Raw genomic sequence first — 68490 nt, 5'->3', positions numbered from 1 at the left:
GGACGGGGACGGTTTAGGATCCAGGGGAGGGTACGACAACGCTTTACGGGGAGCGTACGTGTGAGGGCGCGGGTTAGTGTTAGCATACGGGTTAGGATTAGGGGACGGGTGAGGCTCAGGCTTCGGGGAAGGGTTAGGGTTAGGGTTCGGGCTAGGGTTAGTGTTAGGGGACGGGGACGGTTTAGGGTCCAGGGGAGGGTACGACAACGCTTTAGGGGGAGTGTACGTGTGAGGGCGTGGGTTAGTGTTAGCGTACGGGTTAGGATTAGTGGACGGGTGAGGGTCAGGCTTCGGGGAAGCGTTAGGGTTAAGGTTCGGGCTAGGGTTAGGGTTAGGAGACGGGGACGGTTCAGGGTCCAAGGGAGGGTACGACAACGTTTTAGGGGGAGCGTACGTGTGAGAGCGCGGGTTAGTGTTAGCGTACGGGTTAGGATTAGGGGACAGCTGAGGGTCACGCTTCGGGGAAGGGTTAGGGTTAGCGTTCGGGCTAGGGTTAGGGTTAGGGGACGGGTACGGTTTAGGGTCCAGGGGAGGGTACGACAACACTTTAGGGGGAGAGTACACGTGAGGGCGCGGGCTAGTGTGAGCGTACGGGTTAGGATTAGGGGACGGGTGAGGGTCAGGCTTCGAGGAAGGGTTAGGGTTAGGGTTTGGGCTAGGGTTAGGGTTAGGGAACGGGGACGGTTTAGGGTCCAGGGGAGGGTACGACAACGCTTTAGGGGGAGCGTACGCGTGAGGGCGTGGGTTAGTGTTAGCGTACGGGTTAGGATTAGGGGACGGGTGAGGTTCAGGCTTCGGGTAAGTGTTAGGGTTAGGGTTCGGGCTAGGGTTAGGGTTAGGGGACGGGGACGGTTTAGGGTCCAGGGGAGGGTACGACAACGCTTTAGGGGGAGCGTACGTGTGAGGGCGTGGGTTAGTGTTAGCGTACGGGTTAGGATTAGTGGACGGGTGAGGGTCAGGCTTCGGGGAAGCATTAGGGTTAAGGTTCGGGCTAGGGTTAGGGTTAGGAGACGGGGACGGTTCAGGGTCCAAGGGAGGGTACGACAACGTTTTAGGGGGAGCGTACGTGTGAGAGCGCGGGTTAGTGTTAGCGTACGGGTTAGGATTAGGGGACAGCTGAGGGTCACGCTTCGGGGAAGGGTTAGGGTTAGCGTTCGGGCTAGGGTTAGGGTTAGGGGACGGGTACGGTTTAGGGTCCAGGGGAGGGTACGACAACACTTTAGGGGGAGAGTACACGTGAGGGCGCGGGCTAGTGTGAGCGTACGGGTTAGGATTAGGGGACGGGTGAGGGTCAGGCTTCGAGGAAGGGTTAGGGTTAGGGTTCGGGCTAGGGTTAGGGTTAGGGGACGGGGACGGTTTAGGGTCCAGGGGAGGGTACGACAACGCTTTAGGGGGAGCGTACGCGTGAGGGCGTGGGTTAGTGTTAGCGTACGGGTTAGGATTAGGGGACGGGTGAGGTTCAGGCTTCGGGTAAGTGTTAGGGTTAGGGTTCGGGCTAGGGTTAGGGTTAGGGGATGGGGACGGTTTAGGGCCCAGGGGAGGGTACGACAACGCTTTAGTGGGAGCGTACGTGTGAGGGCGCGAGTTAGTGTTAGCGTACGGGTTAGGATTAGGGGACGGGTGAGTGTCAGGCTACGGGGAAGGGTTAGGGTTAGGGTTCGGGCTAGAGTTAGGGTTAGGGGACGGGGACGGTTTAGGGTGCAGGGGAGGGTACGACAACGCTTTAGGGGGAGCGTACGTGTGAGGGCGCGGGTTAGTGTTAGTGTACGGGTTAGGATTAGGGGACGGGTGAGGGTCAGGCTTCGGGGAAGGGTTAGGGTTAGGGTTCGGGCTAGGGTTAGGGTTAGGGGACGGAGATGGTTTAGGGTCCAGGGGAGGGTACGACAACGCTTTAGGGGGAGCATACGTGTGAGGGCGCGGGTTAGTGTTAGCGTACGGGTTAGGATTAGGGGACGGGGGAGGGTCAGGCTTCGGGGAAGAGTTAGGGTTAGGGTTCGGCCTAGGTTTAGGGTTAGGGGATGGGGACGGTTTAGGGTCCAGGAGAGGGTAAGACAACGCTTTAGGGGGAGCGTACGTGTGAGGGCGTGGGTTAGTATTAGTGTACGGGTTAGGATTAGGGGACGGGTGAGGGTCAGGCTTCGGGGAAGGGTTAGGGTTAGGGTTCGGGCTAGGGTTAGGGTGAGGGGACGGGGACGGTTTAGGGTCCAGTTGAGGGTACGACAACGCTTTAGGGGGAGCGTACGCGTGAGGGCGCGGGTTAGTGTTAGCGTACGGGTTAGGATTCGGGACGGGTGAGGGTCAGGCTTCGGGGAAAGGTTAGGGTTAGGGTTCGGGCTAGGGTTAGGGTTAGGGGACGGGGACGGTTTAGGGTCCAGGAGAGGGTACGACAACGCTTTAGGGGGAGCGTACGTGTGAGGGTGCGGGTTAGTGTTAGCGTACGGGTTAGGATTAGGGGACGGGTGAGGTTCAGGCTTCGGGGAAGGGTTAGGGTTAGGGTTCGGGCTAGGGTTAGGGTTAGGGGATGGGGACGGTTTAGGGCCCAGGGGAGGGTACGACAACGCTTTAGGGGGATCGTAAGTGTGAGGGCGCGAGTTAGTGTTAGCGAACGGGTTAGGATTAGGGGACGGGTGAGGGTCAGACTTCGGGGAAGGGTTAGGGTTAGGGTTCGGGCTAGGGTTAAGGTTAGGGGACGGGGACGGTTTAGGGTCCAGGGGAGGGTACGACAACGCTTTAGGGGGAGCGTACGTGTGAGGGCGTGGGTTAGTGTTAGCGTACGGGTTAGGATTAGTGGACGGGTGAGGGTCAGGCTTCGGGGAAGCGTTAGGGTTAAGGTTCGGGCTAGGGTTAGGGTTAGGGGACGGGGACGGTTCAGGGTCCAAGGGAGGGTACGACAACGCTTTAGGGGGAGCGTACGTGTGAGGGCGCGGGTTAGTGTTAGCGTACGGGTTAGGATTACGGGACGGGTGAGGGTCAGGCTTCGGTGAAGCGTTAGGGTTAGCGTTCGGGCTAGGTTTAGCGTTAGGGGACGGGGACGGTTTAGTGTCCAGGGGAGGGTACGACACCGCTTTAGGGGGAGCGTACGTGTGAGGGCGCGGGTTAGTGTTAGCGTACGGGTTAGGATTAGCGGACGGGTGAGGGTCAGGCTTCGGGGAAGCGTTAGGGTTAGGGTTCGGGCTAGGGTTAGGGTTAGGGGACGGGGATGGTTTAGGGTCCAGGGGAGGGTAAGACAACGCTTTAGGGGGAGCGTACGCATGAGGGCGCGGGTTAGTTTTAACGTACGGGTTAGGATTAGGTGACGGGTGAGGGTCAGGCTTCGGGGAAGTGTTAGGGTTAGGGTTCGGGCTAGGGTTAGTGTTAGGGGACGGGGACGGTTTAGGGTCCAGGGGAGGGTACGACAACGGTTTAGGGGGAGCGTACGTGTGAGGGCGCAGGTTAGTGTTAGCGTACGGGTTAGGATTAGGGGACGGGTGAGTGTCAGGCTTAGGGAAGGGTTAGGGTTAAGGTTCGGGCTAGGGTTAGGGTTAGGGGACGGGGACGGTTTAGGGTCCACGGAGGGTACGACAACACTTTAGGGGGAGCGTACGTGTGAGGGCGCAGGTTAGTGTTAGCGTACGGGTTAGGATTAGGGGACCGGTGAGGGTCAGGCTTCGGGGAAGGGTTAGGGTTAGGGTTCGGGATGGGGTTAGTGTTAGGGGACGGGGACGGTTTAGGGCCCAGGGGAGGGTACGACAACGCTTTAGGGGGAGCGTACGTGTGAGAGCGCGGGTGAGTGTTAGTGTACGGGTTAGGCTTAGGGGACGGGTGAGGGTCAGGCATCGGGGAAGGGTTAGGGTTAGGGTTCGGGCTAGGGTTAGGGTTAGGGGATGGGGACGGTTTAGGGTGCAGGGGAGGGTACGACAACGCTTTAGGGGGAGCGTACGTGTGAGGGCGCGGGTTAGTGTTAGCGTACGGGTTAGGATTAGGGGACGGGTGAGGGTCAGGCTTCGGGGATGGGTTAGGGTTAGGGTTCCGGCTAGGGTTAGGGTTAGGGGACGGGGACGGTTTAGGGTCCAGGGGAGGGTACGACAATGCGTTAGGGGGAGCGTACGTGTGAGGGCGCAGGTTAGTGTTAGCGTACCGGTTAGGATTAGGGGACAGGTGAGGGTCAGGCTTCGGGGAAGGGTTAGGGTTAGGGTTCGGGCTAGGGTTAAGGTTAGGGGACGGGGACGGTTTAGGATCCAGGGGAGGGTACGACAACGCTTTACGGGGAGCGTACGTGTGAGGGCGCGGGTGAGTGTTAGCATACGGGTTAGGATTAGGGGACGGGTGAGGTTCAGGCTTCGGGTAAGTGTTAGGGTTAGGGTTCGGGCTAGGGTTAGGGTTAGGGGACGGGGACGGTTTAGGGTCCAGGGGAGGGTACGACAACGCTTTAGGGGGAGCGTACGTGTGAGGGCGTGGGTTAGTGTTAGCGTACGGGTTAGGATTAGTGGACGGGTGAGGGTCAGGCTTCGGGGAAGCGTTAGGGTTAAGGTTCGGGCTAGGGTTAGGGTTAGGAGACGGGGACGGTTCAGGGTCCAAGGGAGGGTACGACAACGTTTTAGGGGGAGCGTACGTGTGAGAGCGCGGGTTAGTGTTAGCGTACGGGTTAGGATTAGGGGACAGCTGAGGGTCACGCTTCGGGGAAGGGTTAGGGTTAGCGTTCGGGCTAGGGTTAGGGTTAGGGGACGGGTACGGTTTAGGGTCCAGGGGAGGGTACGACAACACTTTAGGGGGAGAGTACACGTGAGGGCGCGGGCTAGTGTGAGCGTACGGGTTAGGATTAGGGGACGGGTGAGGGTCAGGCTTCGGGGAATGGTTAGCGTTATGGTTCGGGCTAGGGTTAGGGTTAGGGGACGGGGACGGGGACGGTTTAGGGTCCATGAGAGGTTACGACAACGCTTTAGGGGGAGCGTACGTGTGAGGGCATGGGTTAGAGTTAGCGTACGGGTTAGGATTAGGGGACGGGTGAGGGTCAGGCTTCGGGGAAGTGTTAGGGTTAGGGTTCAGGCTAGGTTTAGGGTTAGGGGACGGGGACGGTTTAGGGTCCATGGGAGGGTACGACAACGCTTTAAGGGGAGCGTACGTGTGAGGGCGCGGGTTAGTGTTAGCGTACGGGTTAGGTTTAGGGGACGGGTGAGGGTCAGGCTTCGGGGAAGGGTTAGGGTTAGGGTTCGGGCTAGGGTTAGGGTTAGGGGACGGGGACGGTTTAGGGTCCATGGGAGGGTACGACAACGCTTTAGGGGGAGCGTACGTGTGAGGGCGCGGGTTAGTGTTAGCGTACGGGTTAGGATTAGGGGACGGGTGAGGGTCAGGCTTCGGGGAAGGGTTAGGGTTAGGGTTCGGGCTAGGGTTAGGGTTAGGGCACGGGGACGGTTTAGGGTCCAGGGGAGGGTACGAAAACGCTTTAGGGGGAGCGTACGTGTGAGGGCACGGGTTAGTGTTAGCGTACGGGTTAGGATTAGGGGACGGGTGAGGGTCAGGCTTCGGGGAAGCGTTAGGGTTAGCGTTCGGGCTAGGGTTAGGGTTAGGGGACGGGGATGGTTTAGGGCCCAGGGGAGGGTACGACAACGCTTTAGGGGGAGCGTACGTGTGAGGGCGCGGGTTAGTGTTAGCGTACGGGTTAGGATTAGGGGACGGGTTAGGGTCAGGCTTCGGGGAAGGGTTAGGGTTAGGGTTCGGGCTAGGGTTAGGGTTAGGGGACAGGGACGGTTTAGGGTCCAGGGGAGGGTACGACAACGCTTTAGGGGGAGTGTACGTGTGAGGGTGCGGGTTAGTGTTAGCGTACGGGTTAGGATTAGGGGACGGGTGAGGGTCAGGCTTCGGGGAAGCGTTAGGGTTAGCGTTCGGGCTAGGGTTAGGGTTAGGGGACGAGGACGGTTTAGGGTCCAGGGGAGGGTACGACAACGCTTTAGGGGGAGTGTACGTGTGAGGGCGCGGGTTAGTGTTAGCGTACGTGTTAGAATTAGGGGACGGGTGAGGGTCAGGCTTCGGGGAAGGTTTAGGGTTAGGGTTCGGGCTAGGGTTAGGGTTAGGGGATGGGGACGGTTTAGGGTCCAGGGGACTGTACGACAACGCTTTAGGGGGAGCGTACGTGTGAGGGCGCGGGTTAGTGTTAGCGTACGGGTTAGGATTAGGGGACGTGTGAGGGTCAGGCTTCGGGGAAGGGTTAGGGTTAGGGTTCGGGCTAGGGTTAGTGTTAGGGGATGGGGACGGTTTAGGGTCCAGGGGAGGGTACGACAACGCTTTAGGGGGAGCGTACGGGTGAGGGCGTGGGTTAGTGTTAGCGTACGGGTTAGGATTAGGGGACGGGTGAGGGTCAGGCTTCAGGGATGGGTTAGGGTTAGGGTTCGGGCTAGGGTTAGGGTTACGGTTAGGGGACGGGGACGGTTTAGGGTCCATGAGAGGGTACGACAACGCTTTAGGGGGAGCGTACGTGTGAGGGCGTGGGTTAGAGTTAGCGTACGGGTTAGGATTAGGGGACGGGTGAGGGTCAGGCTTCGGGGAAGTGTTAGGGTTAGGGTTCAGGCTAGGGTTAGGGTTAGGGGACGGGGACGGTTTAGGGTCCATGGGAGGGTACGACAACGCTTTAAGGGGAGCGTACGTGTGAGGGCGCGGGTTAGTGTTAGCGTACGGGTTAGGTTTAGGGGACGGGTGAGGGTCAGGCTTCGGGGAAGGGTTAGGGTTAGGGTTCGGGCTAGGGTTAGGGTTAGGGGACGGGGACGGTTTAGGGTCCATGGGAGGGTACGACAACGCTTTAGGGGGAGCGTACGTGTGAGGGCGCGGGTTAGTGTTAGCGTACGGGTTAGGATTAGGGGACGGGTGAGGGTCAGGCTTCGGGGAAGGGTTAGGGTTAGGGTTCGGGCTAGGGTTAGGGTTAGGGGACGGGGACGGTTTAGGGTCCAGAGGAGGGTACGGCAACGCTTTAGGGGGAGCGTACGTGTGAGGGTGCGGGTTAGTGTTAGCGTACGGGTTAGGATTAGGGGACGGGTGAGGGTCAGGCTTCGGGGAAGGGTTAGGGTTAGGGTTCGGGCTAGGGTTAGGGTTAGGGCACGGGGACGGTTTAGGGTCCAGGGGAGGGTACGAAAACGCTTTAGGGGGAGCGTACGTGTGAGGGCACGGGTTAGTGTTAGCGTACGGGTTAGGATTAGGGGACGTGTGAGGGTCAGGCTTCGGGGAAGCGTTAGGGTTAGCGTTCGGGCTAGGGTTAGGGTTAGGGGACGGGGATGGTTTAGGGCCCAGGGGAGGGTACGACAACGCTTTAGGGGGAGCGTACGTGTGAGGGCGCGGGTTAGTGTTAGCGTACGGGTTAGGATTAGGGGACGGGTTAGGGTCAGGCTTCGGGGAAGGGTTAGGGTTAGGGTTCGGGCTAGGGTTAGGGTTAGGGGACAGGGACGGTTTAGGGTCCAGGGGAGGGTACGACAACGCTTTAGGGGGAGTGTACGTGTGAGGGTGCGGGTTAGTGTTAGCGTACGGGTTAGGATTAAGGGACGGGTGAGGGTCAGGCTTCGGGGATGGGTTAGGGTTAGGTTTCGGGCTAGGGTTAGGGTTAGGGGACGGGGACGGTTTAGGGTCCAGGGGAGGGTACGACAACTCTTTAGGGGGAGCGTACGTGTGAGGGCGCAGGTTAGTGTTAGCGTACGGGTTAGGATTAGGGGATGGGTGAGGGTCAGGCTTCGCGGAAGGGTTAGGGTTAGGGTTCGGGCTAGGGTTAGGGTTAGGGGACGGGGACGGTTTAGGGTCCAGGGGAGTGTACGGCAACGCTTTAGGGGGAGCGTATGTGTGAGGGCGTGGGTTAGTGTTAGCATACGGGTTAGGATTAGGTTACGTGTGAGGGTCAGGCTTCGGGGAAGTGTTAGGGTTAGGGTTCGGGCTAGGGTTAGGGTTAGGGGACGGGGACAGTTTAGGGTCCAGGGGAGGGTACGACAACGCTTTAGGGGGATCGTACATGTGAGGGCGCGGGTTAGTGTTAGCGTACGGGTTAGGATTAGGGGACGGGTGAGGGTCAGGCTTCGGGGAAGGGTTAGGGTTAGGGTTCAGGCTAGGGTTAGGGTTAGGGGACGGGGACGGTTTAGGGTCCATGGGAGGGTACGACAACGCTTTAGGGGGAGCATACGTGTGAGGGCGCGGGTTAGTGTTAGCGTACGGGTTAGGATTAGGGTACGGGTGAGGGTCAGGCTTCGGGGAAGGGTTAGGGTTAGGGTTCAGGCTAGGGTTAGGGTTAGGGGACGGGGACGGTTTAGGGTCCACTGGAGGGTACGACAACGCTTTAGGGGGAGCGTATGTGTGAGAGTGCGGGTTAGTGTTAGCGTACGGGTTAGGATTAGGGGACGGGTGAGTGTCAGGCTTCGGGGAAGGGTTAGGTTTAGGGTTCGGGCTTGGGTTAGGGTTAGGGGACGGGGACGGTTTAGGGTCCAGGGGAGTGTACGACAACGCTTTAGGGGAAGCGTACGTGTGAAGGCGCGGTTTAGTATTAGCGTACGGATTAGGATTAGGGGACGGGTGAGGGTCAGGCTTCGGGGAAGGGTTAGGGTTATGGTTCGGGCTAGGGTTAGGGTTAGGGGACGGGGACGGTTTAGGGCCCAGGGGAGGGTACGACAACGCTTTAGGGGGAGCGTACGTGTGAGGGCGCGGGTTAGTGTTAGCGTACGGGTTAGGATTAGGGGACGGGTGAGGGTCAGGCTTCGGGGAAGGGTTAGGGTTATGGTTCGGGCTAGGGTTAGGGTTAGGGGACGGGGACGGTTTAGGGTCCAGGGGAGTGTACGACAACACTTTAGGGGGAGCGTACGTGTGAGGGCGCGGGTTAGTGTTAGCGTACGGGTTAGGATTAGGGGACGGGTGAGGGTCAGGCTTCGGGGAATGGTTAGCGTTATGGTTCGGGCTAGGGTTAGGGTTAGGGGACGGGGACGGTTTAGGGCCCAGGGGAGGGTACGACAACGCTTTAGGGGGAGCGTACGTGTGAGGGCGCGGGTTAGTGTTAGCGTAAGGGTTAGGATTAGGGGACGGGTGAGGGTCAGGCTTCGGGGAAGGGTTAGGGTTATGGTTCGGGCTAGGGTTAGGGTTAGGGGACGGGGACGGTTTAGGGCCCAGGGGAGGGTACGACAACGCTTTAGGGGGAGCGTACGTGTGAGGGCGCGGGATAGTGTTAGCGTACGGGTTAGGATTAGGGGACGGGTGAGTGTCAGGCTTCGGGGTAGGGTTAGGGTTAGGGTTCGGGCTAGGGTTAGGGTTAGGGGACGGGGACGGTTTAGGGTCCAGGGGAGGGTACGACAACGCTTTAGGGGGAGCGTACGTGTCAGGGCGCGGGTTAGTGTTAGCGTACGGGTTAGGATTAGGGGACGGGTGAGGGTCAGGCTTCGGGGAAGGGTTAGGGTTATGGTTCGGGCTAGGGTTAGGGTTAGGGGACGGGGAGGGTTTAGGGCCCAGGGGAGGGTACGACAACGCTTTAGGGGGAGCGTACGTTTGCGGGTGCGGGTTAGTGTTAGCGTACGTGTTAGGATTAGGGGATGGGTGAGTGTCAGGCTTCGGGGAAGGGTTAGGGTTATGGTTCGGGCTAGGGTTAGGGTTAGGGGACGGGGACGGTTTAGGGTCCAGGGGAGGGTACGACAACGCTTTAGGGTGAGCGTACGTGTGAGGGCGCGGGTTAGTGTTAGCGTACGGGTTACGATTAGGGGACGGGTGAGAGTCAGGCTTCGGGGAAGTGTTAGGGTTAAGGTTCGGGCTAGGGTTAGGGTTAGGGGACGGGGACGGTTTAGGGCCCAGGGGAGGGTACGACAACGCTTTAGGGGGAGCGTACGTGTGAGGACGCGGGTTAGTGTTAGCGTACGGGTTAGGATTAGGGGACGGGTGAGTGTCAGGCTTCGGGGAAGGGTTAGGGTTATGGTTCGGGCTAGGGTTAGGGTTAGGGGACGGGGACGGTTTAGGGTCCAGGGGAGGGTACGACAACGCTTTAGGGGGAGCGTACGTGTGAGGGCGCGGGTTAGTGTTAGCGTACGGGTTAGGATTAGGGGACGGGTGAGGGTCAGGCTTCGGGGAAGTGTTAGGGTTATGGTTCGGGCTAGGGTTAGGGTTAGGGGACGGGGACGGTTTAGGGCCCAGGGGAGGGTACGACAACGCTTTAGGGGGAGCGTACGTGTGAGGGCGCGGGTTAGTGTTAGCGTACGGGTTAGGATTAGGGGACGGGTGAGTGTCAGGCTTCGGGGAAGGGTTAGGGTTATGGTTCGGGCTAGGGTTAGGGTTAGGGGACGGGGACGGTTTAGGGTCCAGGGGAGGGTACGACAACGCTTTAGGGGGAGCGTACGTGTGAGGGCGCGGGTTAGTGTTAGCGTACGGGTTAGGATTAGGGGACGGGTGAGTGTCAGGCTTCGGGGAAGGGTTAGGGTTATGGTTCGGGCTAGGGTTAGGGTTAGGGGACGGGGACGGTTTAGGGTCCAGGGGAGGGTACGACAACGCTTTAGGGGGAGCGTACGTGTGAGGGCGCGGGTTAGTGTTAGCGTACGGGTTAGGATTAGGGGACGGGTGAGGGTCAGGCTTCGGGGATGGGTTAGGGTTAGGGTTCGGGCTAGGGTTAGGGTTAGGGTTAGGGGACGGGGACGGTTTAGGGTCCATGGGAGGGTACGACAACGCTTTAGGGGGAGCGTACGTGTGAGGGCGCGGGTTAGTGTTAGCGTACGGGTTAGGATTAGGGGACGGGTGAGGGTCAGGCTTCGGGGAAGGGTTAGGGTTAGGGTTCAGACTAGGGTTAGTGTTAGGGGACGGGGACGGTTTAGGGTCCATGGGAGGATACGACCACGCTTTAGGGGGAGCGTACGTGTGAGGGCGCGGGTTAGTGTTAGCGTACGGGTTAGGATTAGGGTACCGGTGAGGGTCAGGCTTCGGGGAAGGGTTAGGGTTAGGGTTCGGGCTAGGGTTAGGGTTAGGGGACGGGGACGGTTTAGGGTCCAGGGGAGGGTACGACAACGCTTTAGGGGGAGCGTACGTGTGAGGGCGCGGGTTAGTGTTAGCGTACGGATTAGGATTAGGGGACGGGTGAGGGTCAGGCTTCGGGGAAGGGTTAGGGTTATGGTTCGGGCTAGGGTTAGGGTTAGGGGACGTGGACGGTTTAGGGTCCAGGGGAGGGTACGACAACGCTTTAGGGGGAGCGTACGTGTGAGGGCGCGGGTTAGTGTTAGCGTACGGTTTAGGATTAGGGGACGGGTGAGGGTCAGGCTTCGGGGAAGGGTTAGGGTTATGGTTCGGGCTAGGGTTAGGGTTAGGGGACGGGGACGGTTTAGGGTCCAGAGGAGGGTACGACAACGCTTTAGGGGGAGCGTACGTGTGAGGGCGCGGGTTAGTGTTAGCGTACGGGTTAGGATTAGGGGACGGGTGAGGGTCAGGCTTCGGGGAAGGGTTAGGGTTATGGTTCGGGCTAGGGTTAGGGTTAGGGGACGGGGACGGTTTAGGGCCCAGGGGAGGGTACGACAACGCTTTAGGGGGAGCGTACGTGTGAGGGCGCGGGTTAGTGTTAGCGTACGGGTTAGGATTAGGGGACGGGTGAGGGTCAGGCTTCGGGGAAGGGTTAGTGTTAGGGTTCGGGCTAGGGTTAGGGTTAGGGGACGGGGACGGTTTAGGGTCCAGGGGAGGGTACGACAACGCTTTAGGGGGAGCGTACGTGTGAGGGCGCGGGTTAGTGTTAGCGTACGGGTTAGGATTAGGGGACGGGTGAGGGTCAGGCTTCGGGGATGGGTTAGGGTTAGCGTTCGGGCTAGGGTTAGGGTTAGGGGACGGGGACGGTTTAGGGTCCAAGGGAGGGTACGACAACGCTTTAGGGGGAGCGTACGTGTGAGGGCGCGGGATAGTGTTAGCGTACGGGTTAGGATTAGGGGACGGGTGAGTGTCAGGCTTCGGGGTAGGGTTAGGGTTAGGGTTCGGGCTAGGGTTAGTGTTAGGGGACGGGGACGGTTTAGGGTCCAGGGGAGGGTACGACAACGCTTTAGGGGGAGCGTACGTGTCAGGGCGCGGGTTAGTGTTAGCGTACGGGTTAGGATTAGGGGACGGGTGAGTGTCAGGCTTCGGGGAAGGGTTAGGGTTATGGTTCGGGCTAGGGTTAGGGTTAGGGGACGGGGACGGTTTAGGGTCCAGGGCAGGGTACGACAACGCTTTAGGGTGAGCGTACGTGTGAGGGCGCGGGTTAGTGTTAGCGTACGGGTTACGATTAGGGGACGGGTGAGGGTCAGGCTTCGGGGAAGTGTTAGGGTTAAGGTTCGGGCTAGGGTTAGGGTTAGGGGACGGGAACGGTTTAAGGCCCACGGCAGGGTACGACAACGCTTTAGGGGGAGCGTACGTGTGAGGACGCGGGTTAGTGTTAGCGTACGGGTTAGGATTAGGGGACGGGTGAGTGTCAGGCTTCGGGGAAGGGTTAGGGTTTGGTTCGGGCTAGGGTTAGGGTTAGGGGACGGGGACGGTTTAGGGTCCAGGGGAGGGTACGACAACGCTTTAGGGGGAGCGTACGTGTGAGGGCGCGGGTTAGTGTTAGCGTACGGGTTAGGATTAGGGGACGGGTGAGGGTCAGGCTTCGGGGAAGTGTTAGGGTTATGGTTCGGGCTAGGGTTAGGGTTAGGGGACGGGGACGGTTTAGGGCCCAGGGGAGGGTACGACAACGCTTTAGGGGGAGCGTACGTGTGAGGGCGCGGGTTAGTGTTAGCGTACGGGTTAGGATTAGGGGACGGGTGAGAGTCAGGCTTCGGGGAAGGGTTAGGGTTATGGTTCGGGCTAGGGTTAGGGTTAGGGGACGGGGACGGTTTAGGGTCCAGGGGAGGGTACGACAACGCTTTAGGGGGAGCGTACGTGTGAGGGCGCGGGTTAGTGTTAGCGTACGGGTTAGGATTAGGGGACGGGTGAGTGTCAGGCTTCGGGGAAGTGTTAGGGTTATGGTTCGGGCTAGGGTTAGGGTTAGGGGACGGGGACGGTTTAGGGTCCAGGGGAGGGTACGACAAGGCTTTAGGGGGAGCGAACGTGTGAGGGCGCGGGTTAGTGTTAGCGTACGGGTTAGGATAAGGGGACGGGTGAGGGTCAGGCTTTGGGGAAGGGTTAGGGTTAGGGTTCGGTTTAGGGTTAGGGGACGAGGACGGTTTAGGGTCCAGGGGAGGGTACGACAACGCTTTAGGGGGAGCGTACGTGTGAGGGCGCGGGTTAGTGTTAGCGTACGGGTTAGGATTAGGGGACGGGTGAGGGTCAGGCTTCGGGGATGGGTTAGGGTTAGGGTTCGGGCTAGGGTTAGGGTTAGGGTTAGGGGACGGCGACGGTTTAGGGTCCATGGGAGGGTACGACAACGCTTTAGGGGGAGCGTACGTGTGAGGGCGCGGGTTAGTGTTAGCGTACGGTTTAGGATTAGGGGACGGGTGAGGGTCAGGCTTCGGGGAAGGGTTAGGGTTAGGGTTCAGACTAGGGTTAGGGTTAGGGGACGGGGACGGTTTAGGGTCCATGGGAGGGTACGACCACGCTTTAGGGGGAGCGTACGTGTGAGGGCGCGGGTTAGTGTTAGCGTACGTGTTAGGATTAGGGTACCGGTGAGGGTGAGGCTTCGGGGAAGGGTTAGGGTTAGGGTTCAGGCTAGGGTTAGGGTTAGGGGACGGGGACGGTTTAGGTTCCAGGGGAGGGTACGACAACGCTTTAGGTGGAGCGTACGTGTGAGGGTGCGGGTTAGTGTTAGAGTACGGGTTAGGATTAGGGGACGGGTGAGTGTCAGGCTTCGGGGAAGGGTTAGGGTTAGGGTTCGGGCTAGGGTTAGGGTTAGGGGACGGGGACGGTTTAGGGTCCAGGGGAGGGTACGACAACGCTTTAGGGGGAGCGTACGTGTGAGGGCGCGGGTTAGTGTTAGCGTACGGATTAGGATTAGGGGACGGGTGAGGGTCAGGCTTCGGGGAAGGGTTAGGGTTATGGTTCGGGCTAGGGTTAGGGTTAGGGGACGGGGACGGTTTAGGGTCCAGGGGAGGGTACGACAACGCTTTAGGGGGAGCGTACGTGTGAGGGCGTGGGTTAGAGTTAGCGTACGGGTTAGGATTAGGGGACGGGTTAGGGTCAGGCTTCGGGGAAGGGTTAGGGTTAGGGTTCGGGCTAGGGTTAGGGTTAGGGGACAGGGACGGTTTAGGGTCCAGGGGAGGGTACGACAACGCTTTAGGGGGAGTGTACGTGTGAGGGTGCGGGTTAGTGTTAGCGTACGGTTTAGGATTAAGGGACGGGTGAGGGTCAGGCTTCGGGGATGGGTTAGGGTTAGGTTTCGGGCTAGGGTTAGGGTTAGGGGACGGGGACGGTTTAGGGTCCAGGGGAGGGTACGACAACTCTTTAGGGGGAGCGTACGTGTGAGGGCGCAGGTTAGTGTTAGCGTACGGGTTAGGATTAGGGGATGGGTGAGGGTCAGGCTTCGCGGAAGGGTTAGGGTTAGGGTTCGGGCTAGGGTTAGGGTTAGGGGACGGGGACGGTTTAGGGTCCAGGGGAGTGTACGGCAACGCTTTAGGGGGAGCGTATGTGTGAGGGCGTGGGTTAGTGTTAGCATACGGGTTAGGATTAGGTTACGTGTGAGGGTCAGGCTTCGGGGAAGTGTTAGGGTTAGGGTTCGGGCTAGGGTTAGGGTTAGGGGACGGGGACAGTTTAGGGTCCAGGGGAGGGTACGACAACGCTTTAGGGGGATCGTACGTGTGAGGGCGCGGGTTAGTGTTAGCGTACGGGTTAGGATTAGGGGACGGGTGAGGGTCAGGCTTCGGGGAAGGGTTAGGGTTAGGGTTCAGGCTAGGGTTAGGGTTAGGGGACGGGGACGGTTTAGGGTCCATGGGAGGGTACGACAACGCTTTAGGGGGAGCATACGTGTGAGGGCGCGGGTTAGTGTTAGCGTACGGGTTAGGATTAGGGTACGGGTGAGGGTCAGGCTTCGGGGAAGGGTTAGGGTTAGGGTTCAGGCTAGGGTTAGGGTTAGGGGACGGGGACGGTTTAGGGTCCACTGGAGGGTACGACAACGCTTTAGGGGGAGCGTATGTGTGAGAGTGCGGGTTAGTGTTAGCGTACGGGTTAGGATTAGGGGACGGGTGAGTGTCAGGCTTCGGGGAAGGGTTAGGGTTAGGGTTCGGGCTTGGGTTAGGGTTAGGGGACGGGAACGGTTTAGGGTCCAGGGGAGTGTACGACAACGCTTTAGGGGAAGCGTACGTGTGAAGGCGCGGTTTAGTATTAGCGTACGGATTAGGATTAGGGGACGGGTGAGGGTCAGGCTTCGGGGATGGGTTAGGGTTATGGTTCGGGCTAGGGTTAGGGTTAGGGGACGGGGACGGTTTAGGGCCCAGGGGAGGGTACGACAACGCTTTAGGGGGAGCGTACGTGTGAGGGCGCGGGTTAGTGTTAGCGTACGGGTTAGGATTAGGGGACGGGTGAGGGTCAGGCTTCGGGGAAGGGTTAGGGTTATGGTTCGGGCTAGGGTTAGGGTTAGGGGACGGGGACGGTTTAGGGTCCAGGGGAGTGTACGACAACAATTTAGGGGGAGCGTACGTGTGAGGGCGCGGGTTAGTGTTAGCATACGGGTTAGGATTAGGGGACGGGTGAGGGTCAGGCTTCGGGGAATGGTTAGCGTTATGGTTCGGGCTAGGGTTAGGGTTAGGGGACGGGGACGGTTTAGGGCCCAGGGGAGGGTACGACAACGCTTTAGGGGGAGCGTACGTGTGAGGGCGCGGGTTAGTGTTAGCGTAAGGGTTAGGATTAGGGGACGGGTGAGGGTCAGGCTTCGGGGAAGGGTTAGGGTTATGGTTCGGGCTAGGGTTAGGGTTAGGGGACGGGGACGGTTTAGGGCCCAGGGGAGGGTACGACAACGCTTTAGGGGGAGCGTACGTGTGAGGGCGCGGGATAGTGTTAGCGTACGGGTTAGGATTAGGGGACGGGTGAGTGTCAGGCTTCGGGGTAGGGTTAGGGTTAGGGTTCGGGCTAGGGTTAGGGTTAGGGGACGGGGACGGTTTAGGGTCCAGGGGAGGGTACGACAACGCTTTAGGGGGAGCGTACGTGTCAGGGCGCGGGTTAGTGTTAGCGTACGGGTTAGGATTAGGGGACGGGTGAGGGTCAGGCTTCGGGGAAGGGTTAGGGTTATGGTTCGGGCTAGGGTTAGGGTTAGGGGACGGGGAGGGTTTAGGGCCCAGGGGAGGGTACGACAACGCTTTAGGGGGAGCGTACGTTTGCGGGTGCGGGTTAGTGTTAGCGTACGTGTTAGGATTAGGGGATGGGTGAGTGTCAGGCTTCGGGGAAGGGTTAGGGTTATGGTTCGGGCTAGGGTTAGGGTTAGGGGACGGGGACGGTTTAGGGTCCAGGGGAGGGTACGACAACGCTTTAGGGTGAGCGTACGTGTGAGGGCGCGGGTTAGTGTTAGCGTACGGGTTACGATTAGGGGACGGGTGAGAGTCAGGCTTCGGGGAAGTGTTAGGGTTAAGGTTCGGGCTAGGGTTAGGGTTAGGGGACGGGGACGGTTTAGGGCCCAGGGGAGGGTACGACAACGCTTTAGGGGGAGCGTACGTGTGAGGACGCGGGTTAGTGTTAGCGTACGGGTTAGGATTAGGGGACGGGTGAGTGTCAGGCTTCGGGGAAGGGTTAGGGTTATGGTTCGGACTAGGGTTAGGGTTAGGGGACGGGGACGGTTTAGGGTCCAGGGGAGGGTACGACAACGCTTTAGGGGGAGCGTACGTGTGAGGGCGCGGGTTAGTGTTAGCGTACGGGTTAGGATTAGGGGACGGGTGAGGGTCAGGCTTCGGGGAAGTGTTAGGGTTATGGTTCGGGCTAGGGTTAGGGTTAGGGGACGGGGACGGTTTAGGGCCCAGGGGAGGGTACGACAACGCTTTAGGGGGAGCGTACGTGTGAGGGCGCGGGTTAGTGTTAGCGTACGGGTTAGGATTAGGGGACGGGTGAGTGTCAGGCTTCGGGGAAGGGTTAGGGTTATGGTTCGGGCTAGGGTTAGGGTTAGGGGACGGGGACGGTTTAGGGTCCAGGGGAGGGTACGACAACGCTTTAGGGGGAGCGTACGTGTGAGGGCGCGGGTTAGTGTTAGCGTACGGGTTAGGATTAGGGGACGGGTGAGTGTCAGGCTTCGGGGAAGGGTTAGGGTTATGGTTCGGGCTAGGGTTAGGGTTAGGGGACGGGGACGGTTTAGGGTCCAGGGGAGGGTACGACAACGCTTTAGGGGGAGCGTACGTGTGAGGGCGCGGGTTAGTGTTAGCGTACGGGTTAGGATTAGGGGACGGGTGAGGGTCAGGCTTCGGGGATGGGTTAGGGTTAGGGTTCGGGCTAGGGTTAGGGTTAGGGTTAGGGGACGGGGACGGTTTAGGGTCCATGGGAGGGTACGACAACGCTTTAGGGGGAGCGTACGTGTGAGGGCGCGGGTTAGTGTTAGCGTACGGGTTAGGATTAGGGGACGGGTGAGGGTCAGGCTTCGGGGAAGGGTTAGGGTTAGGGTTCAGACTAGGGTTAGTGTTAGGGGACGGGGACGGTTTAGGGTCCATGGGAGGGTACGACCACGCTTTAGGGGGAGCGTACGTGTGAGGGCGCGGGTTAGTGTTAGCGTACGGGTTAGGATTAGGGTACCGGTGAGGGTCAGGCTTCGGGGAAGGGTTAGGGTTAGGGTTCGGGCTAGGGTTAGGGTTAGGGGACGGGGACGGTTTAGGGTCCAGGGGAGGGTACGACAACGCTTTAGGGGGAGCGTACGTGTGAGGGCGCGGGTTAGTGTTAGCGTACGGATTAGGATTAGGGGACGGGTGAGGGTCAGGCTTCGGGGAAGGGTTAGGGTTATGGTTCGGGCTAGGGTTAGGGTTAGGGGACGGGGACGGTTTAGGGTCCAGGGGAGGGTACGACAACGCTTTAGGGGGAGCGTACGTGTGAGGGCGCGGGTTAGTGTTAGCGTACGGTTTAGGATTAGGGGACGGGTGAGGGTCAGGCTTCGGGGAAGGGTTAGGGTTATGGTTCGGGCTAGGGTTAGGGTTAGGGGACGGGGACGGTTTAGGGTCCAGAGGAGGGTACGACAACGCTTTAGGGGGAGCGTACGTGTGAGGGCGCGGGTTAGTGTTAGCGTACGGGTTAGGATTAGGGGACGGGTGAGGGTCAGGCTTCGGGGAAGGGTTAGGGTTATGGTTCGGGCTAGGGTTAGGGTTAGGGGACGGGGACGGTTTAGGGCCCAGGGGAGGGTACGACAACGCTTTAGGGGGAGCGTACGTGTGAGGGCGCGGGTTAGTGTTAGCGTACGGGTTAGGATTAGGGGACGGGTGAGGGTCAGGCTTCGGGGAAGGGTTAGTGTTAGGGTTCGGGCTAGGGTTAGGGTTAGGGGACGGGGACGGTTTAGGGTCCAGGGGAGGGTACGACAACGCTTTAGGGGGAGCGTACGTGTGAGGGCGCGGGTTAGTGTTAGCGTACGGGTTAGGATTAGGGGACGGGTGAGGGTCAGGCTTCGGGGATGGGTTAGGGTTAGCTTTCGGGCTAGGGTTAGGGTTAGGGGACGGGGACGGTTTAGGGTCCAAGGGAGGGTACGACAACGCTTTAGGGGGAGCGTACGTGTGAGGGCGCGGGATAGTGTTAGCGTACGGGTTAGGATTAGGGGACGGGTGAGTGTCAGGCTTCGGGGTAGGGTTAGGGTTAGGGTTCGGGCTAGGGTTAGTGTTAGGGGACGGGGACGGTTTAGGGTCCAGGGGAGGGTACGACAACGCTTTAGGGGGAGCGTACGTGTCAGGGCGCGGGTTAGTGTTAGCGTACGGGTTAGGATTAGGGGACGGGTGAGTGTCAGGCTTCGGGGAAGGGTTAGGGTTATGGTTCGGGCTAGGGTTAGGGTTAGGGGACGGGGACGGTTTAGGGTCCAGGGCAGGGTACGACAACGCTTTAGGGTGAGCGTACGTGTGAGGGCGCGGGTTAGTGTTAGCGTACGGGTTACGATTAGGGGACGGGTGAGGGTCAGGCTTCGGGGAAGTGTTAGGGTTAAGGTTCGGGCTAGGGTTAGGGTTAGGGGACGGGAACGGTTTAAGGCCCAGGGCAGGGTACGACAACGCTTTAGGGGGAGCGTACGTGTGAGGACGCGGGTTAGTGTTAGCGTACGGGTTAGGATTAGGGGACGGGTGAGTGTCAGGCTTCGGGGAAGGGTTAGGGTTATGGTTCGGGCTAGGGTTAGGGTTAGGGGACGGGGACGGTTTAGGGTCCAGGGGAGGGTACGACAACGCTTTAGGGGGAGCGTACGTGTGAGGGCGCGGGTTAGTGTTAGCGTACGGGTTAGGATTAGGGGACGGGTGAGGGTCAGGCTTCGGGGAAGTGTTAGGGTTATGGTTCGGGCTAGGGTTAGGGTTAGGGGACGGGGACGGTTTAGGGCCCAGGGGAGGGTACGACAACGCTTTAGGGGGAGCGTACGTGTGAGGGCGCGGGTTAGTGTTAGCGTACGGGTTAGGATTAGGGGACGGGTGAGAGTCAGGCTTCGGGGAAGGGTTAGGGTTATGGTTCGGGCTAGGGTTAGGGTTAGGGGACGGGGACGGTTTAGGGTCCAGGGGAGGGTACGACAACGCTTTAGGGGGAGCGTACGTGTGAGGGCGCGGGTTAGTGTTAGCGTACGGGTTAGGATTAGGGGACGGGTGAGAGTCAGGCTTCGGGGAAGGGTTAGGGTTATGGTTCGGGCTAGGGTTAGGGTTAGGGGACGGGGACGGTTTAGGGTCCAGGGGAGGGTACGACAAGGCTTTAGGGGGAGCGAACGTGTGAGGGCGCGGGTTAGTGTTAGCGTACGGGTTAGGATAAGGGGACGGGTGAGGGTCAGGCTTTGGGGAAGGGTTAGGGTTAGGGTTCGGTTTAGGGTTAGGGGACGAGGACGGTTTAGGGTCCAGGGGAGGGTACGACAACGCTTTAGGGGGAGCGTACGTGTGAGGGCGCGGGTTAGTGTTAGCGTACGGGTTAGGATTAGGGGACGGGTGAGGGTCAGGCTTCGGGGATGGGTTAGGGTTAGGGTTCGGGCTAGGGTTAGGGTTAGGGTTAGGGGACGGGGACGGTTTAGGGTCCATGGGAGGGTACGACAACGCTTTAGGGGGAGCGTACGTGTGAGGGCGCGGGTTAGTGTTAGCGTACGGTTTAGGATTAGGGGACGGGTGAGGGTCAGGCTTCGGGGAAGGGTTAGGGTTAGGGTTCAGACTAGGGTTAGGGTTAGGGGACGGGGACGGTTTAGGGTCCATGGGAGGGTACGACCACGCTTTAGGGGGAGCGTACGTGTGAGGGCGCGGGTTAGTGTTAGCGTACGTGTTAGGATTAGGGTACCGGTGAGGGTCAGGCTTCGGGGAAGGGTTAGGGTTAGGGTTCAGGCTAGGGTTAGGGTTAGGGGACGGGGACGGTTTAGGTTCCAGGGGAGGGTACGACAACGCTTTAGGGGGAGCGTACGTGTGAGGGTGCGGGTTAGTGTTAGAGTACGGGTTAGGATTAGGGGACGGGTGAGTGTCAGGCTTCGGGGAAGGGTTAGGGTTAGGGTTCGGGCTAGGGTTAGGGTTAGGGGACGGGGACGGTTTAGGGTCCAGGGGAGGGTACGACAACGCTTTAGGGGGAGCGTACGTGTGAGGGCGCGGGTTAGTGTTAGCGTACGGATTAGGATTAGGGGACGGGTGAGGGTCAGGCTTCGGGGAAGGGTTAGGGTTATGGTTCGGGCTAGGGTTAGGGTTAGGGGACGGGGACGGTTTAGGGTCCAGGGGAGGGTACGAAAACGCTTTAGGGGGAGCGTACGTGTGAGGGCGCGGGTTAGTGTTAGCGTACGGGTTAGGATTAGGGGACGGGTGAGGGTCAGGCTTTGGGGAAGGATTAGGGTTATGGTTCGGGCTAGGGTTAGGGTTAGGGGACGGGGACGGTTTAGGGCCCAGGGGAGGGTACGACAACGCTTTAGGGGGAGCGTACGTGTGAGGGCGCGGGTTAGTGTTAACGTATGGGTTAGGATTAGGGGACGGGTGAGTGTCAGGCTTCGTGGAAGGGTTAGGGTTATGGTTCGGGCTAGGGTTAGGGTTAGGGGACGGGGACGGTTTAGGGTCCAGGGGAGGGTACGACAACGCTTTAGGGGGAGCGTACGTGTGAGGGCGCGGGTTAGTGTTACCGTACGGGTTAGGATTAGGGGACGGGTGAGGGTCAGGCTTCGGGGAAGGGTTAGGGTTATGGTTCGGGCTAGGGTTAGGGTTAGGGGACGGGGACGGTTTAGGGCCCAGGGGAGGGTACGACAACGCTTTCGGGGGAGCGTACGTGTGAGGGCGCGGGTTAGTGTTAGCGTACGGTTTAGGATTAGGGGACGGGTGAGGGTCAGGCTTCGGGGAAGGGTTAGGGTTAGGGTTCAGGCTAGGGTTAGGGTTAGGGGACGGGGACGGTTTAGGGTCCAGAGGAGGGTACGACAACGCTTTAGGGGGAGCGTACGTGTGAGGGCACGGGTTAGTGTTAGCGTACGGGTTAGGATTAGGGGACGGTTGAGGGTCAGGCTTCGGGGATGGGTTAGGGTTAGCGTTCGGGCTAGGGTTAGGGTTAGGGGACGGGGACGGTTTAGGGTCCAAGGGAGGGTACGACAACGCTTTAGGGGGAGCGTACGTGTGAGGGCGCGGGTTAGTGTTAGCGTACGGGTTAGGATTAGGGGACGGGTGAGTGTCAGGCTTCGGGGAAGGGTTAGGGTTATGGTTCGGGCTAGGGTTAGGGTTAGGGGACGGGGACGGTTTAGGGTCCAGGGGAGGGTACGACAACGCTTTAGGGGGAGCGTACGTGTGAGCGCGCGGGTTAGTGTTAGCGTACGGGTTAGCATTAGGGGACGGGTGAGGGTCAGGCTTCGGGGAAGGGTTAGGGTTATGGTTCGGGCTAGGGTTAGGGTTAGGGGACGGGGACGGTTGAGGGCCCAGAGGAGGGTACGACAATGCTTTAGGGGGAGCGTACGTGTGAGGGCGCGGGTTAGTGTTAGCGTACGGGTTAGGATTAGGGGACGGGTGACGGTCAGGCTTCGGGGAAGAGTTAGGGTTAGGGTTCGGGCTAGGGTTAGGGTTAGGGGACGGGGACGGTTTAGGGTCCAGGGGAGGGTACGACAACGCTTTAGGGGGAGCGTACGTGTGAGGGCGCGGGTTAGTGTTAGCGTACCGGTTAGGATTAGGGGACGGGTGAGTGTCAGGCTTCGGGGAAGTGTTACGGTTATGGTTCGGGCTAGGGTTAGGGTTAGGGGACGGGGACGGTTTAGGGCCCAGGGGAGGGTACGACAATGCTTTAGGGGGAGCGTACGTGTGAGGGCGCGGGTTAGTGTTAGCGTACGGGTTAGGATTAGGGGACGGGTGAGTGTCAGGCTTCGGGGAAGGGTTAGGGTTATGGTTCGGGCTAGGGTTAGGGTTAGGGGACGGGGACGGTTTAGGGTCCAGGGGAGGGTACGACAACGCTTTAGGGGGAGCGTACGTGTGAGGGCGCGGGGTAGTGTTAGCGTACGGGTTAGGATTAGGGGACGGGTGAGGGTTAGGCTTCGGGGAAGGGTTAGGGTTATGGTTCGGGCTAGGGTTAGGGTTAGGGGACGGGGACGGTTTAGGGCCCAGGGGAGGGTACGACAACGCTTTAGGGGGAGCGTACGTGTGAGGGCGCGGGTTAGTGTTAGCGTACGGGTTAGGATTAGGGGACGGGTGAGGGTCAGGCTTCGGGGAAGGGTTAGGGTTAGGGTTCAGACTAGGGTTAGGGTTAGGGGACGGGGACGGTTTAGGGTCCATGGGAGGGTACGACCACGCTTTAGGGGGAGCGTACGTGTGAGGGCGCGGGTTAGTGTTAGCGTACGGGTTAGGATTAGGGTACCGGTGAGGGTCAGGCTTCGGGGAAGGGTTAGGGTTAGGGTTCAGGCTAGGGTTAGGGTTAGGGGACGGGGACGGTTTAGGTTCCAGGGGAGGGTACGACAACGCTTTAGGGGGAGCGTACGTGTGAGAGCGTGGGTTAGTGTTAGAGTACGGGTTAGGATTAGGGGACGGGTGAGTGTCAGGCTTCGGGGAAGGGTTAGGGTTAGGGTTCGGGCTAGGGTTAGGGTTAGGGGACGGGGAGGGTTTAGGGTCCAGGGGAGGGTACGACAACGCTTTAGGGGGAGCGTACGTGTGAGGGCGCGGGTTAGTGTTAGCGTACGCATTAGGATTAGGGGACGGGTGAGGGTCAGGCTTCGGGGAAGGGTTAGGGTTAGGGTTCGGGCTAGGGTTAGGGATAGGGGACGGGGACGGTTTAGGGTCCAGGGGAGGGTACGACAAGGCTTTAGGGGGAGCGAACGTGTGAGGGCGCGGGTTAGTGTTAGCGTACGGGTTAGGATAAGGGGACGGGTGAGGGTCAGGCTTTGGGGAAGGGTTAGGGTTAGGGTTCGGTTTAGGGTTAGGGGACGAGGACGGTTTAGGGTCCAGGGGAGGGTACGACAACGCTTTAGGGGGAGCGTACGTGTGAGGGCGCGGGTTAGTGTTAGCGTACGGGTTAGGATTAGGGGACGGGTGAGGGTCAGGCTTCGGGGATGGGTTAGGGTTAGGGTTCGGGCTAGGGTTAGGGTTAGGGTTAGGGGACGGGGACGGTTTAGGGTCCATGGGAGGGTACGACAACGCTTTAGGGGGAGCGTACGTGTGAGGGCGCGGGTTAGTGTTAGCGTACGGGTTAGGATTAGGGGACGGGTGAGGGTCAGGCTTCGGGGAAGGGTTAGGGTTAGGGTTCAGACTAGGGTTAGGGTTAGGGGACGGGGACGGTTTAGGGTCCATGGGAGGGTACGACCACGCTTTAGGGGGAGCGTACGTGTGAGGGCGCGGGTTAGTGTTAGCGTACGGGTTAGGATTAGGGTACCGGTGAGGGTCAGGCTTCGGGGAAGGGTTAGGGTTAGGGTTCAGGCTAGGGTTAGGGTTAGGGGACGGGGACGGTTTAGGTTCCAGGGGAGGGTACGACAACGCTTTAGGGGGAGCGTACGTGTGAGGGCGCGGGTTAGTGTTAGCGTACGGGTTAGGATTAGGGGACGGGTGAGTGTCAGGCTTCGGGGAAGGGTTAGGGTTAGGGTTCGGGCTAGGGTTAGGGTTAGGGGACGGGGACGGTTTAGGGTCCAGGGGAGGGTACGACAACGCTTTAGGGGGAGCGTACGTGTGAGGGCGCGGGTTAGTGTTAGCGTACGGATTAGGATTAGGGGACGGGTGAGGGTCAGGCTTCGGGGAAGGGTTAGGGTTATGGTTCGGGCTAGGGTTATGGTTAGGGGACGGGGACGGTTTAGGGTCCAGGGGAGGGTACGACAACGCTTTAGGGGGAGCGTACGTGTGAGGGCGCGGGTTAGTGTTAGCGTACGGGTTAGGATTAGGGGACGGGTGAGGGTCAGGCTTCGGGGAAGGGTTAGGGTTATGGTTCGGGCTAGGGTTAGGGTTAGGGGACGGGCACGGTTTAGGGTCCAGAGGAGGGTACGACAACGCTTTAGGGGGAGCGTACGTGTGAGGGCGCGGGTTAGTGTTAGCGTACGGGTTAGGATTAGGGGACGGGTGAGGGTCAGGCTTCGGGGAAGGGTTAGGGTTATGGTTCGGGCTAGGGTTAGGGTTAGGGGACGGGCACGGTTTAGGGTCCAGAGGAGGGTACGACAACGCTTTAGGGGGAGCGTACGTGTGAGGGCGCGGGTTAGTGTTAGCGTACGGGTTAGGATTAGGGGACGGGTGAGGGTCAGGCTTCGGGGAAGGGTTAGGGTTATGGTTCGGGCTAGGGTTAGGGTTAGGGGACGGGCACGGTTTAGGGTCCAGAGGAGGGTACGACAACGCTTTAGGGGGAGCGTACGTGTGAGGGCGCGGGTTAGTGTTAGCGTACGGGTTAGGATTAGGGGACGGGTGAGGGTCAGGCTTCGGGGAAGGGTTAGGGTTATGGTTCGGGCTAGGGTTAGGGTTAGGGGACGGGGACGGCTTAGGGCCCAGGGGAGGGTACGACAACGCTTTAGGGGGAGCGTACGTGTGAGGGCGCGGGTTAGTGTTAGCGTACGGGTTAGGATTAGGGGACGGGTGAGTGTCAGGCTTCGGGGAAGGGTTAGGGTTATGGTTCGGGCTAGGGTTAGGGTTAGGGGACGGGGACGGTTTAGGGTCCAGGGGAGGGTACCACAACGCTTTAGGGGGAGCGTACGTGTGAGGGCGCGGGTTAGTGTTACCGTACGGGTTAGGATTAGGGGACGGGTGAGGGTCAGGCTTCGGGGAAGGGTTAGGGTTATGGTTCGGGCTAGGGTTAGGGTTAGGGGACGGGGACGGTTTAGGGCCCAGGGGAGGGTACGACAACGCTTTAGGGGGAGCGTACGTGTGAGGGCGCGGGTTAGTGTTAGCGTACGGTTTAGGATTAGGGGACGGGTGAGGGTCAGGCTTCGGGGAAGGGTTAGGGTTAGGGTTCGGGCTAGGGTTAGGGTTAGGGGACGGGGACGGTTTAGGGTCCAGAGGAGGGTACGACAACGCTTTAGGGGGAGCGTACGTGTGAGGGCACGGGTTAGTGTTAGCGTACGGGTTAGGATTAGGGGACGGGTGAGGGTCAGGCTTCGGGGATGGGTTAGGGTTAGCGTTCGGGCTAGGGTTAGGGTTAGGGGACGGGGACGGTTTAGGGTCCAAGGGAGGGTACGACAACGCTTTAGGGGGAGCGTACGTGTGAGGGCGCGGGTTAGTGTTAGCGTACGGGTTAGGATTAGGGAACGGGTGAGTGTCAGGCTTCGGGGAAGGGTTAGGGTTATGGTTCGGGCTAGGGTTAGGGTTAGGGGACGGGGACGGTTTAGGGTCCAGGGGAGGGTACGAGAACGCTTTAGGGGGAGCGTACGTGTGAGCGCGCCGGTTAGTGTTAGCGTACGGGTTAGCATTAGGGGACGGGTGAGGGTCAGGCTTCGGGGAAGGGTTAGGGTTATGGTTCGGGCTAGGGTTAGGGTTAGGGGACGGGGACGGTTGAGGGCCCAGAGGAGGGTACGACAATGCTTTAGGGGGAGCGTACGTGTGAGGGCGCGGGTTAGTGTTAGCGTACGGGTTAGGATTAGGGGACGGGTGACGGTCAGGCTTCGGGGAAGAGTTAGGGTTAGGGTTCGGGCTAGGGTTAGGGTTAGGGGACGGGGATGGTTTAGGGTCCAGGGGAGGGTACGACAACGCTTTAGGGGGAGCGTACGTGTGAGGGCGCGGGTTAGTGTTAGCGTACGGGTTAGGATTAGGGGACGGGTGAGGGTCAGGCTTCGGGGAAGTGTTAGGGTTATGGTTCGGGCTAGGGTTAGGGTTAGGGGACGGGGACGGTTTAGGGCCCAGGGGAGGGTACGACAATGCTTTAGGGGGAGCGTACGTGTGAGGGCGCAGGTTAGTGTTAGCGTACGGGTTAGGATTAGGGGACGGGTGAGTGTCAGGCTTCGGGGAAGGGTTAGGGTTATGGTTCGGGCTAGGGTTAGGGTTAGGGGACGGGGACGGTTTAGGGTCCAGGGGAGGGTACGACAACGCTTTAGGGGGAGCGTACGTGTGAGGGCACGGGTTAGTGTTAGCGTACGGGTTAGGATTAGGGGACGGGTGAGGGTCAGGCTTCGGGGATGGGTTAGGGTTAGCGTTCGGGCTAGGGTTAGGGTTAGGGGACGGGGACGGTTTAGGGTCCAAGGGAGGGTACGACAACGCTTTAGGGGGAGCGTACGTGTGAGGGCGCGGGTTAGTGTTAGCGTACGGGTTAGGATTAGGGGACGGGTGAGTGTCAGGCTTCGGGGAAGGGTTAGGGTTATGGTTCGGGCTAGGGTTAGGGTTAGGGGACGGGGACGGTTTAGGGTCCAGGGGAGGGTACGACAACGCTTTAGGGGGAGCGTACGTGTGAGCGCGCGGGTTAGTGTTAGCGTACGGGTTAGCATTAGGGGACGGGTGAGGGTCAGGCTTCGGGGAAGGGTTAGGGTTATGGTTCGGGCTAGGGTTAGGGTTAGGGGACGGGGACGGTTGAGGGCCCAGAGGAGGGTACGACAATGCTTTAGGGGGAGCGTACGTGTGAGGGCGCGGGTTAGTGTTAGCGTACGGGTTAGGATTAGGGGACGGGTGACGGTCAGGCTTCGGGGAAGAGTTAGGGTTAGGGTTCGGGCTAGGGTTAGGGTTAGGGGACGGGGACGGTTTAGGGTCCAGGGGAGGGTACGACAACGCTTTAGGGGGAGCGTACGTGTGAGGGCGCGGGTTAGTGTTAGCGTACCGGTTAGGATTAGGGGACGGGTGAGGGTCAGGCTTCGGGGAAGTGTTAGGGTTATGGTTCGGGCTAGGGTTAGGGTTAGGGGACGGGGACGGTTTAGGGCCCAGGGGAGGGTACGACAATGCTTTAGGGGGAGCGTACGTGTGAGGGCGCGGGTTAGTGTTAGCGTACGGGTTAGGATTAGGGGACGGGTGAGTGTCAGGCTTCGGGGAAGGGTTAGGGTTATGGTTCGGGCTAGGGTTAGGGTTAGGGGACGGGGACGGTTTAGGGTCCAGGGGAGGGTACGACAACGCTTTAGGGGGAGCGTACGTGTGAGGGCGCGGGGTAGTGTTAGCGTACGGGTTAGGATTAGGGGACGGGTGAGGGTTAGGCTTCGGGGAAGGGTTAGGGTTATGGTTCGGGCTAGGGTTAGGGTTAGGGGACGGGGACGGTTTAGGGCCCAGGGGAGGGTACGACAACGCTTTAGGGGGAGCGTACGTGTGAGGGCGCGGGTTAGTGTTAGCGTACGGGTTAGGATTAGGGGACGGGTGAGGGTCAGGCTTCGGGGAAGGTTTAGGGTTAGGGTTCAGACTAGGGTTAGGGTTAGGGGACGGGGACGGTTTAGGGTCCATGGGAGGGTACGACCACGCTTTAGGGGGAGCGTACGTGTGAGGGCGCGGGTTAGTGTTAGCGTACGGGTTAGGATTAGGGTACCGGTGAGGGTCAGGCTTCGGGGAAGGGTTAGGGTTAGGGTTCAGGCTAGGGTTAGGGTTAGGGGACGGGGACGGTTTAGGTTCCAGGTGAGGGTACGACAACGCTTTAGGGGGAGCGTACGTGTGAGAGCGTGGGTTAGTGTTAGAGTACGGGTTAGGATTAGGGGACGGGTGAGTGTCAGGCTTCGGGGAAGGGTTAGGGTTAGGGTTCGGGCTAGGGTTAGGGTTAGGGGACGGGGACGGTTTAGGGTCCAGGGGAGGGTACGACAACGCTTTAGGGGGAGCGTACGTGTGAGGGCGCGGGTTAGTGTTAGCGTACGGATTAGGATTAGGGGACGGGTGAGGGTCAGGCTTCGGGGAAGGGTTAGGGTTAGGGTTCGGGCTAGGGTTAGGGATAGGGGACGGGGACGGTTTAGGGTCCAGGGGAGGGTACGACAACGCTTTAGGGGGAGCGTACGTGTGAGGGCGCGGGTTAGTGTTAGCGTACGGATTAGGATTAGGGGACGGGTGAGGGTCAGGCTTCGGGGAAGGGTTAGGGTTATGGTTCGGGCTAGGGTTAGGGTTAGGGGACGGGGACGGTTTAGGGTCCAGGGGAGGGTACGACAACGCTTTAGGGGGAGCGTACGTGTGAGGGCGCGAGTTAGTGTTAGCGTACGGGTTAGGATTAGGGGACGGGTGAGTGTCAGGCTTCGGGGAAGGGTTAGGGTTATGGTTCGGGCTAGGGTTAGGGTTAGGGGACGGGGACGGTTTAGGGTCCAGGGGAGGGTACGACAAGGCTTTAGGGGGAGCGAACGTGTGAGGGCGCGGGTTAGTGTTAGCGTACGGGTTAGGATAAGGGGACGGGTGAGGGTCAGGCTTTGGGGAAGGGTTAGGGTTAGGGTTCGGTTTAGGGTTAGGGGACGAGGACGGTTTAGGGTCCAGGGGAGGGTACGACAACGCTTTAGGGGGAGCGTACGTGCGAGGGCGCGGGTTAGTGTTAGCGTACGGGTTAGGATTAGGGGACGGGTGAGGGTCAGGCTTCGGGGATGGGTTAGGGTTAGGGTTCGGGCTAGGGTTAGGGTTAGGGTTAGGGGACGGGGACGGTTTAGGGTCCATGGGAGGGTACGACAACGCTTTAGGGGGAGCGTACGTGTGAGGGCGCGGGTTAGTGTTAGCGTACGGGTTAGGATTAGGGGACGGGTGAGGGTCAGGCTTCGGGGAAGGGTTAGGGTTAGGGTTCAGACTAGGGTTAGGGTTAGGGGACGGGGACGGTTTAGGGTCCATGGGAGGGTACGACCACGCTTTAGGGGGAGCGTACGTGTGAGGGCGCGGGTTAGTGTTAGCGTACGGGTTAGGATTAGGGTACCGGTGAGGGTCAGGCTTCGGGGAAGGGTTAGGGTTAGGGTTCAGGCTAGGGTTAGGGTTAGGGGACGGGGACGGTTTAGGTTCCAGGGGAGGGTACGACAACGCTTTAGGGGGAGCGTACGTGTGAGGGCGCGGGTTAGTGTTAGCGTACGGGTTAGGATTAGGGGACGGGTGAGTGTCAGGCTTCGGGGAAGGGTTAGGGTTAGGGTTCGGGCTAGGGTTAGGGTTAGGGGACGGGGACGGTTTAGGGTCCAGGGGAGGGTACGACAACGCTTTAGGGGGAGCGTACGTGTGAGGGCGCGGGTTAGTGTTAGCTTACGGATTAGGATTAGGGGACGGGTGAGGGTCAGGCTTCGGGGAAGGGTTAGGGTTATGGTTCGGGCTAGGGTTATGGTTAGGGGACGGGGACGGTTTAGGGTCCAGGGGAGGGTACGACAACGCTTTAGGGGGAGCGTACGTGTGAGGGCGCGGGTTAGTGTTAGCGTACGGGTTAGGATTAGGGGACGGGTGAGGGTCAGGCTTCGGGGAAGGGTTAGGGTTATGGTTCGGGCTAGGGTTAGGGTTAGGGGACGGGCACGGTTTAGGGTCCAGAGGAGGGTACGACAACGCTTTAGGGGGAGCGTACGTGTGAGGGCGCGGGTTAGTGTTAGCGTACGGGTTAGGATTAGGGGACGGGTGAGGGTCAGGCTTCGGGGAAGGGTTAGGGTTATGGTTCGGGCTAGGGTTAGGGTTAGGGGACGGGGACGGCTTAGGGCCCAGGGGAGGGTACGACAACGCTTTAGGGGGAGCGTACGTGTGAGGGCGCGGGTTAGTGTTAGCGTACGGGTTAGGATTAGGGGACGGGTGAGTGTCAGGCTTCGGGGAAGGGTTAGGGTTATGGTTCGGGCTAGGGTTAGGGTTAGGGGACGGGGACGGTTTAGGGTCCAGGGGAGGGTACCACAACGCTTTAGGGGGAGCGTACGTGTGAGGGCGCGGGTTAGTGTTACCGTACGGGTTAGGATTAGGGGACGGGTGAGGGTCAGGCTTCGGGGAAGGGTTAGGGTTATGGTTCGGGCTAGGGTTAGGGTTAGGGGACGGGGACGGTTTAGGGCCCAGGGGAGGGTACGACAACGCTTTAGGGGGAGCGTACGTGTGAGGGCGCGGGTTAGTGTTAGCGTACGGTTTAGGATTAGGGGACGGGTGAGGGTCAGGCTTCGGGGAAGGGTTAGGGTTAGGGTTCGGGCTAGGGTTAGGGTTAGGGGACGGGGACGGTTTAGGGTCCAGAGGAGGGTACGACAACGCTTTAGGGGGAGCGTACGTGTGAGGGCACGGGTTAGTGTTAGCGTACGGGTTAGGATTAGGGGACGGGTGAGGGTCAGGCTTCGGGGATGGGTTAGGGTTAGCGTTCGGGCTAGGGTTAGGGTTAGGGGACGGGGACGGTTTAGGGTCCAAGGGAGGGTACGACAACGCTTTAGGGGGAGCGTACGTTTGAGGGCGCGGGTTAGTGTTAGCGTACGGGTTAGGATTAGGGGACGGGTGAGTGTCAGGCTTCGGGGAAGGGTTAGGGTTATGGTTCGGGCTAGGGTTAGGGTTAGGGGACGGGGACGGTTTAGGGTCCAGGGGAGGGTACGAGAACGCTTTAGGGGGAGCGTACGTGTGAGCGCGCGGGTTAGTGTTAGCGTACGGGTTAGCATTAGGGGACGGGTGAGGGTCAGGCTTCGGGGAAGGGTTAGGGTTATGGTTCGGGCTAGGGTTAGGGTTAGGGGACGGGGACGGTTGAGGGCCCAGAGGAGGGTACGACAATGCTTTAGGGGGAGCGTACGTGTGAGGGCGCGGGTTAGTGTTAGCGTACGGGTTAGGATTAGGGGACGGGTGACGGTCAGGCTTCGGGGAAGAGTTAGGGTTAGGGTTCGGGCTAGGGTTAGGGTTAGGGGACGGGGACGGTTTAGGGTCCAGGGGAGGGTACGACAACGCTTTAGGGGGAGCGTACGTGTGAGGGCGCGGGTTAGTGTTAGCGTACGGGTTAGGATTAGGGGACGGGTGAGGGTCAGGCTTCGGGGAAGTGTTAGGGTTATGGTTCGGGCTAGGGTTAGGGTTAGGGGACGGGGACGGTTTAGGGCCCAGGGGAGGGTACGACAATGCTTTAGGGGGAGCGTACGTGTGAGGGCGCAGGTTAGTGTTAGCGTACGGGTTAGGATTAGGGGACGGGTGAGTGTCAGGCTTCGGGGAAGGGTTAGGGTTATGGTTCGGGCTAGGGTTAGGGTTAGGGGACGGGGACGGTTTAGGGTCCAGGGGAGGGTACGACAACGCTTTAGGGGGAGCGTACGTGTGAGGGCGCGGGGTAGGGTTAGCGTACGGGTTAGGATTAGGGGACGGGTGAGGGTTAGGCTTCGGGGAAGGGTTAGGTTTATGGTTCGGGCTAGGGTTAGGGTTAGGGGACGGGGACGGTTTAGGGCCCAGGGGAGGGTACGACAACGCTTTAGGGGGAGCGTACGTGTGAGGGCGCGGGTTAGTGTTAGCGTACGGGTTAGGATTAGGGGACGGGTGAGGGTCAGGCTTCGGGGTAGGGTTAGGGTTAGGGTTCAGACTAGGGTTAGGGTTAGGGGACGGGGACGGTTTAGGGTCCATGGGAGGGTACGACCACGCTTTAGGGGGAGCGTACGTGTGAGGGCGCGGGTTAGTGTTAGCGTACGGGTTAGGATTAGGGTACCGGTGAGGGTCAGGCTTCGGGGAAGGGTTAGGGTTAGGGTTCAGGCTAGGGTTAGGGTTAGGGGACGGGGACGGTTTAGGTTCCAGGGGAGGGTACGACAACGCTTTAGGGGGAGCGTACGTGTGAGAGCGCGGGTTAGTGTTAGAGTACGGGTTAGGATTAGGGGACGGGTGAGTGTCAGGCTTCGGGGAAGGGTTAGGGTTAGGGTTCGGGCTAGGGTTAGGGTTAGGGGACGGGGACGGTTTAGGGTCCAGGGGAGGGTACGACAACGCTTTAGGGGGAGCGTACGTGTGAGGGCGCGGGTTAGTGTTACCGTACGGGTTAGGATTAGGGGACGGGTGAGGGTCAGGCTTCGGGGAAGGGTTAGGGTTATGGTTCGGGCTAGGGTTAGGGTTAGGGGACGGGGACGGTTTAGGGCCCAGGGGAGGGTACGATAACGCTTTAGGGGGAGCATACGTGTGAGGGCGCGGGTTAGTGTTAGCGTACGGTTTAGGATTAGGGGACGGGTGAGGGTCAGGCTTCGGGGAAGGGTTAGGGTTAGGGTTCGGGCTAGGGTTAGGGTTAGGGGACGGGGACGGTTTAGGGTCCAGAGGAGGGTACGACAACGCTTTAGGGGGAGCGTACGTGTGAGGGCGCGGGTTAGTGTTAGCGTACGGGTTAGGATTAGGGGACGGGTGAGGGTCAGGCTTCGGGGATGTGTTAGGGTTAGCGTTCGGGCTAGGGTTAGGGTTAGGGGACGGGGACGGTTTAGGGTCCAAGGGAGGGTAGGACAACGCTTTAGGGGGAGCGTACGTGTGAGGGCGCGGGTTAGTGTTATCGCACGGGTTAGGATTAGGGGACGGGTGACGGTCAGGCTTCGGGGAAGTGTTAGGGTTATGGTTCGGGCTAGGGTTAGGGTTAGGGGACGGGGACGGTTTAGGGCCCAGGGGAGGGTACGACAACGCTTTAGGGGGAGCGTACGTGTGAGGGCGCGGGTTAGTGTTAGCGTACGGGTTAGGATTAGGGGACGGGTGACGGTCAGGCTTCGGGGAAGAGTTAGGGTTAGGGTTCGGGCTAGGGTTAGGGTTAGGGGACGGGGACGGTTTAGGGTCCAGGGGAGGGTACGGCAACGCTTTAGGGGGAGCGTACGTGTGAGTGCGCGGGTTAGTGTTAGCGTACGGGTTAGGATTAGGGGACGGGTGAGGGTCAGGCTTCGGGGAAGTGTTAGGGTTATGGTTCGGGCTAGGGTTAGGGTTAGGGTACGGGGACGGTTTAGGGCCCAGGGGAGGGTACGACAATGCTTTAGGGGGAGCGTACGTGTGAGGGCGCGGGTTAGTGTTAGCGTACGGGTTAGGATTAGGGGACGGGTGAGTGTCAGGCTTCGGGGAAGGGTTAGGGTTATGGTTCGGGCTAGGGTTAGGGTTAGGGGACGGGGACGGTTTAGGGTCCAGGGGAGGGTACGACAACGCTTTAGGGGGAGCGTACGTGTGAGGGCGCGGGGTAGTGTTAGCGTACGGGTTAGGATTAGAGGACGGGTGAGGGTTAGGCTTCGGGGAAGGGTTAGGGTTATGGTTCGGGCTAGGGTTAGGGTTAGGGGACGGGGACGGTTTAGGGCCCAGGGGAGGGTACGACAACGCTTTAGGGGGAGCGTACGTGTGAGGGCGCGGGTTAGTGTTAGCGTACGGGTTAGGATTAGGGGACGGGTGAGGGTCAGGCTTCTGGGAAGGGTTAGGGTTCGGGCTAGGGTTAGGGTTAGGGGACGGGGACGGTTTAGGGTCCAGGGGAGGGTACGACAACGCTTTAGGGGGAGCGTACGTGTGAGGGCGCGGGTTAGTGTTAGCGTACGGGTTAGGATTAGGGGACGGGTGAGGGTCAGGCTTCGGGGAAGGGTTAGGGTTAGGGTTCGGGCTAGGGTTAGGGTTAGGGGACAGGGACGGTTTAGGGTCCAGGGGAGGGTACGACAACGCTTTAGGGGGAGCGTGCGTGTGAGGGCACGGGTTAGTGTTAGCGTACGGGTTAGGATTAGGGGACGGGTGACGGTCAGGCTTCGGGGATGGGTTAGGGTTAGGGTTCGGGCTAGGGTTAGGGTTAGGGGACGGGGACGGTTTAGGGTCCAGGGGAGGGTACGACAACGCTTTAGGGGGAGCGTACGTGTGAGGGCGCGGGTTAGTGTTAGCGTACGGGTTAGGATTAGGGGACGGGTGAGGGTCAGGCTTCGGGGAAGGGTCAGGGTTAGGGTTCAGACTAGGGTTAGGGTTAGGGGACGGGGACGGTTTAGGGTCCATGGGAGGGTACGACCACGCTTTAGGGGGAGCGTACGTGTGAGGGCGCGGGTTAGTGTTAGCGTACGGGTTAGGATTAGAGTACCGGTGAGGGTCAGGCTTCGGGGAAGGGTTAGGGTTAGGGTTCAGGCTAGGGTTAGGGTTAGGGGACGGGGACGGTTTAGGTTCCAGGGGAGGGTACGACAACGCTTTAGGGGGAGCGTACGTGTGAGAGCGCGGGTTAGTGTTAGAGTACGGGTTAGGATTAGGGGACGGGTGAGTGTCAGGCTTCGGGGAAGGGTTAGGGTTAGGGTTCGGGCTAGGGTTAGGGTTAGGGGACGGGGACGGTTTAGGGTCCAGGGGAGGGTACGACAACGCTTTAGGGGGAGCGTACGTGTGAGGGCGCGGGTTAGTGTTAGCGTACGGATTAGGATTAGGGGACGGGTGAGGGTCAGGCTTCGGGGAAGGGTTAGGGTTAGGGTTCGGGCTAGGGTTAGGGATAGGGGACGGGGACGGTTTAGGGTCCAGGGGAGGGTACGACAACGCTTTAGGGGGAGCGTACGTGTGAGGGCGCGGGTTAGTGTTAGCGTACGGATTAGGATTAGGGGACGGGTGAGGGTCAGGCTTCGGGGAAGGGTTAGGGTTATGGTTCGGGCTAGGGTTAGGGTTAGGGGACGGGGACGGTTTAGGGTCCAGGGGAGGGTACGACAACGCTTTAGGGGGAGCGTACGTGTGAGGGCGCGAGTTAGTGTTAGCGTACGGGTTAGGATTAGGGGACGGGTGAGGGTCAGGCTTCGGGGAAGTGTTAGGGTTATGGTTCGGGCTAGGGTTAGGGTTAGGGGACGGGGACGGTTTAGGGTCCAGAGGAGGGTACGACAATGCTTTAGGGGGAGCGTACGTGTGAGGGCGCGGGTTAGTGTTAGCGTACGGGTTAGGATTAGGGGACGGGTGAGGGTCAGGCTTCGGGGAAGGGTTAGGGTTATGGTTCGGGCTAGGGTTAGGGTTAGGGGACGGGGACGGTTTAGGGCCCAGGGGAGGGTACGACAACGCCTTAGGGGGAGCGTACGTGTGAGGGCGCGGGTTAGTGTTAGCGTACGGGTTAGGATTAGGGGACGGGTGAGTGTCAGGCTTCGGGGAAGGGTTAGGGTTATGGTTCGGGCTAGGGTTAGGGTTAGGGGACGGGGACGGTTTAGGGTCCAGGGGAGGGTACGACAACGGTTTAGGGGGAGCGTACGTGTGAGGGCGCGGGTTAGTGTTACCGTACGGGTTAGGATTAGGGGACGGGTGAGGGTCAGGCTTCGGGGAAGGGTTAGGGTTATGGTTCGGGCTAGGGTTAGGGTTAGGGGACGGGGACGGTTTAGGGCCCAGGGGAGGGTACGATAACGCTTTAGGGGGAGCGTACGTGTGAGGGCGCGGGTTAGTGTTAGCGTACGGTTTAGGATTAGGGGACGGGTGAGGGTCAGGCTTCGGGGAAGGGTTAGGGTTAGGGTTCGGGCTAGGGTTAGGGTTAGGGGACGGGGACGGTTTAGGGTCCAGAGGAGGGTACGACAACGCTTTAGGGGGAGCGTACATGTGAGGGCGCGGGTTAGTGTTAGCGTACGGGTTAGGATTAGGGGACGGGTGAGGGTCAGGCTTCGGGGATGGGTTAGGGTTAGCGTTCGGGCTAGGGTTAGGGTTAGGGGACGGGGACGGTTTAGGGTCCAAGGGAGGGTACGACAACGCTTTAGGGGGAGCGTACGTGTGAGGGCGCGGGTTAGTGTTATCGCACGGGTTAGGATTAGGGGACGGGTGAGGGTCAGGCATCGGGGATGGGTTAGGGTTAGCGTTCGGGCTAGGGTTAGGGTTAGGGGACGGGGACGGTTTAGGGTCCAGGGGAGGGTACGACAACGCTTTAGGGGGAGCGTACGTGTGAGGGCGCGGGGTAGTGTTAGCGTACGGGTTAGGATTAGGGGACGGGTGAGGGTTAGGCTTCGGGGAAGGGTTAGGTTTATGGTTCGGGCTAGGGTTAGGGTTAGGGGACGGGGACGGTTTAGGGACCAGGGGAGGGTACGATAACGCTTTAGGGGGAGCGTACGTGTGAGGGCGCGGGTTAGTGTTAGCGTACGGGTTAGGATTAGGGGACGGGTGAGGGTCAGGCTTCGGGGAAGGGTTAGGGTTAGGGTTCAGACTAGGGTTAGGGTTAGGGGACGGGGACGGTTTAGGGTCCATGGGAGGGTACGACCACGCTTTAGGGGGAGCGTACGTGTGAGGGCGCGGGTTAGTGTTAGCGTACGGGTTAGGATTAGGGTACCGGTGAGGGTCAGGCTTCGGGGAAGGGTTAGGGTTAGGGTTCAGGCTAGGGTTAGGGTTAGGGGACGGGGACGGTTTAGGTTCCAGGGGAGGGTACGACAACGCTTTAGGGGGAGCGTACGTGTGAGAGCGCGGGTTAGTGTTAGAGTACGGGTTAGGATTAGGGGACGGGTGAGTGTCAGGCTTCGGGGAAGGGTTAGGGTTAGGGTTCGGGCTAGGGTTAGGGTTAGGGGACGGGGACGGTTTAGGGTCCAGGGGAGGGTACGACAACGCTTTAGGGGGAGCGTACGTGTGAGGGCGCGGGTTAGTGTTAGCGTACGGATTAGGATTAGGGGACGGGTGAGGGTCAGGCTTCGGGGAAGGGTTAGGGTTAGGGTTCGGGCTAGGGTTAGGGATAGGGGACGGGGACGGTTTAGGGTCCAGGGGAGGGTACGACAACGCTTTAGGGGGAGCGTACGTGTGAGGGCGCGGGTTAGTGTTAGCGTACGGATTAGGATTAGGGGACGGGTGAGGGTCAGGCTTCGGGGAAGGGTTAGGGTTATGGTTCGGGCTAGGGTTAGGGTTAGGGGACGGGGACGGTTTAGGGTCCAGGGGAGGGTACGACAACGCTTTAGGGGGAGCGTACGTGTGAGGGCGCGAGTTAGTGTTAGCGTACGGGTTAGGATTAGGGGACAGGTGAGGGTCAGGCTTCGGGGAAGTGTTAGGGTTATGGTTCGGGCTAGGGTTAGGGTTAGGGGACGGGGACGGTTTAGGGTCCAGAGGAGGGTACGACAATGCTTTAGGGGGAGCGTACGTGTGAGGGCGCGGGTTAGTGTTAGCGTACGGGTTAGGATTAAGGGACGGGTGAGTGTCAGGCTTCGGGGAAGGGTTAGGGTTATGGTTCGGGCTAGGGTTAGGGTTAGGGGACGGGGACGGTTTAGGGTCCAGGGGAGGGTACGACAACGCTTTAGGGGGAGCGTACGTGTGAGGGCGCGGGTTAGTGTTACCGTACGGGTTAGGATTAGGGGACGGGTGAGGGTCAGGCTTCGGGGAAGGGTTAGGGTTATGGTTCGGGCTAGGGTTAGGGTTAGGGGACGGGGACGGTTTAGGGCCCAGGGGAGGGTACGATAACGCTTTAGGGGGAGCGTACGTGTGAGGGCGCGGGTTAGTGTTAGCGTACGGTTTAGGATTAGGGGACGGGTGAGGGTCAGGCTTCGGGGAAGGGTTAGGGTTAGGGTTCGGGCTAGGGTTAGGGTTAGGGGACGGGGACGGTTTAGGGTCCAGAGGAGGGTACGACAACGCTTTAGGGGGAGCGTACGTGTGAGGGCGCGGGTTAGTGTTAGCGTACGGGTTAGGATTAGGGGACGGGTGAGGGTCAGGCTTCGGGGATGGGTTAGGGTTAGCGTTCGGGCTAGGGTTAGGGTTAGGGGACGGGGACGGTTTAGGGTCCAAGGGAGGGTACGACAACGCTTTAGGGGGAGCGTACGTGTGAGGGCGCGGGTTAGTGTTATCGCACGGGTTAGGATTAGGGGACGGGTGACGGTCAGGCTTCGGGGAAGTGTTAGGGTTATGGTTCGGGCTAGGGTTAGGGTTAGGGGACGGGGACGGTTTAGGGCCCAGGGGAGGGTACGACAACGCTTTAGGGGGAGCGTACGTGTGAGGGCGCGGGTTAGTGTTAGCGTACGGGTTAGGATTAGGGGACGGGTGACGGTCAGGCTTCGGGGAAGAGTTAGGGTTAGGGTTCGGGCTAGGGTTAGGGTTAGGGGACGGGGACGGTTTAGGGTCCAGGGGAGGGTACGACAACGCTTTAGGGGGAGCGTACGTGTGAGGGCGCGGGTTAGTGTTAGCGTACGGGTTAGGATTAGGGGACGGGTGAGGGTCAGGCTTCGGGGAAGGGTTAGGGTTATGGTTCGGGCTAGGGTTAGGGTTAGGGGACGGGGACAGTTTAGGGTCCAGGGGAGGGTACGACAACGCTTTAGGGGGAGCGTACGTGTGAGGGCGCGGGGTAGTGTTAGCGTACGGGTTAGGATTAGAGGACGGGTGAGGGTTAGGCTTCGGGGAAGGGTTAGGGTTATGGTTCGGGCTAGGGTTAGGGTTAGGGGACGGGGACGGTTTAGGGCCCAGGGGAGGGTACGACAACGCTTTAGGGGGAGCGTACGTGTGAGGGCGCGGGTTAGTGTTAGCGTACGGGTTAGGATTAGGGGACGGGTGAGGGTCAGGCTTCGGGGAAGGGTTAGGGTTCGGGCTAGGGTTAGGGTTAGGGGACGGGGACGGTTTAGGGTCCAGGGGAGGGTACGACAACGCTTTAGGGGGAGCGTACGTGTGAGGGCGCGGGTTAGTGTTAGCGTACGGGTTAGGATTAGGGGACGGGTGAGGGTCAGGCTTCGGGGAAGGGTTAGGGTTAGGGTTCGGGCTAGGGTTAGGGTTAGGGGACAGGGACGGTTTAGGGTCCAGGGGAGGGTACGACAACGCTTTAGGGGGAGCGTGCGTGTGAGGGCACGGGTTAGTGTTAGCGTACGGGTTAGGATTAGGGGACGGGTGACGGTTAGGCTTCGGGGATGGGTTAGGGTTAGGGTTCGGGCTAGGGTTAGGGTTAGGGGACGGGGACGGTTTAGGGTCCAGGGGAGGGTACGACAACGCTTTAGGGGGAGCGTACGTGTGAGGGCGCGGTTTAGTGTTAGCGTACGGGTTAGGATTAGGGGACGGGTGAGGGTCAGGCTTCGGGGAAGGGTTAGGGTTAGGGTTCGGGCTAGGGTTAGGATTAGGGGACGGGGACGGTTTAGGGCCCAGGGGAGGGTACGACAACGCTTTAGGGGGAGCGTACGTGTGAGGGCGCAGGTTAGTGTTAGCGTACGGGTTAGGATTAGGGGACGGGTGAGTGTCAGGCTTCGGGGAAGGGTTAGGGTTATGGTTCGGGCTAGGGTTAGGGTTAGGGGACGGGGACGGTTTAGGGTCCAGGGGAGGGTACGACAACGCTTTAGGGGGAGCGTACGTGTGAGGGCGCGGGTTAGTGTTACCGTACGGGTTAGGATTACGGGACGGGTGAGGGTCAGGCTTCGGGGAAGGGTTAGGGTTATGGTTCGGGCTAGGGTTAGGGTTAGGGGACGGGGACGGTTTAGGGCCCAGGGGAGGGTACGACAACGCTTTAGGGGGAGCGTACGTGTGAGGGCGCGGGTTAGTGTTAGCGTACGGTTTAGGATTAGGGGACGGGTGAGGGTCAGGCTTCGGGGAAGGGTTAGGGTTAGGGTTCGGGCTAGGGTTAGGGTTAGGGGACGGGGACGGTTTAGGGTCCAGAGGAGGGTACGACAACACTTTAGGGGGAGCGTACGTGTGAGGGCACGGGTTAGTGTTAGCGTACGGGTTAGGATTAGGGGACGGGTGAGGGTCAGGCTTCGGGGATGGGTTAGGGTTAGCGTTCGGGCTAGGGTTAGGGTTAGGGGACGGGGACGGTTTAGGGTCCAAGGGAGGGTACGACAACGCTTTAGGGGGAGCGTACGTGTGAGGGCGCGGGTTAGTGTTAGCGTACGGGTTAGGATTAGGGGACGGGTGAGTGTCAGGCTTCGGGGAAGGGTTAGGGTTATGGTTCGGGCTAGGGTTAGGGTTAGGGGACGGGGACGGTTTAGGGTCCAGGGGAGGGTACGACAACGCTTTAGGGGCAGCGTACGTGTGAGCGCGCGGGTTAGTGTTAGCGTACGGGTTAGCATTAGGGGACGGGTGAGGGTCAGGCTTCGGGGAAGGGTTAGGGTTATGGTTCGGGCTAGGGTTAGGGTTAGGGGACGGGGACGGTTGAGGGCCCAGAGGAGGGTACGACAATGCTTTAGGGGGAGCGTACGTGTGAGGGCGCGGGTTAGTGTTAGCGTACGGGTTAGGATTAGGGGACGGGTGACGGTCAGGCTTCGGGGAAGGGTTAGGGTTATGGTTCGGGCTAGGGTTAGGGTTAGGGGACGGGGACGGTTTAGGGCCCAGGGGAGGGTACGACAACGCTTTAGGGGGTGCGTACGTGTGAGGGCGCGGGTTAGTGTTAGCGTACGGGTTAGGATTAGGGGACGGGTGAGGGTCAGGCTTCGGGGAAGGGTTAGGGTTAGGGTTCAGACTAGAGTTAGGGTTAGGGGACGGGGACGGTTTAGGGTCCATGGGAGGGTACGACCACGCTTTAGGGGGAGCGTACGTGTGAGGGCGCGGGTTAGTGTTAGCGTACGGGTTAGGATTAGGGTACCGGTGAGGGTCAGGCTTCGGGGAAGGGTTAGGGTTAGGGTTCAGGCTAGGGTTAGGGTTAGGGGACGGGGACGGTTTAGGTTCCAGGGGAGGGTACGACAACGCTTTAGGGGGAGCGTACGTGTGAGAGCGCGGGTTAGTGTTAGAGTACGGGTTAGGATTAGGGGACGGGTGAGTGTCAGGCTTCGGGGAAGGGTTAGGGTTAGGGTTCGGGCTAGGGTTAGGGTTAGGGGACGGGGACGGTTTAGGGTCCAGGGGAGGGTACGACAACGCTTTAGGGGGAGCGTACGTGTGAGGGCGCGGGTTAGTGTTAGCGTACGGATTAGGATTAGGGGACGGGTGAGGGTCAGGCTTCGGGGAAGGGTTAGGGTTAGGGTTCGGGCTAGGGTTAGGGTTAGGGGACGGGGACGGTTTAGGGTCCAGGGGAGGGTACGACAACGCTTTAGGGGGAGCGTACGTGTGAGGGCGCGGGTTAGTGTTAGCGTACGGATTAGGATTAGGGGACGGGTGAGGGTCAGGCTTCGGGGAAGTGTTAGGGTTATGGTTCGGGCTAGGGTTAGGGTTAGGGGACGGGGACGGTTTAGGGTCCAGGGGAGGGTACGACAACGCTTTAGGGGGAGCGTACGTGTGAGGGCGCGGGTTAGTGTTAGCGTACGGGTTAGGATTAGGGGACGGGTGAGGGTCAGGCTTCGGGGAAGGGTTAGGGTTATGGTTCGGGCTAGGGTTAGGGTTAGGGGACGGGGACGGTTTAGGGTCCAGAGGAGGGTACGACAATGCTTTAGGGGGAGCGTACGTGTGAGGGCGCGGGTTAGTGTTAGCGTACGGGTTAGGATTAGGGGACGGGTGAGGGTCAGGCTTCGGGGAAGTGTTAGGGTTAGGGTTCGGGCTAGGGTTAGGGTTAGGGGACGGGGACGGTTTAGGGCCCAGGGGAGGGTACGACAACGCTTTAGGGGGAGCGTACGTGTGAGGGCGCGGGTTAGTGTTAGCGTACGGGTTAGGATTAGGGGACGGGTGAGTGTCAGGCTTCGGGGAAGGGTTAGGGTTATGGTTCGGGCTAGGGTTAGGGTTAGGGGACGGGGACGGTTTAGGGTCCAGGGGAGGGTACGACAACGCTTTAGGGGGAGCGTACGTGTGAGGGCGCGGGTTAGTGTTACCGTACGGGTTAGGATTAGGGGACGGGTGAGGGTCAGGCTTCGGGGAAGGGTTAGGGTTATGGTTCGGGCTAGGGTTAGGTTTAGGGGACGGGGACGGTTTAGGGCCCAGGGGAGGGTACGACAACGCTTTAGGGGGAGCGTACGTGTGAGGGCGCGGGTTAGTGTTAGCGTACGGTTTAGGATTAGGGGACGGGTGAGGGTCAGGCTTCGGGGAAGGGTTAGGGTTAGGGTTCGGGCTAGGGTTAGGGTTAGGGGACGGGGACGGTTTAGGGTCCAGAGGAGGGTACGACAACGTTTTAGGGGGAGCGTACGTGTGAGGGCGCGGGTTAGTGTTAGCGTACGGGTTAGGATTAGGGGACGGGTGAGGGTCAGGCTTCGGGGATGGGTTAGGGTTAGCGTTCGGGCTAGGGTTAGGGTTAGGGGACGGGGACGGTTTAGGGTCCAAGGGAGGGTACGACAACGCTTTACGGGGAGCGTACGTGTGAGGGCGCGGGTTAGTGTTAGCGTACGGGTTAGGATTAGGGGACGGGTGAGTGTCAGGCTTCGGGGAAGGGTTAGGGTTATGGTTCGGGCTAGGGTTAGGGTTAGGGGACGGGGACGGTTTAGGGTCCAGGGGAGGGTACGACAACGCTTTAGGGGGAGCGTACGTGTGAGGGCGCGGGTTAGTGTTACCGTACGGGTTAGGATTAGGGGACGGGTGAGGGTCAGGCTTCGGGGAAAGGTTAGGGTTATGGTTCGGGCTAGGGTTAGGGTTAGGGGACGGGGACGGTTTAGGGCCCAGGGGAGGGTACGACAACGCTTTAGGGGGAGCGTACGTGTGAGAGCGCGGGTTAGTGTTAGCGTACGGGTTAGGATTAGGGGACGGGTGAGGGTCAGGCTTCGGGGAAGGGTTAGGGTTATGGTTCGGGCTAGGGTTAGGGTTAGGGGACGGGGACGGTTTAGGGTCCAGAGGAGGGTACGACAACGCTTTAGGGGGAGCGTACGTGTGAGGGCACGGGTTAGTGTTAGCGTACGGGTTAGGATTAGGGGACGGGTGAGGGTCAGGCTTCGGGGATGGGTTAGGGTTAGCGTTCGGGCTAGGGTTAGGGTTAGGGGACGGGGACGGTTTAGGGTCCAAGGGAGGGTACGACAACGCTTTAGGGGGAGCGTACGTGTGAGGGCGCGGGTTAGTGTTAGCGTACGGGTTAGGATTAGGGGACGGGTGAGTGTCAGGCTTCGGGGAAGGGTTAGGGTTATGGTTCGGGCTAGGGTTAGGGTTAGGGGACGGGGACGGTTTAGGGTCCAGGGGAGGGTACGACAACGCTTTAGGGGGAGCGTACGTGTGAGGGCGCGGGTTAGTGTTAGCGTACGGATTAGGATTAGGGGACGGGTGAGGGTCAGGCTTCGGGGAAGGGTTAGGGTTAGGGTTCGGGCTAGGGTTAGGGTTAGGGGACGGGGACGGTTTAGGGTCCAGGGGAGGGTACGACAACGCTTTAGGGGGAGCGTACGTGTGAGGGCGCGGGTTAGTGTTAGCGTACGGATTAGGATTAGGGGACGGGTGAGGGTCAGGCTTCGGGGAAGTGTTAGGGTTATGGTTCGGGCTAGGGTTAGGGTTAGGGGACGGGGACGGTTTAGGGTCCAGGGGAGGGTACGACAACGCTTTAGGGGGAGCGTACGTGTGAGGGCGCGGGTTAGTGTTAGCGTACGGGTTAGGATTAGGGGACGGGTGAGGGTCAGGCTTCGGGGAAGGGTTAGGGTTATGGTTCGGCCTAGGGTTAGGGTTAGGGGACGGGGACGGTTTAGGGTACAGAGGAGGGTACGACAATGCTTTAGGGGGAGCGTACGTGTGAGGGCGCGGGTTAGTGTTAGCGTACGGGTTAGGATTAGGGGACGGGTGAGGGTCAGGCTTCGGGGAAGTGTTAGGGTTAGGGTTCGGGCTAGGGTTAGGGTTAGGGGACGGGGACGGTTTAGGGCCCAGGGGAGGGTACGACAACGCTTTAGGGGGAGCGTACGTGTGAGGGCGCGGGTTAGTGTTAGCGTACGGGTTAGGATTAGGGGACGGGTGAGTGTCAGGCTTCGGGGAAGGGTTAGGGTTATGGTTCGGGCTAGGGTTAGGGTTAGGGGACGGGGACGGTTTAGGGTCCAGGGGAGGGTACGACAACGCTTTAGGGGGAGCGTACGTGTGAGGGCGCGGGTTAGTGTTACCGTACGGGTTAGGATTAGGGGACGGGTGAGGGTCAGGCTTCGGGGAAGGGTTAGGGTTATGGTTCGGGCTAGGGTTAGGTTTAGGGGACGGGGACGGTTTAGGGCCCAGCGGAGGGTACGACAACGCTTTAGGGGGAGCGTACGTGTGAGGGCGCGGGTTAGTGTTAGCGTACGGTTTAGGATTAGGGGACGGGTGAGGGTCAGGCTTCGGGGAAGGGTTAGGGTTAGGGTTCGGGCTAGGGTTAGGGTTAGGGGACGGGGACGGTTTAGGGTCCAGAGGAGGGTACGACAACGTTTTAGGGGGAGCGTACGTGTGAGGGCGCGGGTTAGTGTTAGCGTACGGGTTAGGATTAGGGGACGGGTGAGGGTCAGGCTTCGGGGATGGGTTAGGGTTAGCGTTCGGGCTAGGGTTAGGGTTAGGGGACGGGGACGGTTTAGGGTCCAAGGGAGGGTACGACAACGCTTTAGGGGGAGCGTACGTGTGAGGGCACGGGTTAGTGTTAGCGTACGGGTTAGGATTAGGGGACGGGTGAGTGTCAGGCTTCGGGGAAGGGTTAGGGTTATGGTTCGGGCTAGGGTTAGGGTTAGGGGACGGGGACGGTTTAGGGTCCAGGGGAGGGTACGACAACGCTTTAGGGGGAGCGTACGTGTGAGGGCGCGGGTTAGTGTTACCGTACGGGTTAGGATTAGGGGACGGGTGAGGGTCAGGCTTCGGGGAAAGGTTAGGGTTATGGTTCGGGCTAGGGTTAGGGTTAGGGGACGGGGACGGTTTAGGGCCCAGGGGAGGGTACGACAACGCTTTAGGGGGAGCGTACGTGTGAGAGCGCGGGTTAGTGTTAGCGTACGGTTTAGGATTAGGGGACGGGTGAGGGTCAGGCTTCGGGGAAGGGTTAGGGTTAGGGTTCGGGCTAGGGTTAGGGTTAGGGGACGGGGACGGTTTAGGGTCCAGAGGAGGGTACGACAACGCTTTAGGGGGAGCGTACGTGTGAGGGCACGGGTTAGTGTTAGCGTACGGGTTAGGATTAGGGGACGGGTGAGGGTCAGGCTTCGGGGATGGGTTAGGGTTAGCGTTCGGGCTAGGGTTAGGGTTAGGGGACGGGGACGGTTTAGGGTCCAAGGGAGGGTACGACAACGCTTTAGGGGGAGCGTACGTGTGAGGGCGCGGGTTAGTGTTAGCGTACGGGTTAGGATTAGGGGACGGGTGAGTGTCAGGCTTCGGGGAAGGGTTAGGGTTATGGTTCGGGCTAGGGTTAGGGTTAGGGGACGGGGACGGTTTAGGGTCCAGGGGAGGGTACGACAACGCTTTAGGGGGAGCGTACGTGTGAGCGCGCGGGTTAGTGTTAGCGTACGGGTTAGCATTAGGGGACGGGTGAGGGTCAGGCTTCGGGGAAGGGTTAGGGTTATGGTTCGGGCTAGGGTTAGGGTTAGGGGACGGGGACGGTTGAGGGCCCAGAGGAGGGTACGACAATGCTTTAGGGGGAGCGTACGTGTGAGGGCGCGGGTTAGTGTTAGCGTACGGGTTAGGATTAGGGGACGGGTGACGGTCAGGCTTCGGGGAAGAGTTAGGGTTAGGGTTCGGGCTAGGGTTAGGGTTAGGGGACGGGGACGGTTTAGGGTCCAGGGGAGGGTACGACAACGCTTTAGGGGGAGCGTACGTGTGAGGGCGCGGGTTAGTGTTAGCGTACGGGTTAGGATTAGGGGACGGGTGAGGGTCAGGCTTCGGGGAAGTGTTAGGGTTATGGTTCGGGCTAGGGTTAGGGTTAGGGGACGGGGACGGTTTAGGGCCCAGGGGAGGGTACGACAACGCTTTAGGGGGAGCGTACGTGTGAGGGCGCGGGTTAGTGTTAGCGTACGGGTTAGGATTAGGGGACGGGTGAGTGTCAGGCTTCGGGGAAGGGTTAGGGTTATGGTTCGGGCTAGGGTTAGGGTTAGGGGACGGGGACGGTTTAGGGTCCAGGGGAGGGTACGACAACGCTTTAGGGGGAGCGTACGTGTGAGGGCGCGGGTTAGTGTTACCCTACGGGTTAGGATTAGGGGACGGGTGAGGGTCAGGCTTCGGGGAAGGGTTAGGGTTATGGTTCGGGCTAGGGTTAGGGTTAGGGGAAGGGGACGGTTTAGGGCCCAGGGGAGGGTACGACAACGCTTTAGGGGGAGCGTACGTGTGAGGGCGCGGGTTAGTGTTAGCGTACGGTTTAGGATTAGGGGACGGGTGAGGGTCAGGCTTCGGGGAAGGGTTAGGGTTAGGGTTCGGGTTAGGGTTAGGGTTAGGGGACGGGGACGGTTTAGGGTCCAGAGGAGGGTACGACAACGCTTTAGGGGGAGCGTACGTGTGAGGGCGCGGGTTAGTGTTAGCGTACGGGTTAGGATTAGGGGACGGGTGACGGTCAGGCTTCGGGGAAGGGTTAGGGTTATGGTTCGGGCTAGGGTTAGGGTTAGGGGACGGGGACGGTTTAGGGCCCAGGGGAGGGTACGACAACGCTTTAGGGGGTGCGTACGTGTGAGGGCGCGGGTTAGTGTTAGCGTACGGGTTAGGATTAGGGGACGGGTGAGGGTCAGGCTTCGGGGAAGGGTTAGGGTTAGGGTTCAGACTAGAGTTAGGGTTAGGGGACGGGGACGGTTTAGGGTCCATGGGAGGGTACGACCACGCTTTAGGGGGAGCGTACGTGTGAGGGCGCGGGTTAGTGTTAGCGTACGGGTTAGGATTAGGGTACCGGTGAGGGTCAGGCTTCGGGGAAGGGTTAGGGTTAGGGTTCAGGCTAGGGTTAGGGTTAGGGGACGGGGACGGTTTAGGTTCCAGGGGAGGGTACGACAACGCTTTAGGGGGAGCGTACGTGTGAGAGCGCGGGTTAGTGTTAGAGTACGGGTTAGGATTAGGGGACGGGTGAGTGTCAGGCTTCGGGGAAGGGTTAGGGTTAGGGTTCGGGCTAGGGTTAGGGTTAGGGGACGGGGACGGTTTAGGGTCCAGGGGAGGGTACGACAACGCTTTAGGGGGAGCGTACGTGTGAGGGCGCGGGTTAGTGTTAGCGTACGGATTAGGATTAGGGGACGGGTGAGGGTCAGGCTTCGGGGAAGGGTTAGGGTTAGGGTTCGGGCTAGGGTTAGGGTTAGGGGACGGGGACGGTTTAGGGTCCAGGGGAGGGTACGACAACGCTTTAGGGGGAGCGTACGTGTGAGGGCGCGGGTTAGTGTTAGCGTACGGATTAGGATTAGGGGACGGGTGAGGGTCAGGCTTCGGGGAAGTGTTAGGGTTATGGTTCGGGCTAGGGTTAGGGTTAGGGGACGGGGACGGTTTAGGGTCCAGGGGAGGGTACGACAACGCTTTAGGGGGAGCGTACGTGTGAGGGCGCGGGTTAGTGTTAGCGTACGGGTTAGGATTAGGGGACGGGTGAGGGTCAGGCTTCGGGGAAGGGTTAGGGTTATGGTTCGGGCTAGGGTTAGGGTTAGGGGACGGGGACGGTTTAGGGTCCAGAGGAGGGTACGACAATGCTTTAGGGGGAGCGTACGTGTGAGGGCGCGGGTTAGTGTTAGCGTACGGGTTAGGATTAGGGGACGGGTGAGGGTCAGGCTTCGGGGAAGTGTTAGGGTTAGGGTTCGGGCTAGGGTTAGGGTTAGGGGACGGGGACGGTTTAGGGCCCAGGGGAGGGTACGACAACGCTTTAGGGGGAGCGTACGTGTGAGGGCGCGGGTTAGTGTTAGCGTACGGGTTAGGATTAGGGGACGGGTGAGTGTCAGGCTTCGGGGAAGGGTTAGGGTTATGGTTCGGGCTAGGGTTAGGGTTAGGGGACGGGGACGGTTTAGGGTCCAGGGGAGGGTACGACAACGCTTTAGGGGGAGCGTACGTGTGAGGGCGCGGGTTAGTGTTACCGTACGGGTTAGGATTAGGGGACGGGTGAGGGTCAGGCTTCGGGGAAGGGTTAGGGTTATGGTTCGGGCTAGGGTTAGGTTTAGGGGACGGGGACGGTTTAGGGCCCAGGGGAGGGTACGACAACGCTTTAGGGGGAGCGTACGTGTGAGGGCGCGGGTTAGTGTTAGCGTACGGTTTAGGATTAGGGGACGGGTGAGGGTCAGGCTTCGGGGAAGGGTTAGGGTTAGGGTTCGGGCTAGGGTTAGGGTTAGGGGACGGGGACGGTTTAGGGTACAGAGGAGGGTACGACAACGTTTTAGGGGGAGCGTACGTGTGAGGGCGCGGGTTAGTGTTAGCGTACGGGTTAGGATTAGGGGACGGGTGAGGGTCAGGCTTCGGGGATGGGTTAGGGTTAGCGTTCGGGCTAGGGTTAGGGTTAGGGGACGGGGACGGTTTAGGGTCCAAGGGAGGGTACGACAACGCTTTACGGGGAGCGTACGTGTGAGGGCGCGGGTTAGTGTTAGCGTACGGGTTAGGATTAGGGGACGGGTGAGTGTCAGGCTTCGGGGAAGGGTTAGGGTTATGGTTCGGGCTAGGGTTAGGGTTAGGGGACGGGGACGGTTTAGGGTCCAGGGGAGGGTACGACAACGCTTTAGGGGGAGCGTACGTGTGAGGGCGCGGGTTAGTGTTACCGTACGGGTTAGGATTAGGGGACGGGTGAGGGTCAGGCTTCGGGGAAAGGTTAGGGTTATGGTTCGGGCTAGGGTTAGGGTTAGGGGACGGGGACGGTTTAGGGCCCAGGGGAGGGTACGACAACGCTTTAGGGGGAGCGTACGTGTGAGAGCGCGGGTTAGTGTTAGCGTACGGGTTAGGATTAGGGGACGGGTGAGGGTCAGGCTTCGGGGAAGGGTTAGGGTTATGGTTCGGGCTAGGGTTAGGGTTAGGGGACGGGGACGGTTTAGGGTCCAGAGGAGGGTACGACAACGCTTTAGGGGGAGCGTACGTGTGAGGGCACGGGTTAGTGTTAGCGTACGGGTTAGGATTAGGGGACGGGTGAGGGTCAGGCTTCGGGGATGGGTTAGGGTTAGCGTTCGGGCTAGGGTTAGGGTTAGGGGACGGGGACGGTTTAGGGTCCAAGGGAGGGTACGACAACGCTTTAGGGGGAGCGTACGTGTGAGGGCGCGGGTTAGTGTTAGCGTACGGGTTAGGATTAGGGGACGGGTGAGTGTCAGGCTTCGGGGAAGGGTTAGGGTTATGGTTCGGGCTAGGGTTAGGGTTAGGGGACGGGGACGGTTTAGGGTCCAGGGGAGGGTACGACAACGCTTTAGGGGGAGCGTACGTGTGAGGGCGCGGGTTAGTGTTAGCGTACGGATTAGGATTAGGGGACGGGTGAGGGTCAGGCTTCGGGGAAGGGTTAGGGTTAGGGTTCGGGCTAGGGTTAGGGTTAGGGGACGGGGACGGTTTAGGGTCCAGGGGAGGGTACGACAACGCTTTAGGGGGAGCGTACGTGTGAGGGCGCGGGTTAGTGTTAGCGTACGGATTAGGATTAGGGGACGGGTGAGGGTCAGGCTTCGGGGAAGTGTTAGGGTTATGGTTCGGGCTAGGGTTAGGGTTAGGGGACGGGGACGGTTTAGGGTCCAGGGGAGGGTACGACAACGCTTTAGGGGGAGCGTACGTGTGAGGGCGCGGGTTAGTGTTAGCGTACGGGTTAGGATTAGGGGACGGGTGAGGGTCAGGCTTCGGGGAAGGGTTAGGGTTATGGTTCGGCCTAGGGTTAGGGTTAGGGGACGGGGACGGTTTAGGGTACAGAGGAGGGTACGACAATGCTTTAGGGGGAGCGTACGTGTGAGGGCGCGGGTTAGTGTTAGCGTACGGGTTAGGATTAGGGGACGGGTGAGGGTCAGGCTTCGGGGAAGTGTTAGGGTTAGGGTTCGGGCTAGGGTTAGGGTTAGGGGACGGGGACGGTTTAGGGCCCAGGGGAGGGTACGACAACGCTTTAGGGGGAGCGTACGTGTGAGGGCGCGGGTTAGTGTTAGCGTACGGGTTAGGATTAGGGGACGGGTGAGTGTCAGGCTTCGGGGAAGGGTTAGGGTTATGGTTCGGGCTAGGGTTAGGGTTAGGGGACGGGGACGGTTTAGGGTCCAGGGGAGGGTACGACAACGCTTTAGGGGGAGCGTACGTGTGAGGGCGCGGGTTAGTGTTACCGTACGGGTTAGGATTAGGGGACGGGTGAGGGTCAGGCTTCGGGGAAGGGTTAGGGTTATGGTTCGGGCTAGGGTTAGGTTTAGGGGACGGGGACGGTTTAGGGCCCAGCGGAGGGTACGACAACGCTTTAGGGGGAGCGTACGTGTGAGGGCGCGGGTTAGTGTTAGCGTACGGTTTAGGATTAGGGGACGGGTGAGGGTCAGGCTTCGGGGAAGGGTTAGGGTTAGGGTTCGGGCTAGGGTTAGGGTTAGGGGACGGGGACGGTTTAGGGTCCAGAGGAGGGTACGACAACGTTTTAGGGGGAGCGTACGTGTGAGGGCGCGGGTTAGTGTTAGCGTACGGGTTAGGATTAGGGGACGGGTGAGGGTCAGGCTTCGGGGATGGGTTAGGGTTAGCGTTCGGGCTAGGGTTAGGGTTAGGGGACGGGGACGGTTTAGGGTCCAAGGGAGGGTACGACAACGCTTTAGGGGGAGCGTACGTGTGAGGGCACGGGTTAGTGTTAGCGTACGGGTTAGGATTAGGGGACGGGTGAGTGTCAGGCTTCGGGGAAGGGTTAGGGTTATGGTTCGGGCTAGGGTTAGGGTTAGGGGACGGGGACGGTTTAGGGTCCAGGGGAGGGTACGACAACGCTTTGGGGGAGCGTACGTGTGAGGGCGCGGGTTAGTGTTACCGTACGGGTTAGGATTAGGGGACGGGTGAGGGTCAGGCTTCGGGGAAAGGTTAGGGTTATGGTTCGGGCTAGGGTTAGGGTTAGGGGACGGGGACGGTTTAGGGCCCAGGGGAGGGTACGACAACGCTTTAGGGGGAGCGTACGTGTGAGAGCGCGGGTTAGTGTTAGCGTACGGTTTAGGATTAGGGGACGGGTGAGGGTCAGGCTTCGGGGAAGGGTTAGGGTTAGGGTTCGGGCTAGGGTTAGGGTTAGGGGACGGGGACGGTTTAGGGTCCAGAGGAGGGTACGACAACGCTTTAGGGGGAGCGTACGTGTGAGGGCACGGGTTAGTGTTAGCGTACGGGTTAGGATTAGGGGACGGGTGAGGGTCAGGCTTCGGGGATGGGTTAGGGTTAGCGTTCGGGCTAGGGTTAGGGTTAGGGGACGGGGACGGTTTAGGGTCCAAGGGAGGGTACGACAACGCTTTAGGGGGAGCGTACGTGTGAGGGCGCGGGTTAGTGTTAGCGTACGGGTTAGGATTAGGGGACGGGTGAGTGTCAGGCTTCGGGGAAGGGTTAGGGTTATGGTTCGGGCTAGGGTTAGGGTTAGGGGACGGGGACGGTTTAGGGTCCAGGGGAGGGTACGACAACGCTTTAGGGGGAGCGTACGTGTGAGCGCGCGGGTTAGTGTTAGCGTACGGGTTAGCATTAGGGGACGGGTGAGGGTCAGGCTTCGGGGAAGGGTTAGGGTTATGGTTCGGGCTAGGGTTAGGGTTAGGGGACGGGGACGGTTGAGGGCCCAGAGGAGGGTACGACAATGCTTTAGGGGGAGCGTACGTGTGAGGGCGCGGGTTAGTGTTAGCGTACGGGTTAGGATTAGGGGACGGGTGACGGTCAGGCTTCGGGGAAGAGTTAGGGTTAGGGTTCGGGCTAGGGTTAGGGTTAGGGGACGGGGACGGTTTAGGGTCCAGGGGAGGGTACGACAACGCTTTAGGGGGAGCGTACGTGTGAGGGCGCGGGTTAGTGTTAGCGTACGGGTTAGGATTAGGGGACGGGTGAGGGTCAGGCTTCGGGGAAGTGTTAGGGTTATGGTTCGGGCTAGGGTTAGGGTTAGGGGACGGGGACGGTTTAGGGCCCAGGGGAGGGTACGACAACGCTTTAGGGGGAGCGTACGTGTGAGGGCGCGGGTTAGTGTTAGCGTACGGGTTAGGATTAGGGGACGGGTGAGTGTCAGGCTTCGGGGAAGGGTTAGGGTTATGGTTCGGGCTAGGGTTAGGGTTAGGGGACGGGGACGGTTTAGGGTCCAGGGGAGGGTACGACAACGCTTTAGGGGGAGCGTACGTGTGAGGGCGCGGGTTAGTGTTACCCTACGGGTTAGGATTAGGGGACGGGTGAGGGTCAGGCTTCGGGGAAGGGTTAGGGTTATGGTTCGGGCTAGGGTTAGGGTTAGGGGAAGGGGACGGTTTAGGGCCCAGGGGAGGGTACGACAACGCTTTAGGGGGAGCGTACGTGTGAGGGCGCGGGTTAGTGTTAGCGTACGGTTTAGGATTAGGGGACGGGTGAGGGTCAGGCTTCGGGGAAGGGTTAGGGTTAGGGTTCGGGTTAGGGTTAGGGTTAGGGGACGGGGACGGTTTAGGGTCCAGAGGAGGGTACGACAACGCTTTAGGGGGAGCGTACGTGTGAGGGCGCGGGTTAGTGTTAGCGTACGGGTTAGGATTAGGGGACGGGTGAGGGTCAGGCTTCGGGGATGGGTTAGGGTTAGCGTTCGGGCTAGGGTTAGGGTTAGGGGACGGGGACGGTTTAGGGTCCAAGGGAGGGTACGACAACGCTTTAGGGGGAGCGTACGTGTGAGGGCGCGGGTTAGTGTTAGCGTACGGGTTAGGATTAGGGGACGGGTGAGTGTCAGGCTTCGGGGAAGGGTTAGGGTTATGGTTCGGGCTAGGGTTAGGGTTAGGGGACGGGGACGGTTTAGGGTCCAGGGGAGGGTACGACAACGCTTTAGGGGGAGCGTACGTGTGAGGGCGCGGGTTAGTGTTAGCGTACGGGTTAGCATTAGGGGACGGGTGAGGGTCAGGCTTCGGGGAAGGGTTAGGGTTATGGTTCGGGCTAGGGTTAGGGTTAGGGGACGGGGACGGTTTAGGGCCCAGAGGAGGGTACGACAATGCTTTAGGGGGAGCGTACGTGTGAGGGCGCGGGTTAGTGTTAGCGTACGGGTTAGGATTAGGGGACGGGTGACGGTCAGGCTTCGGGGAAGAGTTAGGGTTAGGGTTCGGGCTAGGGTTAGGGTTAGGGGACGGGGACGGTTTAGGGTCCAGGGGAGGGTACGACAACGCTTTAGGGGGAGCGTACGTGTGAGGGCGCGGGGTAGTGTTAGCGTACGGGTTAGGATTAGGGGACGGGTGAGGGTTAGGCTTCGGGGAAGGGTTAGGGTTATGGTTCGGGCTAGGGTTAGGGTTAGGGGACGGGGACGGTTTAGGGCCCAGGGGAGGGTACGACAACGCTTTAGGGGGAGCGTACGTGTGAGGGCACGGGTTAGTGTTACCGTACGGGTTAGGATTACGGGACGGGTGAGGGTCAGGCTTCGGGGAAGGGTTAGGGTTATGGTTCGGGCTAGGGTTAGGGTTAGGGGACGGGGACGGTTTAGGGCTCAGGGGAGGGTACGACAACGCTTTAGGGGGAGCGTACGTGTGAGGGCGCGGGTTAGTGTTAGCGTACGGTTTAGGATTAGGGGACGGGTGAGGGTCAGGCTTCGGGGAAGGGTTAGGGTTAGGGTTCGGGCTAGGGTTAGGGTTAGGGGACGGGGACGGTTTAGGGTCCAGAGGAGGGTACGACAACGCTTTAGGGGGAGCGTACGTGTGAGGGCACGGGTTAGTGTTAGCGTACGGGTTAGGATTAGGGGACGGGTGAGGGTCAGGCTTCGGGGAAGGGTTAGGGTTAGGGTTCAGACTAGAGTTAGGGTTAGGGGACGGGGACGGTTTAGGGTCCATGGGAGGGTACGACCACGCTTTAGGGGGAGCGTACGTGTGAGGGCGCGGGTTAGTGTTAGCGTACGGGTTAGGATTAGGGTACCGGTGAGGGTCAGGCTTCGGGGAAGGGTTAGGGTTAGGGTTCAGGCTAGGGTTAGGGTTAGGGGACGGGGACGGTTTAGGTTCCAGGGGAGGGTACGACAACGCTTTAGGGGGAGCGTACGTGTGAGAGCGCGGGTTAGTGTTAGAGTACGGGTTAGGATTAGGGGACGGGTGAGTGTCAGGCTTCGGGGAAGGGTTAGGGTTAGGGTTCGGGCTAGGGTTAGGGTTAGGGGACGGGGACGGTTTAGGGTCCAGGGGAGGGTACGACAACGCTTTAGGGGGAGCGTACGTGTGAGGGCGCGGGTTAGTGTTAGCGTACGGATTAGGATTAGGGGACGGGTGAGGGTCAGGCTTCGGGGAAGGGTTAGGGTTAGGGTTCGGGCTAGGGTTAGGGTTAGGGGACGGGGACGGTTTAGGGTCCAGGGGAGGGTACGACAACGCTTTAGGGGGAGCGTACGTGTGAGGGCGCGGGTTAGTGTTAGCGTACGGATTAGGATTAGGGGACGGGTGAGGGTCAGGCTTCGGGGAAGTGTTAGGGTTATGGTTAGGGCTAGGGTTAGGGTTAGGGGACGGGGACGGTTTAGGGTCCAGGGGAGGGTACGACAACGCTTTAGGGGGAGCGTACGTGTGAGGGCGCGGGTTAGTGTTAGCGTACGGGTTAGGATTAGGGGACGGGTGAGGGTCAGGCTTCGGGGAAGGGTTAGGGTTATGGTTCGGGCTAGGGTTAGGGTTAGGGGACGGGGACGGTTTAGGGTCCAGAGGAGGGTACGACAATGCTTTAGGGGGAGCGTACGTGTGAGGGCGCGGCTTAGTGTTAGCGTACGGGTTAGGATTAGGGGACGGGTGAGGGTCAGGCTTCGGGGAAGTGTTAGGGTTAGGGTTCGGGCTAGGGTTAGGGTTAGGGGACGGGGACGGTTTAGGGCCCAGGGGAGGGTACGACAACGCTTTAGGGGGAGCGTACGTGTGAGGGCGCGGGTTAGTGTTAGCGTACGGGTTAGGATTAGGGGACGGGTGAGTGTCAGGCTTCGGGGAAGGGTTAGGGTTATGGTTCGGGCTAGGGTTAGGGTTAGGGGACGGGGACGGTTTAGGGTCCAGGGGAGGGTACGACAGCGCTTTAGGGGGAGCGTACGTGTGAGGGCGCGGGTTAGTGTTACCGTACGGGTTAGGATTAGGGGACGGGTGAGGGTCAGGCTTCGGGGAAGGGTTAGGGTTATGGTTCGGGCTAGGGTTAGGTTTAGGGGACGGGGACGGTTTAGGGCCCAGGGGAGGGTACGACAACGCTTTAGGGGGAGCGTACGTGTGAGGGCGCGGGTTAGTGTTAGCGTACGGTTTAGGATTAGGGGACGGGTGAGGGTCAGGCTTCGGGGAAGGGTTAGGGTTAGGGTTCGGGCTAGGGTTAGGGTTAGGGGACGGGGACGGTTTAGGGTCCAGAGGAGGGTACGACAACGCTTTAGGGGGAGCGTACGTGTGAGGGCGCGGGTTAGTGTTAGCGTACGGGTTAGGATTAGGGGACGGGTGAGGGTCAGGCTTCGGGGATGGGTTAGGGTTAGCGTTCGGGCTAGGGTTAGGGTTAGGGGACGGGGACGGTTTAGGGTCCAAGGGAGGGTACGACAACGCTTTAGGGGGAGCGTACGTGTGAGGGCGCGGGTTAGTGTTAGCGTACGGGTTAGGATTAGGGGACGGGTGAGTGTCAGGCTTCGGGGAAGGGTTAGGGTTATGGTTCGGGCTAGGGTTAGGGTTAGGGGACGGGGACGGTTTAGGGTCCAGGGGAGGGTACGACAACGCTTTAGGGGGAGCGTACGTGTGAGGGCGCGGGTTAGTGTTAGCGTACGGGTTAGGAGTAGGGGACGGGTGAGGGTCAGGCTTCGGGGAAGTGTTAGGGTTATGGTTCGGGCTAGGGTTAGGGTTAGGGGACGGGGACGGTTTAGGGTCCAGGGGAGGGTACGACAACGCTTTAGGGGGAGCGTACGTGTGAGGGCGCGGGTTAGTGTTAGCGTACGGTTTAGGATTAGGGGACGGGTGAGGGTCAGGCTTCGGGGAAGGGTTAGGGTTAGGGTTCGGGCTAGGGTTAGGGTTAGGGGACGGGGACGGTTTAGGGTCCAGAGGAGGGTACGACAACGCTTTAGGGGGAGCGTACGTGTGAGGGCACGGGTTAGTGTTAGCGTACGGGTTAGGATTAGGGGACGGGTGAGGGTCAGGCTTCGGGGATGGGTTAGGGTTAGCGTTCGGGCTAGGGTTAGGTTTAGGGGACGGGGACGGTTTAGGGTCCAAGGGAGGGTACGACAACGCTTTAGGGGGAGCGTACGTGTGAGGGCGCGGGTTAGTGTTAGCGTACGGGTTAGGATTAGGGGACGGGTGAGTGTCAGGCTTCGGGGAAGGGTTAGGGTTATGGTTCGGGCTAGGGTTAGGGTTAGGGGACGGGGACGGTTTAGGGTCCAGGGGAGGGTACGACAACGCTTTAGGGGGAGCGTACGTGTGAGCGCGCGGGTTAGTGTTAGCGTACGGGTTAGCATTAGGGGACGGGTGAGGGTCAGGCTTCGGGGAAGGGTTAGGGTTATGGTTCGGGCTAGGGTTAGGGTTAGGGGACGGGGACGGTTGAGGGCCCAGAGGAGGGTACGACAATGCTTTAGGGGGAGCGTACGTGTGAGGGCGCGGGTTAGTGTTAGCGTACGGGTTAGGATTAGGGGACGGGTGACGGTCAGGCTTCGGGGAAGAGTTAGGGTTAGGGTTCGGGCTAGGGTTAGGGTTAGGGGACGGGGACGGTTTAGGGTCCAGGGGAGGGTACGACAACGCTTTAGGGGGAGCGTACGTGTGAGGGCGCGGGTTAGTGTTAGCGTACGGGTTAGGATTAGGGGACGGGTGAGGGTCAGGCTTCGGGGAAGTGTTAGGGTTATGGTTCGGGCTAGGGTTAGGGTTAGGGGACGGGGACGGTTTAGGGCCCAGGGGAGGGTACGACAACGCTTTAGGGGGAGCGTACGTGTGAGGGCGCGGGTTAGTGTTAGCGTACGGGTTAGGATTAGGGGACGGGTGAGTGTCAGGCTTCGGGGAAGGGTTAGGGTTATGGTTCGGGCTAGGGTTAGGGTTAGGGGACGGGGACGGTTTAGGGTCCAGGGGAGGGTACGACAACGCTTTAGGGGGAGCGTACGTGTGAGGGCGCGGGTTAGTGTTACCCTACGGGTTAGGATTAGGGGACGGGTGAGGGTCAGGCTTCGGGGAAGGGTTAGGGTTATGGTTCGGGCTAGGGTTAGGGTTAGGGGACGGGGACGGTTTAGGGCCCAGGGGAGGGTACGACAACGCTTTAGGGGGAGCGTACGTGTGAGGGCGCGGGTTAGTGTTAGCGTACGGTTTAGGATTAGGGGACGGGTGAGTGTCAGGCTTCGGGAAGGGTTAGGGTTAGGGTTCGGGTTAGGGTTAGGGTTAGGGGACGGGGACGGTTTAGGGTCCAGAGGAGGGTACGACAACGCTTTAGGGGGAGCGTACGTGTGAGGGCGCGGGTTAGTGTTAGCGTACGGGTTAGGATTAGGGGACGGGTGAGGGTCAGGCTTCGGGGATGGGTTAGGGTTAGCGTTCGGGCTAGGGTTAGGGTTAGGGGACGGGGACGGTTTAGGGTCCAAGGGAGGGTACGACAACGCTTTAGGGGGAGCGTACGTGTGAGGGCGCGGGTTAGTGTTAGCGTACGGGTTAGGATTAGGGGACGGGTGAGTGTCAGGCTTCGGGGAAGGGTTAGGGTTATGGTTCGGGCTAGGGTTAGGGTTAGGGGACGGGGACGGTTTAGGGTCCAGGGGAGGGTACGACAACGCTTTAGGGGGAGCGTACGTGTGAGGGCGCGGGTTAGTGTTAGCGTACGGGTTAGCATTAGGGGACGGGTGAGGGTCAGGCTTCGGGGAAGGGTTAGGGTTATGGTTCGGGCTAGGGTTAGAGTTAGGGGACGGGGACAGTTTAGGGCCCAGAGGAGGGTACGACAATGCTTTAGGGGGAGCGTACGTGTGAGGGCGCGGGTTAGTGTTAGCGTACGGGTTAGGATTAGGGGACGGGTGACGGTCAGGCTTCGGGGAAGAGTTAGGGTTAGGGTTCGGGCTAGGGTTAGGGTTAGGGGACGGGGACGGTTTAGGGTCCAGGGGAGGGTACGACAACGCTTTAGGGGGAGCGTACGTGTGAGGGCGCGGGGTAGTGTTAGCGTACGGGTTAGGATTAGGGGACGGGTGAGGGTTAGGCTTCGGGGAAGGGTTAGGGTTATGGTTCGGGCTAGGGTTAGGGTTAGGGGACGGGGACGGTTTAGGGCCCAGGGGAGGGTACGACAACGCTTTAGGGGGAGCGTACGTGTGAGGGCGCAGGTTAGTGTTAGCGTACGGGTTAGGATTAGGGGACGGGTGAAGGTCAGGCTTCGGGGAACGGTTAGGGTTCGGGCTAGGGTTAGGGTTAGGGGACGGGGACGGTTTAGGGTCCAGGGGAGGGTACGACAACGCTTTAGGGGGAGCATACGTGTGAGGGCGCGGGTTAGTGTTAGCGTACGGGTTAGGATTAGGGGACGGGTGAGGGTCAGGCTTCGGAGAAGGGTTAGGGTTAGGGTTCGGGCTAGGGTTAGGGTTACGGGACAGGGACGGTTTAGGGTCCAGGGGAGGGTACGACAACGCTTTAGGGGGAGCGTGCGTGTGAGGGCACGGGTTAGTGTTAGCGTACGGGTTAGTATTAGGGGACGGGTGAGGGTCAGGCTTCGGGGAAGGGTTAGGGTTATGGTTCGGGCTAGGGTTAGGGTTAGGGGACGGGGACGGTTTAGGGTCCAGGGGAGGGTACGACAACGCTTTAGGGGGAGCGTACGTGTGAGCGCGCGGGGTAGTGTTACCCTACGGGTTAGGATTAGGGGACGGGTGAGGGTCAGGCTTCGGGGAAGGGTTAGGGTTATGGTTCGGGCTAGGGTTAGGGTTAGGGGACGGGGACGGTTTAGGGCCCAGGGGAGGGTACGACAACGCTTTAGGGGGAGCGTACGTGTGAGGGCGCGGGTTAGTGTTAGCGTACGGTTTAGGATTAGGGGACGGGTGAGGGTCAGGCTTCGGGAAGGGTTAGGGTTAGGGTTCGGGTTAGGGTTAGGGTTAGGGGACGGGGACGGTTTAGGGTCCAGAGGAGGGTACGACAACGCTTTAGGGGGAGCGTACGTGTGAGGGCGCGGGTTAGTGTTAGCGTACGGGTTAGGATTAGGGGACGGGTGAGGGTCAGGCTTCGGGGATGGGTTAGGGTTAGCGTTCGGGCTAGGGTTAGGGTTAGGGGACGGGGACGGTTTAGGGTCCAAGGGAGGGTACGACAACGCTTTAGGGGGAGCGTACGTGTGAGGGCGCGGGTTAGTGTTAGCGTACGGGTTAGGATTAGGGGACGGGTGAGTGTCAGGCTTCGGGGAAGGGTTAGGGTTATGGTTCGGGCTAGGGTTAGGGTTAGGGGACGGGGACGGTTTAGGGTCCAGGGGAGGGTACGACAACGCTTTAGGGGGAGCGTACGTGTGAGGGCGCGGGTTAGTGTTAGCGTACGGGTTAGCATTAGGGGACGGGTGAGGGTCAGGCTTCGGGGAAGGGTTAGGGTTATGGTTCGGGCTAGGGTTAGGGTTAGGGGACGGGGACAGTTTAGGGCCCAGAGGAGGGTACGACAATGCTTTAGGGGGAGCGTACGTGTGAGGGCGCGGGTTAGTGTTAGCGTACGGGTTAGGATTAGGGGACGGGTGACGGTCAGGCTTCGGGGAAGAGTTAGGGTTAGGTTTCGGGCTAGGGTTAGGGTTAGGGGACGGGGACGGTTTAGGGTCCAGGGGAGGGTACGACAACGCTTTAGGGGGAGCGTACGTGTGAGGGCGCGGGGTAGTGTTAGCGTACGGGTTAGGATTAGGGGACGGGTGAGGGTTAGGCTTCGGGGAAGGGTTAGGGTTATGGTTCGGGCTAGGGTTAGGGTTAGGGGACGGGGACGGTTTAGGGCCCAGGGGAGGGTACGACAACGCTTTAGGGGGAGCGTACGTGTGAGGGCGCGGGTTAGTGTTAGCGTACGGGTTAGGATTAGGGGACGGGTGAAGGTCAGGCTTCGGGGAACGGTTAGGGTTCGGGCTAGGGTTAGGGTTAGGGGACGGGGACGGTTTAGGGTCCAGGGGAGGGTACGACAACGCTTTAGGGGGAGCGTACGTGTGAGGGCGCGGGTTAGTGTTAGCGTACGGGTTAGGATTAGGGGACGGGTGAGGGTCAGGCTTCGGAGAAGGGTTAGGGTTAGTGTTCGGGCTAGGGTTAGGGTTAGGGGACAGGGACGGTTTAGGGTCCAGGGGAGGGTACGACAACGCTTTAGGGGGAGCGTGCGTGTGAGGGCACGGGTTAGTGTTAGCGTACGGGTTAGTATTAGGGGACGGGTGAGGGTCAGGCTTCGGGGAAGGGTTAGGGTTATGGTTCGGGCTAGGGTTAGGGTTAGGGGACGGGGACGGTTTAGGGTCCAGGGGAGGGTACGACAACGCTTTAGGGGGAGCGTACGTGTGAGCGCGCGGGTTAGTGTTAGCGTACGGGTTAGCATTAGGGGACGGGTGAGGGTCAGGCTTCGGGGAAGGGTTAGGGTTATGGTTCGGGCTAGGGTTAGGGTTAGGGGACGGGGACGGTTGAGGGCCCAGAGGAGGGTACGACAATGCTTTAGGGGGAGCGTACGTGTGAGGGCGCGGGTTAGTGTTAGCGTACGGGTTAGGATTAGGGGACGGGTGACGGTCAGGCTTCGGGGAAGAGTTAGGGTTAGGGTTCGGGCTAGGGTTAGGGTTAGGGGACGGGGACGGTTTAGGGTCCAGGGGAGGGTACGACAACGCTTTAGGGGGAGCGTACGTGTGAGGGCGCGGGTTAGTGTTAGCGTACGGGTTAGGATTAGGGGACGGGTGAGGGTCAGGCTTCGGGGAAGTGTTAGGGTTATGGTTCGGGCTAGGGATAGGGTTAGGGGACGGGGACGGTTTAGGGCCCAGGGGAGGGTACGACAACGCTTTAGGGGGAGCGTACGTGTGAGGGCGCGGGTTAGTGTTAGTGTACGGGTTAGGATTAGGGGACGGGTGAGTGTCAGGCTTTGGGGAAGGGTTAGGGTTATGGTTCGGGCTAGGGTTAGGGTTAGGGGACGGGGACGGTTTAGGGTCCAGGGGAGGGTACGACAACGCTTTAGGGGGAGCGTACGTGTGAGGGCGCGGGTTAGTGTTACCCTACGGGTTAGGATTAGGGGACGGGTGAGGGTCAGGCTTCGGGGAAGGGTTAGGGTTATGGTTCGGGCTAGGGTTAGGGTTAGGGGACGGGGACGGTTTAGGGCCCAGGGGAGGGTACGACAACGCTTTAGGGGGAGCATACGTGTGAGGGCGCGGGTTAGTGTTAGCGTACGGTTTAGGATTAGGGGACGGGTGAGGGTCAGGCTTCGGGGGAGGGTTAGGGTTAGGGTTCGGGTTAGGGTTAGGGTTAGGGGACGGGGACGGTTTAGGGTCCAGAGGAGGGTACGACAACGCTTTAGGGGGAGCGTACGTGTGAGGGCGCGGGTTAGTGTTAGCGTACGGGTTAGGATTAGGGGACGGGTGAGGGTCAGGCTTTGGGGATGGGTTAGGGTTAGCGTTCGGGCTAGGGTTAGGGTTAGGGGACGGGGACGGTTTAGGGTCCAAGGGAGGGTACGACAACGCTTTAGGGGGAGCGTACGTGTGAGGGCGCGGGTTAGTGTTAGCGTACGGGTTAGGATTAGGGGACGGGTGAGTGTCAGGCTTCGGGGAAGGGTTAGGGTTATGGTTCGGGCTAGGGTTAGGGTTAGGGGACGGGGACGGTTTAGGGCCCAGAGGAGGGTACGACAATGCTTTAGGGGGAGCGTACGTGTGAGGGCGCGGGTTAGTGTTAGCGTACGGGTTAGGATTAGGGGACGGGTGACGGTCAGGCTTCGGGGAAGAGTTAGGGTTAGGGTTCGGGCTAGGGTTAGGGTTAGGGGACGGGGACGGTTTAGGGCCCAGGGGAGGGTACGACAACGCTTTAGGGGGAGCGTACGTGTGAGGGCGCGGGTTAGTGTTAGCGTACGGGTTAGGATTAGGGGACGGGTGAAGGTCAGGCTTCGGGGAACGGTTAGGGTTCGGGCTAGGGTTAGGGTTAGGGGACGGGGACGGTTTAGGGTCCAGGGGAGGGTACGACAACGCTTTAGGGGGAGCGTACGTGTGAGGGCGCGGGTTAGTGTTAGCGTACGGGTTAGGATTAGGGGACGGGTGAGGGTCAGGCTTCGGAGAAGGGTTAGGGTTAGGGTTCGGGCTAGGGTTAGGGTTAGGGGACAGGGACGGTTTAGGGTCCAGGGGAGGGTACGACAACTCTTTAGGGGGAGCGTGCGTGTGAGGGCACGGGTTAGTGTTAGCGTACGGGTTAGTATTAGGGGACGGGTGAGGGTCAGGCTTCGGGGATGGGTTAGGGTTAGGGTTCGGGCTAGGGTTAGGGTTAGGGGATGGGGACGGTTTAGGGTCCAGGGGAGGGTACGACAACGCTTTAGGGGGAGCGTACGTGTGAGGGCGCGGTTTAGTGTTAGCGTACGGGTTAGGATTAGGGGACGGGTGAGGGTCAGGCTTCGGGGAAGGGTTAGGGTTAGGGTTCGGTCTAGGGTTAGGATTAGGGGACCGGGACGGTTTAGGGTCCAGGGGAGGGTACGGCAACGCTTTAGGGGGAGCGTACTTGTGAGGGCGTGGGTTAGTGTTAGCGTACGGGTTAGGATTAAGTTACGGGTTAGGGTCAGGCTTCGGGGAAGGGTTAGGGTTAGGGTTCGGGCTAGGGTTAGGGTTAGGGGACGGGGACGGTTTAGGGTCCAGGGGAGGGTACGACAACGCTTTAGGGGGAGAGTACGTGTGAGGGCGTGGGTTAGTGTTAGCGTACGTGTTAGGAGTAGGGGACGGGTGAGGGTCAGGCTTCGGGGAAGGGTTAGGGTTAGGGTTCGGGCTAGGGTTAGGGTTAGGGGATGGGGACGGTTTAGGGTCCAGGGGAGGGTACGACAACGATTTAGGGGGAGCGTACGTGTGAGGGCGCGGGTTAGTGTTAGCGTACGGGTTAGGATTAGGGGACGGGTGAGGGTCAGGCTTCGGGGATGGGTTAGGGTTAGGGTTCGGGCTAGGGTTAGGGTTAGGGTTAGGGGACGGGGACGGTTTAGGGTCCATGGGAGGGTACGACAACGCTTTAGGGGGAGCGTACGTGTGAGGGCGCGGGTTAGTGTTAGCGTACGGGTTAGGATTAAGGGACGGGTGAGGGTCAGGCTTCGGGGAAGGGTTAGGGTTAGGGTTCAGGCTAGGGTTAGGGTTAGGGGACGGGGACGGTTTAGGGTCCATGGGAGGGTACGACAACGCTTTAGGGGGAGCGTACGTGTGAGGGCACGGGTTAGTGTTAGCGTACGGGTTACGATTAGGGGACGGGTGAGGGTCAGGCTTCGGGGAAGGGTTAGGGTTAGGGTTCGGGCTAGGGTTAGGGTTAGGGGACGGGGACGATTTAGGGTCCAAGGGAGGGTACGACAACGCTTTAGGGGGAGCGTACGTGTGAGAGCGCGGGTTAGTGTTAGCGTACGGGTTAGGATTAGGGGACGAGTGAGTGTCAGGCTTCGGGGAAGGGTTAGGGTTAGGGTTCGGGCTAGGGTTAGGGTTAGGGGACGGGGACGGTTTAGGGTCCAGGGGAGGGTACGACAACGCTTTAGGGGGAGCGTACGTGTGAGGGCGCGGGTTAGTGTTAGCGTACGGGTTAGGATTAGGGGACGGGTGAGGGTCAGGCTTCGGGGAAGGGTTAGGGTTATGGTTCGGGCTAGGGTTAGGGTTAGGGGACGGGGACGGTTTAGGGCCCAGGGGAGGGTACGACAACGCTTTAGGGGGAGCGTACGTGTGAGGACGCGGGTTAGTGTTAGCGTACGGGTTAGGATTAGGGGACGGGTGAGTGTCAGGCTTCGGGGAAGGGTTAGGGTTATGGTTCGGGCTAGGGTTAGGGTTAGGGGACGGGGACGGTTTAGGGTCCAGGGGAGGGTACGACAACGCTTTAGGGGGAGCGTACGTGTGAGGGCGCGGGTTAGTGTTAGCGTACGGATTAGGATTAGGGGACGGGTGAGGGTCAGGCTTCGGGGAAGGGTTAGGGTTATGGTTCGGGCTAGGGTTAGGGTTAGGGGACGGGGACGGTTTAGGGCCCAGGGGAGGGTACGACAACGCTTTAGGGGGAGCGTACGTGTGAGGGTGCGGGTTAGTGTTAGCGTACGGGTTAGGATTAGGGGACGGGTGAGTGTCAGGCTACGGGGAAGGTTTAGGGTTAGGGTTCGGGGTAGGGTTAGGGTTAGGGGACGGGGACGGTTTAGGGTCCAGGGGAGGGTACGACAACGCTTTAGGGGGAGCGTACGTGTGAGGGCGCGGGTTAGTGTTAGCGTACGGGTTAGGATTAGAGGACGGGTGAGGGTCAGGCTTCGGGGAAGGGTTAGGGTTATGGTTCGGGCTAGTGTTAGGGTTAGGGGACGGGGACGGTTTAGGGCCCAGGGGAGGGTACGACAACGCTTTAGGGGGAGCGTACGTGTGAGGGCGCGGGTTAGTGTTAGCGTACGGGTTAGGATTAGGGGACGGGTGAGGGTCAGGCTTCGGGGAAGGGTTAGGGTTAGGGTTCGGGCTAGGGTTAGGGTTAGGGGACAGGGACGGTTTAGGGTCCAGGGAAGGGTACGACAACGCTTTAGGGGGAGCGTAGGTGTGAGGGCGCGGGTTAGTGTTAGCGTACGGGTTAGGATTAGGGGATGGGTGAGGGTCAGGCTTCGGAGAAGGGTTAGGGTTATGGTTCGGGCTAGGGTTAGGGTTAGGGGACGGGGACGGTTTAGGGTCCAGGGGAGGGTACGACAACGCTTTAGGGGGAGCGTACGCGTGAGGGTGCGGGTTAGTGTTAGCGTACGGGTTAGGATTAGGGGACGGGTGAGGGTCAGGCTTCGGGGAAGGGTTAGGGTTATGGTTCGGGCTAGGGTTAGGGTTAGGGGACGGGGACGGTTTAGGGCCCAGGGGAGGGTACGACAACGCTTTAGGGGGAGCGTATGTGTGAGGGCGCGAGTTAGTGTTAGCGTACGGGTTAGGATTAGGGGACGGGTGAGGGTCAGGCTTCGGGGAAGGGTTAGGTTTAGTGTTCGGGTTAGGGTTAGGGTTAGGGGACGGGGACGGTTTAGGGTCCAGGGGAGGGTACGACAACGCTTTAGGGGGAGCGTACGTGTGAGGGCGCGGGTTAGTGTTAGCGTACGGGTTAGGATTAGGGGACGGGTGAGGGTCAGGCTTCGGGGATGAGTTAGGGTTAGCGTTCGGGCTAGGGTTAGGGTTAGGGGACGGGGACGGTTTAGGGTCCAAGGGAGGGTACGACAACGCTTTAGGGGGAGCGTACGTGTGAGAGCGCGGGTTAGTGTTAGCGTACGGGTTAAGATTAGGGGACGGGTGAGTGTCAGTCTTCGGGGAAGGGTTAGGGTTAGGGTTCGGGCTAGGGTTAGGGTTAGGGTTAGGGGACGGGGACGGTTTATGGCCCAGGGGAGGGTACGACAACGCTTTAGGGGGAGCGTACGTGTGAGGGCGCGGGTTAGTGTTAGTGTACGGGTTAGGATTAGGGGACGGTGTGTGTCAGGCTTCGGGGAAGGGTTAGGGTTATGGTTCGGGCTAGGGTTAGGGTTACGGGACGGGGACGGTTTAGGATCCAGGGGAGGGTATGACAACGCTTTAGGGGGATCGTACGCGTGAGGGTGCGGGTTAGTGTTAGCGTACGGGTTAGTATTAGGGGACGGGTGAGGGTCAGGCTTCGGGGAAGGGTTAGGGTTAGTGTTCGGGCTAGGGTTAGGGTTAGGGGACGGGGACGGTTTAGGGTCCAGGGGAGGGTACGACAACGCTTTAGGGGGAGCGTACGTGTGAGGGCGCGGGTTAGTGTTAGCGTACGGGTTAGGATTAGGGGACGGGTGAGTGTCAGGCTTCGGGGAAGGGTTAGGGTTATGGTTCGGGCTAGGGTTAGGGTTAGGGGACGGGGACGGTTTAGGGTCCAGGGGAGGGTACGACAACGCTTTAGGGGGAGCGTACGTGTGAGGGCGCGGGTTAGCGTTAGCGTACGGGTTAGGATTAGGGGACGGGTGAGTGTCAGGCTTCGGGGAAGGGTTAGGGTTATGGTTCGGGCTAGGGTTAGAGTTAGGGGACGGGGACGGTTTAGGGTCCAGGGGAGGGAACGACAACGCTTTAGGGGGGGAGCGTACGTGTGAGGGCGCGTGTTAGTGTTAGCGTACGGGTTAGGATTAGGGGACGGGTGAGGGTCAGGCTTCGGGGAAGGGTTAGGGTTATGGTTCGGGCTAGGGTTAGGGTTACGGGATGGGGACGGTTTAGGGCCCAGGGGAGGGTACGACAATGCTTTAGGGGGAACGTACGTGTGAGGGCACGGGTTAGTGTTAGCGTACGGGTTAGGATTAGGGGACGGGTGAGTGTCAGGCTTCGGGGAAGGGTTAGGGTTATGGTTCGGGCTAGGGTTAGGGTTAGGGAACGGGGAAGGTTTAGGGTCCAGGGGAGGGTACGACAACGCTTTAGGGGGAGCGTACGTGTGAGGGCGAGGGTTAGTGTTAGCGTACGGGTTAGGATTAGGGGACGGGTGAGGGTCAGGCTTCGGGGAAGGGTTAGGGTTAGTGTTCGGGCTAGGGTTAGGGTTAGGGGACGGGGACGGTTTAGGGTCCAGGGGAGGGTACGACAACGCTTTAGGGGGAGCGTACGTGTGAGAGCGCGGGTTAGTGTTAGCGTACGGGTTAGGATTAGGGGACGGGTGAGGGTCAGGCTTCGGGGAAGGGTTAGGGTTATGGTTCGGGCTAGGGATAGGGTTAGGGGACGGGGACGGTTTAGGGTCCAGGGGAGGGTACGACAACGCTTTAGAGGGAGCGTACGTTTGCGGGCGTGGGTTAGTGTTAGCGTACAGGTTAGGATTATGGGACGGGTGAGTGTCAGGCTTCGGGGAAGGGTTAGGGTTATGGCTCGGGCTAGGGTTAGGGTTAGGGGACGGGGACGGTTTAGGGTCCAGGGGAGGGTACGACAACGCTTTAGGGGGAGCGTACGTGTGAGGGCGCGGGTTAGTGTTAGCGTACGGGTTAGGATTAGGGGACGGGTGAGTGTCAGGCTTCGGGGAAGGTTTAGGGTTATGGTTCGGGCTAGGGTTAGTATTAGGGGACGGGGACGGTTTAGGGTCCAGGGGAGGGAACGACAACGCTTTAGGGGGGGAGCGTACGTGTGAGGGCGCGGGTTAGTGTTAGCGTACGGGTTAGGATTAGGGGATGGGTGAGGGTTAGGCTTCGGGGAAGGGTTAGGGTTATGGTTCGGGCTAGGGTTAGGGTTAGGGGACGGGGACGGTTTAGGGTCCAGGGGAGGGTACGACAACGCTTTAGGGGGAGCGTACGCGTGAGGGTGAGGGTTAGTGTTAGCGTACGGGTTAGGATTAGGGGACGGGTGAGGGTCAGGCTTCGGGGAAGGGTTAGGGTTATGGTTCGGGCTAGGGTTAGGGTTAGGGGACGGGGACGGTTTAGGGCCCAGGGGAGGGTACGACAACGCTTTAGGGGGAGCGTATGTGTGAGGGCGCGAGTTAGTGTTAGCGTACAGGTTAGGATTAGGGGACGGGTGAGGGTCAGGCTTCGGGGAAGGGTTAGGTTTAGCGTTCGGGCTAGGGTTAGGGTTAGGGGACGGGGACGGTTTAGGGTCCAAGGGAGGGTACGACAACGCTTTAGGGGGAGCGTACGTGTGAGAGCGCGGGTTAGTGTTAGCGTACGGGTTAAGATTAGGGGACGGGTGAGTGTCAGTCTTCGGGGAAGGGTTAGGGTTAGGGTTCGGGCTAGGGTTAGGGTTAGGGTTAGGGGACGGGGACGGTTTAGGGTCCAGGGGAGGGTACGACAACGCTTTAGGGGGAGCGTACGTGTGAGGGCGCGGGTTAGTGTTAGCGTACGGGTTAGGATTAGGGGACGGGTGAGGGTCAGGCTTCGGGGAAGGGTTAGGGTTATGGTTCGGGCTAGGGTTAGGGTTAGGGGACGGGGACGGTTTAGGGTCCAGGGGAGGGTACGACAACGCTTTAGGGGGAGCGTACGTGTGAGGGCGCGGGTTAGTGTTAGCGTACGGGTTAGGATTAGGGGACGGGTGAGTGTCAGGCTTCGGGGAAGGGTTAGGGTTATGGTTCGGGCTAGGGTTAGAGTTAGGGGACGGGGACGGTTTAGGGTCCAGGGGAGGGAACGACAACGCTTTAGGGGGGGAGCGTACGTGTGAGGGCGCGTGTTAGTGTTAGCGTACGGGTTAGGATTAGGGGACGGGTGAGGGTCAGGCTTCGGGGAAGGGTTAGGGTTAGGGTTCGGGCTAGGGTTAGGATTAGGGGACGGGGACGGTTTAGGGTCCAGGGGAGGGTACGGCAACGCTTTAGGGGGAGCGTACTTGTGAGGGCGTGGGTTAGTGTTAGCGTACGGGTTAGGATTAAGTTACGGGTTAGGGTCAGGCTTCGGGGAAGGGTTAGGGTTATGGTTCGGGCTAGGGTTAGGGTTACGGGATGGGGACGGTTTAGGGCCCAGGGGAGGGTACGACAATGCTTTAGGGGGAACGTACGTGTGAGGGCACGGGTTAGTGTTAGCGTACGGGTTAGGATTAGGGGACGGGTGAGTGTCAGGCTTCGGGGAAGGGTTAGGGTTATGGTTCGGGCTAGGGTTAGGGTTAGGGAACGGGGAAGGTTTAGGGTCCAGGGGAGGGTACGACAACGCTTTAGGGGGAGCGTACGTGTGAGGGCGAGGGTTAGTGTTAGCGTACGGGTTAGGATTAGGGG

The sequence above is a fragment of the Grampus griseus genome (assembly GCF_964374135.1).
Source record: "Grampus griseus genome assembly, chromosome: 7".
NCBI lineage: Eukaryota > Metazoa > Chordata > Mammalia > Artiodactyla > Delphinidae > Grampus > Grampus griseus.
This window is presented reverse-complemented; position numbering follows the sequence as displayed.